The sequence below is a fragment of the Vigna radiata genome, chromosome 9, assembly GCF_000741045.1.
Source record: "Vigna radiata var. radiata cultivar VC1973A chromosome 9, Vradiata_ver6, whole genome shotgun sequence".
Classification (NCBI taxonomy): domain Eukaryota; kingdom Viridiplantae; phylum Streptophyta; class Magnoliopsida; order Fabales; family Fabaceae; genus Vigna; species Vigna radiata.
The window spans coordinates 6175410-6230289 of record NC_028359.1 but is presented as its reverse complement, the minus strand read 5'-3'; the positions used below and the strand labels follow the sequence as shown (position 1 = coordinate 6230289).

Genomic DNA, 54880 nt, shown 5'->3' with positions numbered 1-54880 from the left:
GTGGGTTGTAGTCCCAAAAGATTTAGAAGGGATGGTAGACAAGAAAGAGAAAGGAACAGGAACAGAGTAACCTCTCATGGAGGAGATAAGAGAAACCCGTCGCCACCGCATCATTTTAGGCGAGAACCTTTCAATGCTTCTGCTCCAAGAGATCAAATTCAAATGATCATGAACAGCCATCCAAAAATTCGTCTCAGAGTAATGATTTGTTTCATAATATAATATTTCTTTGTCAGGAATCAAATCCCCTAGTTTTCATTTTGTAATTTACGAATGTTAATATATTTCTTTGATGTTAAAAATAAATACTAAACTTATTTCAGTGGGTGAATGTTTCATAGGGACTACAACGTAAACATTGAAGAAACAAGGGATTGTTTGCAAATTTAGAATAAAAAAACAGAAAACGTGGCAGTCACACTAGCACCAGACGTGGGCTCGCCGTTAGCCACGTCAAACAAAAATTAACGCCATCCAAAATTAAGGACTATTGATAACAGTTTCAAAACTATAAGGACTAAATGCCATCAATGTTTCATGCAGGGACTAAAACCAAAAATCAGTAAAACTTCAGGGACTAAAAGCATATTTAACCCTAAAAATTATCTTCCTTAGCATTTTTCTTTTCGCATTACACATCCAACATATTAATTGACCTAACATTTGTGTAAATTTACGAATATACCAACAGATTGTTGAGACTTCATTAAAGTCCTACTAAGTATTATGATATTTTATTTTTATATAGAAAGTAAAATTGTTGATGCATAATTTTTGAAGATTATAAAAATGTTGAATTCAATAAACTTCAATGTGTGGTAAGTAGTAAATACAACTAAATACTTTATTATTTTGTTATCATATTATTTTATACTAAATACCTACCAAATTTATCATAAATAATTTTTTTAGGCAAACCCTAATTCGTATTATTGTAAGTAGTTATCCTTTTCCATTTTTTCTATTTTTTATTTCAAAATAAATTAATTGACAAATTTATCAAAACAACATTATTTCCTCTTTAATTTTATATTGGACTTATGTATTGTTTATGTCAAACAGTTTTCCAAACCCCTTTTTCCCATTTTTCAACTAATATTAAAAAATCAAGAGGAAATTTTGTTTTCGGATAATCGAATTTAAATTATTGATAATTCAGCTGAATAATAGATAAGTAAGTTAGTTTAGAAATTAAAGTGTGAATGAATTTATTTGGATAATTTTTTTAAAATAGGTTTATTTTGAGAAAAAAGAAATTCTCACTTCTCCATATCTATAAATTTGAGGTGCATATATAACTTATTTAAGATAGTCAAATTTGTACCATATGAATCAAGGGTTTATTTATAAATATTCTATCAAGAGTTAAGTATAAGTAAAAATTGTATACCTATTAAAAAAGGATATTTATGTTTATTTAGAATTTTATTTTGGTATAATATAGGAGTATGTTTTCTAAATTATCCTAATAAGTGGTTTCTAAAATCAATTTTGATAGAAATTTTGAAATAGCATCACTTTGAGAATTTAAATTTGTTTATTTTTGAATTCATTAAGTGTAACTATCTTTTTCTTATAACTGAGTTGTAACGTATACTTTTATATATGAATTCAAGTTCCACAGAGATTATAATAAAATAAATTTAAAACATAAAAAAGATAAAACTCACACATAAATATATTTTATAAATATAATTAACAAATTAATCTTCAAATTTTTAGTTGGGAATAACATTAACCGAAAACACTAATCATAATATGTTAATAGTAATAAATAATATGTTTTTATGAAAATATTAGTCATAAATATGTTAATAATAATCAATAATTATGGGTGCATGGAAAAAATTTAAACTTCTTAAACATTTTTTCAAATATTTTCTTTATTTTTTCTTTAAATAATATAATTTTAAGAAATAGAGGTTACGATGTCATTCGATTATATTTTTGTTTTAGAATAAATTTTTATTTCTTTAGCTTTAAAGCTATTTGTCTTTGCATAGTTTTGTGAAATCAGTATAAGTCTAGTATTTTATATCTAAATCAATTAGATTAATATTTGTTACTTCATGTTAGTAACGTGTTATGTATATTAAATTTGGATACATAGTAATAATGTAATGGTTTGGCTTTGCCATTATATTTTAGGTTTAAATCTCTTTTTAGTTCCTAAGTTATAAGCGGGTGTTTAGTTTAGTCTCCGTTTTTAAAAATGTAAATTTTTAGTCCCTAAGTTATAAAAAATGTATCAAATGAGTCCTTTTTTGACTTGAAATACTGTTTTTGGTTGTTTCTTAACAACTGCTACATCTTTAGATTGCTCTGATTTGTTTCTTAATAACAACAACACATTAGATTGTTCTTTGTACTTTGACCATGAACATAAAAAAAAGACTCATTCGATACATTTTTTATAACTTAGGAACCAAAAGTTTACATTTTTAAAAGTGAGGGCTAAACTGAACATCCGCTCATAACTTAGGGACCAAAAAGAAGGTTAAACCTATATTTTACGCCAATCTCCATTTGCATGCTTTCGCTCGAATCGTAATAAATTTTCTTTGTTTGGGATATTTATCGAGTTTTGCTCTTAATTGATCAATATTGATGTTCATATCATATATTTGTCTTTTTAGAAAAGGTTCACTTATTTCAACCGATAACATTGCTTTGTGTCATATGTCGAGTAAAAGGGAGAGTCATCAATCATGTCGTTCCATGAGAAACGATATGCCCATGGTACCTTAGATAATTTATCTACCTAGGCTCGTTTTGCTTCACCCATCAATGGTCTTATTCATAGTCTCTTATTGGTTATCTGTTTAGAGGTGCTCCACTAATCTGGTTACATGTTTTATACCTAAGTGTTGTAAAACTCACCCAGTTTCTTATCAATAAATTATCAACCGTTAACTACAACGATCATGTTTGGGAGACCAAACTGACATAATATTCTTCCATACAAATGTCTTCACTTGTCAAATAGTGATGGTTGTTAGGGTTTCTACCTCTTGCCACTCCATGAAGTAATCTATAACCACTGGTATGGACCTTTATTTTTAGCATGACCAACTGGGAAAGACCCACAATGTCCATTTCCCACTACACGAACGACCATGGGGATGCTATGTTGTGCAACTCTAATGCGAGAATCTAAATGTTGTTGTCATGCTCTTGACATTACTTCATCTTCCCATGAAACATGAAACGTTTGTAGTCAGTCTCCAGGGATGACAAAAGATATTCGGTTCTCAGGATTTTGGCTTTCACTATTATGCATCCTATATGTAAGTCACACACACCATTATGTAGTTCATCCATGATGTATTAGGCTTATTCCTTGGAGAAGCACTTGAGTATGAGTGTTCAAAACCCTTTATCGTACAAGTTTCTTCCAATCGTGATATACCACATAGTTCGTTAGGCACCGTTTGATTAATCCTTAAATCTTCATAATGTTTCTTTTATTAACGCTGTAATTTCTTCCCTTCAATCATTTTGATCGGTCAAGGATGCATTCATGCATTCAATAGTAGGTTTCGTTAAGAGATGTCGTATGACCGTATTCAACTGTCTCTTTTCTTTCTCGTTAGCTAGTTTTGACAATAAGTCGACCCTGGGGTTTTTTGACCAATAAATATGCTATATGTTGACCGATTCAAAATCTTTCACAAGTTATGACAATACGTGGTGATAATCAAAATCTTTGATTTGACTAACCACCAATTGTGAATTAGTTTTGCAATCAACCTCCACTACTCCCAAGTCTTTGGCCAAGGTTAACTTAGTTATCAAGGCTTCATATTTTGCATGATTATTGGACACCTTGAACTTGAAGATTAAAAAGTGTCAAACCGTGACCCTGCTCGGTCCTTCTAAAACTAATCCAACCCCTCCACCTCTTTTATTCGATAAGCCATCTACAAACATGATCCATTTATGGTTGAGGGGTATGATCAAAATGCTATACAATTATACTGCGAAGTCTGTTAGGATTTGACCTTTAACGAAACAACGCGACTCATATTGGATATCGAACTCAGACAACTCGATTGACCATCAAATCATCCTTCTTGCTAGGTCGAATTTTCTCAAAATTTTGGCTATAGGGTGGTGAGTACGTATGACCACCTGATGACTTTGAAAATAAGGCCTTAGTTGCCTTTTTGTTGTTAAAAGTCTCAACACTACTTTCTCAATTTGTTGATATCAAGTTTCGGCATAGTGCAACACCTTTGTGATGAAGTATACGAGCCTTTGCTCGAAGGCCTCTTGGGTCAATGTTGTCGGCCGCATAACATTCTTTGGACGTCTTCTAGTCTGCATGCACGATGCAAATTCTACCCTTATTAAAGGGGAATTTCATCGCCAACTGTGGTGTATACATCATGACTCCAAATGCGTTAAGGCATTGTCACCTGATTAATACGTTGTAGAACATATTCACTTTTACCAAAAGGTATGTTATCTTAATTTCTCTACTATCCTAACTGGATTCGATTCAACTTTGGCAATGAGATGACTCTCTCTCTTTCTCATTTAGTCATGGAAAACCTATGATGACTACGAGACGAGCTACATCTAGGAGAACTTCCTTCTAATCGTTTAGGTTTCACAAACTTTTTTATTTTTTTTTCGAATTGATTCTTCAATTTTATCTCTTAAGGTAACACTTCTTGATGGTGTGCCTGAGATTGAGATGGTATAAATAATGCCAATTGGCATCTACATTCAAGAGAGTGTGATATTTCCTTAATGCAAGTAGAAGATCTATGCCGAGAGCTTATTCTAAGATCTTTATACATTAATAATTGAATAGAGTATAAAAGTTTGAACTTTTAACATGATCTTTGAATCTCAATTTTTGGTACTTACCTCACGATATTTTATCATCTTCCCTTTTAATAAAAATGTATTTATTGTCCTTTTAATATATATGGTAACATTTTATATCTTATAAAAGATAAATGATACTCTATGATAACATCTTGTAACAATTGTTATTTTGAAGATGATTATATATAAACACGTATGAAATACATACAATAGAAAATGATCTATCTATATCTAAATAATTGTTCAAAATATGTTAAGCTATACTCATCCATTCTTCTTAATTCAGTTACAAAGTGGGTACTTGCATAGACATTTAAATGTTGTAAAGACAATACTAGATGAGTGAAAAATCTTATCTCGTAAACAATACACCTTTTAATATATATGTATCATGAGTATTTGTATCAGCAGACATTCATCAAATAAATTAGAAAATTAGATCCATTCTATTGTTTAAGTTATCTTGATTATCTTAATGATGTTTTTAGCTAAATTTGAGATCTATCTTATAAAAAAAGTATACAATATTACATTTTAAATGGTTAATATACTCTTTTTCGGATAAACAAATAAGTAATAGTTATGAAACAATAATAAATACTAAGTTTGATATTTTATGTGAATTACAATTTGATTGACCAAATTTTATAATGTATTTATAATCTGTCTTTCTTAGAATGACGTCATTAAATTTTCCAAACGTACTATCCAAAGTTAATAGCACTTTACAATTTAAAGACTGAATAAGAAGATTATTACTTTTTTAATTATATCCAAAGAAAGCAAAAGGGTAGTGTTGTAGTTTTGAGAAAAAGCAAGGGCCAAAATGAGTATGGATACCTTCCGTAAAAGAGTCACCGCAGGGAAGACGACCCTACATACCTTGTTTTTGGCGCACACACAACACACCCTTCTCTCACTCTGCCAACTACAAAACCTAACCCACAAAAAAAAAAACCCAACACAAATTTTTTATAAAAAAAAGAAAAAATTGTTAGGGTTTGACCCGAATCGCGCAATCGCGTGCGACCCACACAGTGGAATCCCACACACCGATTCGGACAACAACAACAGCAGTATCATCATCATCATCATCGACTTCTTCGTTTCACTTCTCTTCCTCTCCGGGTTTTTTCGATCCACGTTCGCGATTTTCCAGAGAGAGAAAAATCGAGGCCACTTAGAGAGAGAAAGCAATGGTGGACGCACGCTGAGGCGTTTTCACGCGGAGGGAAAACCGAAAGATTCTCTTATTCTCTGTGTTGCTTGAATTTTGGAGGGATTTGGGGTTTTCTTTTTTCCTTTTGTGGGGTCTCCTTTTTTTTTTTCTCTTTCTTTTTTTTTTTCCCAAAATTGAATTGGGTTTATTTTATTCTGGGATTTTGTAGTGAGAGTGATCTGATTTGAGGGTGTTTTTTCGCTGGCACGTGTCATTGAAATTGTGAGACAGTTTGCATGCAATCCGGTGGGGGGTCCGGCCGGAACCCCGGAGTGGGGCGGGCGGTGACGTCGTCGGCCGCGGCGTCGCCGACTTCTTCGTCTTCGGCGTCGCAGTTGGGGTTGGACTCTATGCAGCAGCAGCAACAGCAACAGCAGATGGGTTCTAGGCAGGTGTGGATTTTGGGTTTTAGCGAATTTAGTTGGATATTGTGGAGAACATGTTACTGTGACGAGTGATGTTGGTGCTTAGTGTTGTGTGTGTGTGAAAAGATGACGTTAGTTTTGTGGGTTTTGATTTGAACTTTGTTGACTTGACATGGCTGATGTGGGGTTTTGGGAATGGGGAGTGCCGTGCATGTTGGAAATTGTGTTGTAGTGAGATTTTGTGTGTGTTTGTTGTTATTAACAACCTCGTACTTGTCTGACCTGGTTTGTCGGGTTTGTGGTTGTTTATTTCAAGAGCATTTAATTTTTGAGGTGTACAAGAGGAGTCAAACTAGGCATGTTTTAATTTTGGAGAATGTGCTGGAAAGAGCAGTGAACTTGGGTGCGAATGAGTGTTGCTGACTTTGTCACTTTTCAGCCAAGTTTCCTTTCTATCGCAGTAATGTCTGAACCTTGACGTGCTGTTTGGATTTTTTAACTATTCTTTTTGCATTTATTTTATGCTCTCGTGTGACGTTTACTTATTGGCGAACTTAACTATATGCTGTGGATTCCTAGATTTTCCTTTTAGAACGAGGGTTATGAAAAAATCTGGGTAGTACGTATTTTGGTTTAAACCGAACACCCCCCTTTAAGGTGCTACATTGTTTTAATTGTTGCTTAAAGATCGTTGATGTATATTACGGCAAGACAGGCTCAAGTTGCAATTGTTAAAAGTGTTGTGTTGTCAGCTTCTGCACTGTTAATCTTAGCCTTAATTGTTTCTTATCACTTACGGTTATGAGTAGTGAAGCCTTAGTGATGTCTTAAATTTCAATTTGTCTGTTTCTTGTGGCTCTTAGTTTCGTATCTAATGGGATATTTGTCGTTATAACGATTTATTTCTCAAAATATTATGATAATTGTTATATGCCTGATTTCCTGCATGTTTTGCGGTAATGGTGGTTAGGGATTTGTCAGAAGAAGTCATAATCATGGTCTTTTCTTATGTGTTGTAAATAGCCTACTTAAAATTCCATGATTTTTTCTTTCCAACCTCTGTTCTTTAAAACCGTAATCTGTGAATATGATTGTGAATCCTGTAACCTAATGAGCTTGTTGTGCTTAATAATTTCTGTATATTCTTCTCTGTCTTGGCATCAATGAACTTTGCATTATGATTTTATATTTGTTGTTTCTAGTGCTATCTTTTCACCTGATGATTGGTGCTACATAATCATGACTTTTACATAACTCTGTACATGCACAGTCATTTCAACAGCAACTGCTTAGAAAACCCGAAGGGAATGAAGCATTTCTAGCTTATCAAGCAGGGCTTCAAGGGGTATTTGGGAGTAACAATTTCTCATCTCCTAATGCCATGCAACTGCCTCAGCAGTCTCGGAAATTACATCTTGGTTCCAACCAAGAAACCCAGCTAAGGAGTCAAGGTATTGAGCAGCAAATTCTAAATCCTGTCCATCAAGCATACCTTCAGTATGCACTCCAGGCTGCACAACAAAAGTCTACTCTGGGAATTCAGTCACAGCAGCAAACTAAAATGGGAATGTTGAGCTCTGCATCTCAGAAGGAACAGGAGATGCGTATGGGAAATTTGAAAATGCAGGAAATTCTGTCTATGCAGGCCGCTAGTCAAGCTCAAGGATCATCCTCTAGGAATTCAGCTGAGCTTGTTGCTCGTGGGGACAAGCAAATGGACCAAGGACAGCAGATCACACCCGATCAGAAGAGTGAAGGAAAGCCTTCAACTCAGGGACCAACTGTTGGAAATTTAATTCCTGGGAATATGATAAGACCCATGCAAGCACCAGAAGCACAGCAGGGCATCCAAAATGTTGTAAACACTCAGATTGCAGTATCTGCACAATTGCAGGCTATGCAGGCATGGGCACGGGAACGTAATATTGATTTATCACATCCTGCAAATGCGCACCTAATGGCACAGCTCATTCCACTGATGCAGTCAAGGATGGTCTCACAATCTAAGGTCAATGAGAGCAACATTGGTGCTCAGTCATCACCTGTTCCAGTTTCAAAGCAGCAGGTCACTTCTCCAGCAGTTGCAAGTGAGAGTTCAGCACATGCAAATTCATCGAGTGACATGTCTGGGCAGTCAGGTTCTTCAAAAGCCAGGCAGACTGTTCCACCCAGCCATCTTGGCTCAACAACAAATGCTGGTATAGCTGGTAACTCCAGTGACATGGCAACGCAACCATTCAGTGTTCACGGTAGAGAGTCTCAAACCCCTCTAAGGCAGCCAGTAGCAGCTGGATCTCGAATGCCCTCTATGCATTCTCAGCAGTCATCTGCCAACACGAATTTAGGTGCTGACCATTCATTGAATGGAAAAACTTCATCATCTGTTCCAGAACCTCCTCAAATGCAGTACATCAGGCAGTTAAACCAAGGTGCTTCTCAGGCTGGAGGTCCATCAATTGAAGCGGGTGTAGGAAATTTTGCCAAATCCCAAGGACCGCCAGCTCAGATGCCTCAGCAACGAACTGGTTTTACAAAACAGCAGCTGCATGTGCTAAAAGCTCAGATACTAGCATTTAGGCGGCTGAAGGTCAAAACTTTTTCTTGTCTCTTATTTCACCTGTTCTGTGTGCATCTTTCTGCCTTATGTCTGTGTATGTATGTGGTCCTTGAAAGGATGTCCTTTGCATAATCAATTTCGTTTTTCTGTTGGTTTGTAGAAAGGGGAAGGTACTTTGCCTCAAGAACTTCTTAGGGCTATTGTTCCTCCATCTCTTGAGACACAGGCACAACAGCTTAATCATGCTGCAGGACAGAACCAAGACAAATCTACTGGCAATATTGCGGCGGAACAAGCAAGCCACATTGAATCCAATGCCAAGGAGTCACAGTCAGTCCCTGCTATTAATGGTCAAAGTTCTTTAAAGCAGGAATCATTTGCCAGAGATGAGAAATCCACTTTACCCCCTGTTCATGTTCAAGCTGTTGCACCACCTGTGTCGAAGGAATCTGTTCCAACATTATCTGCTGGAAAGGAAGAGCAGAAATCAGTTGGATCCTCTGTTAAGTCGAACCAGGACAGTGAACGTGGAAACAACACTCCTCCTGTTAGAAACGAGTTAGCACTGGATAGGGGGAAGGCTATTGTGTCACAGGATCCTGTATCTGACACAATGCAAATTAAGAAACCTGCACAAACTAGCACTGTTTCCCAGCCAAAGGATGCGGGATCAACTAGAAAATATCATGGACCTTTATTTGATTTTCCTTTCTTTACTAGAAAACACGATTCCTTTGGTTCATCGATGATGCTAAATAACAATAATTTGTCACTGGCATATGATGTCAAGGATCTTCTTTTTGAGGAAGGAGTGGAAGTACTTAATAAGAAAAGGACAGAAAATTTAAAGAAGATTGAAGGTTTATTGGCAGTAAACTTAGAGAGGAAAAGAATTAGGCCAGATCTTGTTTTGAGGCTTCAAATTGAAGAGAAAAAGCTTCGCCTTGTAGATCTTCAGGCACGCTTAAGGGATGAGATTGATCAACAGCAACAAGAGATAATGGCAATGCCAGATAGGCCATATCGAAAGTTTGTTAGGCTGTGTGAACGTCAGCGCATGGAGCTTGCTAGACAAGTGCAGGCATCTCAGAGAGCAGTAAGGGAGAAGCAACTAAAATCAATATTTCAGTGGCGCAAGAAGCTGCTTGAGGCTCACTGGACCATCCGTGATGCCCGCACTGCCCGCAACAGGGGGGTTGCAAAATATCATGAGAAGATGTTGCGGGAGTTCTCAAAACGGAAAGATGATGACAGAAACAAAAGGCTGGAAGCTTTAAAAAACAATGATGTTGACAGATATAGGGAGATGTTGCTGGAGCAGCAAACTAGCATCCCTGGTGATGCTGCAGAGAGATATGCTGTTCTTTCAACTTTCTTAACCCAGACTGAAGAGTATCTACACAAGTTAGGAAGTAAGATAACGGCTGCTAAAAATCAACAGGAAGTGGAGGAAGCAGCAAAATCTGCTGCAGCTGCAGCGCGAGTGCAGGCATGCTTCCTTAAGTCACTTCCTCCTCTACTTCCTATGTTTTATGAAAATTCTTCCTGTTTCTTTACACTGTTTTTCTATAAAATTGTGTTTGAAGGGTGTCTGAACATATTCTTTTGGAGTTTTTACATGCCTCTGATCCATATCTTGTTTTTGACAAAAGGGTCTCTCTGAAGAAGAAGTCAGAGCAGCTGCAGCTTGTGCTGGAGAGGAAGTCATGATTAGGAATCGCTTTCTGGAGATGAATGCTCCTAGAGAGAGTTCTTCTGTCAACAAGTGTGTTTTTGTTAGTCTATTTTTAGTTTCCTGTCTTAACTTTTCATGTATGTTAGCTTATAGTCTTGAAAATGTATTTTGTAACTATTATTTTAAAACTTTATTTTATTGGTTTGTACAATATGTATGTGATGTTTGAATGATAAACATTTTGGCTACTTTTCAGATATTACAACCTTGCTCATGCTGTTAGTGAAACAGTCATAAGACAACCATCAATGTTACGAGCTGGAACATTGAGAGACTATCAGCTTGTAGGTTGCTACATTATATGAAGCAATTACTCTTAAAATTGATTTCTCTATAATGTCTTCCTGATCAAGTTTCCAAGACTTTGATACATTATTCTTTTCAAGGTTGGTTTGCAATGGATGCTTTCTTTATATAACAACAAGTTAAATGGAATTTTGGCGGATGAGATGGGTCTTGGCAAAACTGTACAGGTTAGTATTATTTTTTTTTTGTTTTTCTTGCTTAGATTGGGAAGAACGTTTTATCATTATTATTATTGTTTTTGCAGTTAATTGACTTCATAGTTCATTAAGTTTGTTATGTCACTACATGGGATATATTACATGTTTATTTGTATTTGTATGGGTAATATTAATTATCCCTCTTTCGATAACTTGTATTATTTTCTCACCAGGTTATGGCTTTGATTGCTTACTTGATGGAGTTTAAAGGAAACTATGGCCCACATCTTATAATAGTACCAAATGCTGTTTTGGTTAACTGGAAGGTGAATTTTCAATGAATTCATTTGGTGATATTTGTTTTTCTGTGATCGTATTCTTAACATGGAAATTTATGTTCATTATGCAGAGTGAGTTTTATAATTGGTTGCCATCTGTTTCTTGCATATTTTATGTTGGAAGCAAGGATCACCGGTCAAAGTTATTTTCCCAAGTTAGTGTGCCTTAACTAATTACTTAAAATGTTTAAAGTATTGTTATTCATTGATGAATTTTCTTTTAGGAGGTTTGTGCTCTGAAATTTAACGTCCTTGTGACTACTTACGAGTTCATCATGTATGACCGGTCAAAACTATCAAAAATCGACTGGAAGTATATCATAATTGATGAAGCACAGAGAATGAAGGATAGAGATTCTGTTTTAGCTCGTGATCTTGATAGATATCGCTGTCAAAGACGTCTGCTTTTGACAGGAACACCATTACAGGTCAGCTTTGCTTTAACACCATATGCCTTATAGTAAAAGGTAATGTCTGTGATTATATGTATTTATTCATTTTTAATTTTTGTTGTTTTCCAGTTAGACCAAACTCTACCAGTTTGATCATCACGTCCAATGTATTCTATTGTTCAACTTGTGCTTCCTTTTATAAAAAAAGTTTCTTTACATTTTCTAAATACACGCACATGAGTAATTATTGTTTTACTTGCTGAACCATTTAAAAAACCAATGTTAAGAATATTTTGATCCCATAACGTGGAAGCAATTTTCAATTTAATCATTATACAAGAAAAAAAAATTTCAGTTCCAGTGTGTACAACTGTTTTCCATTTTGAATTTATTACATTTGGGAGGGTTTATGTCTAGCAAATTAAAGAGTGTCCCACATATGGACCAGCAGTATTTTATCTTTTATCCCATTTCATGGCCGTTATTTTCAATTCAGTGGGCGTTTGCATCTTTTGTTGTAGCTTCTTACCAATCTCACTGTGTTGTTAAGACATGAAATTGAACTTTGAAATCGAGTGTTAGAAATAGGGACCAAACATATATTTAAGCCAAAATTTAAAATACGCTCCAGTTGTGATTGTTGCAAATTAGGAAAAGTGCATTTGATGACACGGCTAGATTTAGTTTTGTCTTGAGTTGGGCATACCTGATGAATGAGGCTATGCATGGTACTAGGCTGATTAGTTGTTGTATTCTGTTCATGTAGTTCTTTTCCGACCCAAGTTAGTTATCTTGCGATGCTATTATGATATATGTCTGTATTTTAATTTTAACTACATTCAAAAGTTTGAATAAGTTTTCCTGTCAATTTTATTTCTAATTATGTTAGTTGTGCTTCTTTAGCCAGTAACTGATAATGTGGTAAAAGTTTAGAGCATTGAAGTGTATGTTCTACATGACTATATAGTGTCAAGTTGATGCCAATGGACATCATTTAGATACATGATACAGTATAAATTTTGTTGATCCAATTATAAATGGTGTGTTTTATGTCTCTGCAGAATGATTTGAAAGAACTCTGGTCTCTCTTAAATTTACTTCTTCCTGAAGTTTTCGATAATAGGAAAGCCTTTCATGATTGGTTCTCTAAACCATTTCAAAAGGAAGGTCCCACACAAAATGTAGAGGATGATTGGCTTGAGACAGAGAAAAAAGTAATTATTATCCATCGACTTCATCAGATTCTTGAGCCTTTCATGCTCAGGCGTCGTGTTGAAGATGTTGAAGGTTCCCTTCCGCCAAAGGTGTGATTATAGCCCCCAAACTTATGCACTTGCTCATAATCTGGTTTCTTAATGCTAATACTGATCCTTCTTTGCAGGTTTCCATAGTTTTAAAATGTAAAATGTCAGCTGTCCAAAGTGCCATTTATGACTGGGTCAAATCAACTGGTACCCTTCGTCTTGATCCTGAGGATGAGAAACGGAAGCTTCATAGGAATCCAGCATATCAGGTGAAGCAATATAAAACTTTAAACAACAGATGCATGGAGCTGCGTAAGACTTGCAATCATCCATTGCTTAATTATCCATTCTTCAGTGACCTATCCAAGGATTTCATTGTAAGATCTTGTGGAAAATTGTGGATCCTGGATAGAATTCTTATAAAACTTCAGAGAACTGGGCATCGAGTTCTACTTTTCAGTACCATGACCAAACTTCTAGACATCTTGGAAGAATATCTACAGTGGCGAAGACTTGTTTACAGAAGAATTGATGGGACAACAAGTTTGGAAGACCGAGAATCAGCCATAGTGGACTTCAATAGCCCTGATTCAGATTGTTTCATCTTTCTGCTTAGTATTCGAGCTGCTGGACGAGGGCTTAACCTTCAGTCTGCTGACACGGTTGTCATCTATGATCCTGATCCAAACCCTAAAAATGAGGAGCAGGCTGTGGCCAGAGCTCATCGTATTGGGCAGACAAGAGAAGTCAAAGTTATATATATGGAAGCTGTTGTTGACAAAATCTCTAGTCATCAGAAGGAGGATGAGCTGAGAAGTGGAGGCACTGTTGATATGGAGGATGAACTTGCAGGTAAGGATCGCTACATTGGGTCCATTGAGAGCCTCATTAGGAACAATATTCAACAATATAAGATAGATATGGCTGATGAGGTTATTAACGCTGGACGGTTTGATCAAAGAACAACACATGAAGAGAGGAGATTGACACTGGAGACATTATTACATGATGAAGAAAGGTATCAAGAAACTGTTCATGATGTTCCCTCACTACAGGAGGTTAATCGCATGATTGCCAGAAGTAAAGAGGAAATTGAGCTGTTTGATCAAATGGATGATGAATTTGATTGGATTGAAGAGATGACACGGTATGATAATGTGCCTAAGTGGCTTCGAGCCAATACAAGGGAAGTAAATGCTGCTATTGCTGCTCTATCAAAAAGACCATCAAAAAATACTTTATTGGGTGGTAATATTGCCATGGAATCAAGTGAAATTGGTTCTGAAAGGAAAAGGGGACGACCCAAGGGAAAAAAGCATCCTAATTATAAAGAGTTGGATGATGAAATTTTGGAATACTCTGAAGTAAGCTCTGATGAAAGAAATGGATACGCACATGAAGAAGGGGAAATAGGAGAATTTGATGATGATGGGTATAGTGTGGCTGATGGTGCTCAGACTATTGATAAAGATCAATTGGAAGATGGTTTGCTTGGTGATGCTAGATTTGAATTTCCTCAATCCTTAGATAGCACCAGAAACAATCAGATGATTGAAGAAGCTGGTTCCTCGGGGTCATCCTCAGACAGTCAAAGATTGACGCAGGTAGTGTCACCATCAGTCTCCTCTCAGAAATTTGGTTCCCTCTCTGCATTAGATGCCCGACCAGGTTCCATTTCAAAAAGGATGGTATGTGGCTAATGGCTATACTTGGGATGCTGATATTTTTTCTTTTCACTGATTCTTTTGTGCTATCTCATTATTATTGAATATTTTATTATGATTTTTAAAACAGACAGATGAGTTAGAGGAAGGGGAAATTGCAGTATCTGGTGATTCTCACATGGACCATCAACAGTCTGGAAGTTGGATTCATGATCGTGAGGAAGGGGAGGATGAACAAGTACTGCAGAAACCAAAGATTAAACGCAAACGCAGTCTTCGTGTTCGACCCCGTCATCCCACTGAAAGACCTGAAGAAAAATCTGGTAGTGAAATGGCATCTCACTTGGCAGTCCAAGCAGACCACAAATATCAAGCGCAGCTTAGGACTGAGCCAGAATCCAAAGCACTTGGTGACTCAAATGCCAGCAGGCATGAACAAAACACACCATCATTAAAAAATAAACGAACTTTGCCTTCACGGAGAGTAGCCAACACATCTAAATTACATGGATCACCAAAGTCTAGTCGATTGAATTGCATGTCTTTACCTTCACAAGATGGTGGTGAACATTCCAGAGAAAGCTGGGAAGGCAAACCTGTTAGTGGATCTTCAGCTCATGGCACTAAGATGACTGAAATTATCCAGAGAAGGGTATGCATCTTGAATTGACTAATCTTGTGTCTTTTTCGACAGAGGTCATGTTTGCTTATGGAGTGGATCTTACTGCTTCAATTCACTGAGAACAAGCAGAAATTTATTAGTTTTTCCTAATCTACAGCAGTAATACAATAATAAACATAATGTATGGTTGCCAATAAGGGTTTGTCCACACTGCTGAATTAAGAGGGTTGTCTGGGGTTGAGTTCTTACTCGTACATTGGTTGGTCATTTTTAAGTACTAGTGTGAGTCCTTGTTGAGGCTTATGGCATGCCCTAACCCTGTAATGAGGAAACTTCCCCTCCCCCCTAAGAAACTAAATTGCTGAGGTATAGGCTTCAATCTGGAAAATATTTGGCTTTCATTCCCACTTTTTGACTAGACTTATTTGCATGCTATAAAAGTTATTTTCAATGTTCACTAAAAATTATTTGAAACTCATTTCATTTCTGTTCTGGCAGTGCAAAAATGTAATTAGCAAGCTCCAAAGGAGAATAGACAAGGAAGGTCATGAGATTGTACCTTTGTTAACGGATTTGTGGAAGAGGATTGAGAATTCCGGAAACAGCCTGTTAGATCTACGAAAAATTGATCAACGAATTGATAAATTTGAGTATAATGGAGCAACAGAGCTTGTATTTGATGTGCAGTTCATGTTGAAGAGTGCAATGCATTTTTATGGTTTTTCACATGAGGTGAGGTTCCTTACCTGTATCTGTACTACATTGGCTTTTCGATGGAGGCTGTTGCACCTTGGCCAATCGGTTCCCTGAAATTACTTGGCATATTTGGTTCAATGATTTGTAGATATGCATAAAAAATTTAAAAAATGATAGAAGTTTTTCAAAATTGATAACATTCATAATTAACAATAAAAAGTCATTGGTACAAGTAAACCAACAAAAGGAAAATACAAGTTTCCTAGATTGGAATTATCAGTCATCATCATCTTCTAATTTCAAGTCTTTATTATTATCACGCTTTTTACATCTATAGAATTCAAGTTGGGAATTAAAATCCCAAAAATAACCCTCTATAAAAGCCTTGATGTAATTCCTTTTGGACTCCACTCATAATGCTGTTGTAGGGCTCCTGTATGGTGCCATTTTGGTCTGCTTCAACTGCTACACTAAACTGTTCTGCTGCAGCTAAGCCTGCAGTGGGCTAGGGCTCTGCCACAGTGCGCTATTTAACCAAGCCTGTAGTGATTTTTGAGGAAATCTAAATGTACGATCTTGAGTTACTTTGATACAAGCCAAAACATAAACTTAGTGGAGATACAACATTTTTTGAAGCCTTATTTTTAATTATGCATTAAATTCTATGTTAGTATTTTAAGGCCAACTTAATTATAGTAAGGTATGCCCGCCTTAGTTGTGGATTTTGTGGACTGCCTTAATTATAATGTTGAGGGGATGTGTTTAGTCTGACATCAACTGAAGATATGACACAAATAGTGCTAACAAATTCTTGACTATTTTTGTTTTACAATTAGTGTTGTAGGTTTTAGTTAGGCCCTTAGCCAAAAATTCTAAGAATTAGTAATTGCATCTTAACTCGTTTTTTCCCTTTCGTTTCCATGAACTTGGTGAAACATTCGACTACTAACTTCTCAAAAACTGGTTGGAAAATTTCCAAAGGATTTGTTGTAGCTAGCTGATGGAAGTCTACATTAACTAGAGATAAGACTAATTTATAATATATAAGTAGGTGTAAATCTTACTTCACAAGCCAGTTTTGTGAGGTTGAGTTAGGCTTAAAGTTCACTTTTTAACATGGTATTAGAGTTATGGTTAGAGCTTATTCTAGCTATATTTGTTGTTTGTTGGGCATGTTGTTTCACCTGCTATCGAACCGTTATCAGACCACTCATTAATGTCTAGTCTCACACTCAAGATGTATATATCTCAGCGTGAGGGGGTGTGTTGGAAGTCTTATATTGACTATATATAAAGTCAATTTATAATATATAAAAGGGTGCAAATCTCATCTTATAAGTCAGTTTTGTGGGATTGAATTAGACTTAAAGTTCACTTCTTAACACTATCCTATTATGCTAGTTGAGCCAAAGTTGAAAACAAAAGTCTACGAGATTAAAGAAGTCCATAGATTAATTGGTCACTCTTATCTTCCTTTTACATCTTTTGTCCTATCTTGACTGTAAGATCAGGCTTTTGTGTCTACTGTTCGATGATATGTTTGTGATGGATTTACATGCCTTTAGCTTAAACCAATTCAATCGTTTATGTTTCTAAGGGAAAAAATCTATCCAAATGAAAAATCCTGGTTCTGACGTCCATGATTACTTCTGTAGATAATGTGATTACGGTTGTATGATCTCTTCTGATTCCCAGTAGAATTTATACAAAATATTTGGTAACAGGTATTTTTTTTTGCAGGTAAGAACTGAAGCAAGGAAGGTTCATGATCTCTTTTTTGATATCTTGAAAATTGCCTTTCCTGATACGGACTTTCGAGATGCAAGAAGTGCACTTTCTTTCTCCGGTCAAGCTGCTACTGGTACAGTAGCATCCCCAAGGCAAGCGTCTGTTAGCCAAAGCAAGAGGCACAGGCTGATAAATGAGATGGAATCTGAGTCATACCCTTCACAGAAGTCACTGCAACGTGGATCAGCTTCTAGTGGTGAAAACAGCAGGATCAAAGTCCATTTGCCACCGAGGGAATCAAGAACTGGAAGCAGCACCAGGGAGCAACCTCAGCAGGAGGATTCTTCACTTCTAGCTCATCCAGGTGAACTGGTTGTATGCAAGAAGAGAAGAAATGACAGAGAGAAATCTCTGGCGAAACCCAAGACTGGTCCTGGTCCTGTTTCACCATCTAGCATGAGAAGTCCAGGGTCATTGAAGGATGCTAGATTAACTCAACAGGCTTCCCATGCACAGGGGTGGGCTGGGCAGCCATCTCAACAACCGAATGGATCTGGTGGCTCAGTTAGCTGGGCAAACCCTGTAAAGAGGCTAAGAACAGATTCTGGGAAGAGAAGACCAAGCCACACGTAGTGTTTCTCAGGAATACAAGAATGGTAAATAATGGACATATTTTGCTACTACTAGTTTCGGGAATATTTTAGTGGCCCTTTCATAGATTTTTACCTACCCCCATACTGTTAATATAGATTAGGCCTGAAAAAAGTGTATTTTACGGCTACGTAAATGGTTAAAATGTAAGTTCTCCAATTTTTTTGTTTGGATATCTGCATCTTGTAGCTATTAAAGCTTTAGATGATAGCTGAAACTTTTGTATATTAAGTCCATAAAATGCATCTGTGGTAGGTCCTGTTTCCCTTTGTGCCAATTCCTCCACAACTTTGTTTACATGAAAGATGCTACAATCAATTAATTTGTCTCTAAAGAACAAACATAAGAAAAGAATGAAAGTAACTCAAGATAATATAAATATTTCAGAAAGCTAAAACATCACTCAGAATATATCAAATGCCCTGAGCTCTGCTATGCTTATTTTAGAAGTATATCACAATTAGGGAATGCATTGATACTCCTTATTATTTCCATTTTGATTTGTAGTAGATATTGACTTTTCATAATATATACTGGGAGAAAACTTGCAATATCTTACATATGATACTATGCAATACATAGTGATGTCTTTTTAATTGTATTTAAAATTAGTTTGATAATAGTATCAAATGTTTTTGTCGTTTAGGTAAACGTATATGAAGTCAACTATATTGATGAGAAAGGTATAAACGGATATTTCGTTGTGTTTTTTTTTTTCTATTTATACATCTATATTAGGAAACTATTGAAACAAATAATATTTAGATTATATATATATATATATATATATATATATATATATATATATATATATATATATATATAAAATTTATTTTATATCATTTTTGTTATTAGAGATATCGTATATCTTTTATCTATTTATTTATTGTATTGATTTCAATTGCTTTACACTTATAATTACATTTCATTATTATTTTTTCTTTTTTAAAATTTACATCTTAGTAACTTTTTTAAGTTAATATGGTACTAAAACCCTTTGGAGTTTATTTTTATTCTAATTTGTTAGATTCTTTCATAATCTTATACTTGAGCTCTCTCTTAATATGATAAGATATATTGAAAAATTCACTTCATCTAAAGATATGCCCAAATCATAATATAAAAATGAATGTTGACCTTATCTTAAAATTCAATTTTATAAGTTTCAATCATATTTAAACTCTATTTTCTCAATACTTTTTAATTCGTTTACTCCTTTATTTAAATTAGTTAAAGAAATAAGAAATTTGTATTATTTCAAAATTATCCTCATCATCTATAAAGTAGTCGAGTATTAGAGAAAAAGTTATTTATTAATTCCAATTTTTATATTTGTTTAGTATAAAAATTTTAATTAATAAAGAGTTTTTAGGAAAAAGATATTGAATTACAAACGGGTCTTATGAAAAGAAATAGCTTTGTAATTAAGGATGAATTAAGCAATTATCAAACAAAAATATATATAAAGTCTTAATTTCTTTTCCTTTTCCCTTGTCTTTCATAAACTAAAATTATCAATGATTTTTTCTTAAATTTCAGAACTGTATACAACATTTTCGTCCTCAAAACCTAAAACTAGAGTCAGTGAATAGCATTTGCTTTTATGAAAGGAGAAAAACACAAAAAAAATAGAAGATGCTATTATGCATGTGTTGGAGAAAAAAACATATGTACCTTGTAATATTACTTTTCTTCATTTGATGCACTTTTTCCAAAATACATCTGACAAAAACTGAAAAAGGAATAAAATAGAAAACAGGTGGAAATCCACAACAATCATTTTGCCATAAAAATGAAACACACTGCAGCCTTTGCAAATTGCAATCTTTGTACAATGTTGTAATGAAAACCACTTTTCTACTTTTAATCAAGCGATAATAAATTATAATGAGTGAAAATATTATTTTAATAAAAGAATTTAAGATAATAAATGTGTAGTTTTTTTATATATATTATTTATCAAAAGGTCAAGGTAAATTAAAAAAAATTACATTAAGTAATCTTAAAAAATGTAAAAATTAAGAGTTCTGTACATGAAATCATAGTTAGTGAAAAAGAAAAGTTTTTGTGAATCATGTTATTGTAATTTTTTGTCCTTTTCCTAAATAATATTTGGCAGAAAAGCAGTGATTAAGTGACTAAGCAGCATTAGTTTTTGGTTTAAAAATAAGATGAGATGATTATGAGGTTGAATAAAATATGTTGTATATAACATCATGACTCCATTATCATAAACTAATATTGCTATGCTTTTTCATGGAAGAATCGCTTTCATTGCCGAATTTAAAGGATTTAGATTCTGTCAAATCTGCTTTCATTGCAACTGCAAGGACACACCAACATCAGTTACTGCATCTTTTATTTCTCTTAATCAAAACTACTTTTATTTCTCACATGCATTTAATCTCTACCTTAATGAATTAATGTTTATGTTCATGTAATATTTGAGTAATTATTCTCAAATTATACAAAATTAGGTTAATTATTACTTGTTTTATTTATCTCTATTAACACAATATTCTATTATTCAATAATAGGATCAGGTTTGAACCATGATCTAGCACCACATGCTGATCCCTCGTTATCCAACTGAAGGAACATCTGTGTTCCTATATCATTTCATATGTATCACAAAACATAAACTTCTCATAAATAACATGCTTTGGAGTGACAAAAGAAAATCCCTTAACTTCTCTTTCATTTTCAAAATGAAAATTTTAGTTCTTTTTAAAGGATAAATATATAAATCTTGTTGTAGGGTACATGACATAGACCGAACGGTCTGCATTCAGGATCATTCGATCTACCTGACACACCAAACAGAAGTCAACCAATGTAAATGATTTTATTATTGATTATTGATAATTGATAAGAAAACTGTTTTCAAGTACCAGACTGGATTTAAAGGTAAAATTGTTTTATTGGACCTAGGCGATTTTAAGATCATGAGATAACCTATAAATAAAGAACTAAGCCGCAAAGGTACGTAAATTGAAAAACTCATTAAGCGTCAGAGTACCTTTTGTAGATATTTATTTATCCTCCCTGTTCAGATTTGAAGAGCTTGAAGTAAGAAGTTCAGAAGTCAGAAGATAGAAAGATTACAATAATAAAGTTAGTCTCTTAACTTTACACAAATTTATACCGAAACACTTGTAATAATTATATATTATATATTGACTGATAATACTCTATATAAAAGAGTAGTAATACTATATAGAAGAGTAGTTTCTACTTAGATAGATTTCATAGATATATAATTTTGTATTATATAAATTTTCCATTTGTTAATTTTTTTATATATTATGATAAGTTTATTATTAAGTTTTTTGAAAAACAGTATATGCATATTATATACTTATACGTGATTGTTTATTATTTAATACCTAATTTGTAATACTTTCATTAGTAATCTAAATATGTTAAATCAGGATATTACACTAACTACTAAAAAGAAAAGACCATCATAAAAAAAATGACAATTCATTCCAAAGTTGAAGGAATTGATCTAATTTAGATTGTAATCTTAATTAGCATTATGCAGTATAAGTGGCATCTTCTTAGCTTTCCATTCTTTTTTCCATTATTGCCTAAATTCTATGAACATAGTAAAGAATAGCTTCATCCTCTTTCATTCTTTATTCTTTCAAAACTCAATCCAACTAACCAATAACAACCTTAAATTTTTGGATAATTCCTAATTGCTGCCAATTATCTTCAATGAAATTTATTTATCCTAATTATAGCGGAAGCCAAATTGATAAAGAATAAAAGACAAATTTAATAAAAATATATTAACAATGCAAACTCGTTTTTTTTTACAATGTCATTAACAAAGTATTAATCAATAGGTAAATGTCGTTTATTTTTTTTTTCTTTTGGAAAATTAAGAAACATAATAAATTCTCCATGTTTAAAAATATATTTATAAAAAGAATTATATTTTACTCTTTCCTTTCTTTGATAGCACAATATATAAACTACTTAAAAATAATAAAGGTTATTAATAACAAAAATAAATAATTAATATTGTCTAAAGTTTTTAAAATAACAATTAAATAGAAACAAAAGTATTTTAAAAATACAACTTGTAAAACTTTTATTAATAATAATAATAATAATAATAATAATAATAATAATAATAATAATAATAATCTATTTTTAACTTTTAAGTCATTCCTATAGTGAATTACAGTTGATTCTCAATATAAAAACTCACACTAACAATACATAAAAAATACAAAGTAAAAAAGGAAGAAGATAATTTACCCTAGTCACATTCCATGTTAATAAATTATTAAGATTCACCAGTTTCAAAATTAAGTATATCCAATTTTAATAGAATAAATTTTGAGTCATTAAAACATAAGTGGAGTAGTGTATGGCCAAATTAGTCTTAACCAAGGTTCTAACATTAAAAGGTATCCATGGTAGAGAGGAGGAAATTGATTTTTTGATGTGTAGCCAAACAAGCACTTAATCCATTCAATTAGAGAAGAGTAAGAATAAAAAAAGATTGCATGAGGAAATGAATGGTACATTATTTACAGTGAAACTGTGAAAGAGTAACAAACTAAGAGGAAGGAGAATTTTCCACTATCCATAATCAAGTACATTACATTTAATGAGGTGAATTAACATGACTAGAACATCATGTACAAGTAAGATAAAATGAGAAGAACATGTCATACATGCAACACTAGGGATCTAGGGATCTGCCTTACCAGCAACCTGTTCATCACTAGAATCATCTTCATCTTCAGTTAGCTCCTCATCACTGGATTGTTCTTCTGTTGCAGCTCCTATGTCCTCAGGTTTAGCATACTTCTCACAGTATTCTGAAATTTCAAGTAGATGTTACATTCAGAAACCAATGCTCCTTTAAAATCATATAGAAATTGTTTGTTTGCAGCAATCTTAAGCCTGGAGAAACAAATCAGCTCAAAAAGAGTGCAGATTCTCTGCTGGGTATTTTTGGTGCCATTTGCTGAGTATGGAAAACACATTGATGTTGGTATATTTAATTATTTTTAATATACTTTAAAACATCAAAATCAGTGTCCATCAATGTATTTTACAGCAAAGAAAAAAAAAACAGCACAGACTCCAAATTCACTCAAAAGGGGTACTTTCTATAGTGTTCATAAAAGTTAACAAAAGACAAGTAATTCTAAATTTCCATATGAATAATGTATATACATAATGAAGAAATGTAAGAACTAGAGTGTGAACCTTGAGTTAATTATCAAATTATCTCCATGGACAAACTCAATAGAAGGTTTATTTCCTTACTTTTCTGTTTAGGATTAAGAGGAAGTGTCAAAGCAGTGGCAGAGATTGAGGTAAAATCAACTCTGTTGGCAGATGATGGCTATAAATAGTAGAGTTTATGATGCACTCAATTGAAGAAACAGAAGCAAAAGATTGTCTGATAGCAATTGGATAACAATAGGGGAGTGTGAATTATCAGTAAAATGTTGTAACTGTTTGTGAGAGGTGTAGGTCAATGTGTATAACATAGTAGTTCATGGTCCATAACTCACCATTTTGAGGTCAAAAATTTGGTGAAGCATCACTCATGATTTAGAGTTTACATAAAGTTAAATAAGGAAGAACAAAATAAAGCCTGAAATATAACATAGCAATGAGTACCTTTAACCTTTTGTTCATAACTGGCTCGATCACGCATCAGTAAAGCAGCAGCTTCTCCATTTAAGGGGTCAGATGGATTGGGATACAGAAGAAGTTGTGGTAAAAACACCTCAAACACATTGACAAGATCTGAAGGAATGCATATACTTTAGACAGAACACAATAAACCAAAAATTTCTGAATAGGAAACCAACTATTTTCTCAGATGGTTTAAAGAAAGAACAAGAAAGAACATTACCAAACATGGGACTCCAGGTTTGATTGATAACATCAAGACAAACTGATCCTGACCTGAAGTTATTATCATTATCCATTGTGATCACTTAACTATTCTTAAAATCAACACAAGGTAAATTACTCAAGGTATATAGTTTCATAGCAATAGTTCAAGGTTCTTACATCTCATCAACATTTGGGTGATAGATCCTATTGATAAACCCTATGGAAGGAGATTTATAAGGATAAGCTTCTGGCAGCTCAACTCTTACTTTCCACACACCTCCATGATAAGGACCTGCAAGGAACCATCACAAGTATGAGTCAAAGGATTAAGAAAAATCGAAGGTCCATAATTCAGTAACAAACTTTCAAAAACAAGCATTCGATCTCAGTTCAATGTCTAGAACAGGGACAGAACAATAAACAAAAGTAAAAAGAAAAAAGCAGCAACTATCATGTACATAAATTCCTAATAACGAAAAACCAATCCATAAAAAAAAAAAAACATCTCCATCTTTTCTGGTAAAAAATTGTTGTCCTATTAAGACTTAGAAAGCAGCAATATGAAGAAGGAGAAATCAATAAGAAAACATATATAAATTGCTTTGTGCAATAATTCTGCAGAATGCAAACGGAGCAATCAACACATGAAAGAAAAAAAGAATTACAAGGAGACAAGATTACGAGTTCTATGAGAATCTTGATGTTGCCGACCAAATCTAAATCTAGAACCACCGAAGTCAATATAGGGTTAATCAGCACATACCCACAATAGCAACCGATCTTCTTTCATCCAAAACAATTCACAAAAAAGCACCAAACTAGTAACAAAGATAAAACAAAGGAGAATTTACTCTCATTGGGTCCATGGAAATGCACATAAAACTCTTGCATTCCATCATTAATCATCTCCACCTTGTAGTCACTCATCATCCTAACAATTGAAGAGAAAAAACCCAGAATCAAGACAAGAATCCGGAGTCAAACTCAGACACCCAATTAGAAAAAGACTGTAACTTGAATCAAAACAAAAGCAAAAAAAAAAAAAAAAGAAAAAGCTGGGTATCAACAGTTTCATCAAGTCCATCTCTCGCCGCTTGCTTGGAGAAGACATGGTGTTTGATTTTCCCTTGAGTGCCTGTGATGTTTCCTTTTCTTTAGTTACTTGCTTTTCAGGAATTAAGAGAGAGAATGAGAGAGAGAAAGATTTGGGAAGAAAAGGAAGAAGAGGTTTGTGGGAGACCTTTGCTTGTGCAACTGGAAGAAGAAAAATGGCTCAGACAGCAATCACCAAAACTGAGACTTACATAGTAACAATAATAATCACAAAAATATAAAAATACTTTTATCAAATACATTGTTTACAAAATCAGTGTGTTACAAAATCTAAATTTTCTAAAAAGAAAAATCCACAGCTTTGGCTTTTGTTGAATAATCAAGAACAAAATCAAAAAGCTAAACAAAAATAGAAAAGAAAATAAGGTTGTGAATAGAAAATAGACATTGAAGTAATAGCCTACCCTTTTCCATGCCTTACAAGATTCCTTCCAACCTAATTCCCATTTCCCATGTTGCACCTTTTCACCGTCTAAGTTAAAATATTCCACCTTTAATATTTTTGGTAAATTAAATAATACAAGATTTGGTCACGTACGCTTCATTTTGTTCCCACGTCATAAACCCTTACCTACACTCACATGTCAAATTCAACATTAAAATCCATTTCAATTCTATACACTTTTTCCACTTTACTATATGATATCTTTAAGAAATTGTTCACGTATTTTAAAGCATATAATCACTTCAATTGCTTTTCTAATACATCATTTAGAGCTTAGTTTTCATTGTTCTTATCCTTTCAAAGATATAACGTGTGGCAGCATCATCCATATCCCACATTATTCTGCACTGGGACCAACAAACGGATTTCGTGACTTCTTTAAGAAAAATCACTTCATTTTATTTAATTAATTTTCATAGCTTCAATCACCAACTTTAATTTTTTTAAATAATATAAAAGAAGCTAATTAAAGTAAAGATAAATTATATGTTTTTTTTAAAAAAATTCACTAAATTCCTTCCAACACATACATTAAGAAAAGGAAAAAAAAAATTAACAACTTTTTTCTATAATTACTTTATATACATTGGGGAACGAGGAAGATGGGAGTGATCACGTGTGAGAGACCCTGAGTATAACTCTTAAGAGGTTTCTACTAAAAAGAATATACGGACGAATTAAACATACATTGAAACGAAAGAGATCTAGAGATTATATAGGTATGAGACTATACAGTTGAAAAATAATTTTAAGGAATTGATTTGACTACTCATATTAATATATGCATTTATTTTTTGTAATTTATAAACTTCATTATTAAACGTGCTTGGAAAGTTTGGTGTTTATGTGTGGGAATAGTCACCTTTAAATTGTGTTAACATGATCCAAATCTAAAACAAGAACTCTGTCACATATTCTTATTACTGTTGTCTCTCACTACAACAAAACATCAATTTTGAATTGAAAATTAAAATTTTAGAAATATAAATTTGAAACTTTGAAGAAATTTAAATAGTAAAATGTAGATTTATTTTGTAAAAGATGAAGTTATGGCACAGGGTTCCTTACTAGAGGTGTTGGTTTCGTAGGTTATCCTAATTACAGTGTGTGAGTGTTGTCGCATATAGACAACAGCGTGACTTCATTATGTTGATGATTCATTGTTTCAACTTTGTTGGACGGTGCTCAAGCTTTTTCTTTGTCTATGTAAGGACAAAGCCGTGTAAAAGTTAATTTCAGATGCATTTCACTTCACTTTCGACAATGGATAGATACAAATTTTTAATCAGAAACAGAAAATAAAACAAGTGGCTGTGATTATTTCAGGTACAGAGCACAATTTTTTATTTATTATTATTTTTTTTCTAGTAAATCCAATAATTTCACGTAATTAAAATTAATTTAAATACTTTTTCTATTTTTAAAATATTTTAAAAATAAAATCGTGATAAATTTTGCTTTTTAAAATAAATAATATTTTAAATGTATAATGATTGAGCATCACTTAACATGAAAAAAATTATTATTATTATTATTATTATTATTATTTAATAATTTGCTTTCCGACATTGGAAAATCAGTGATGGAATGGATGGGCCATCTAGAGGAGAGGGATATGAGGAATTTGGTTCCCTTTATGTTACCAATTGCTAAAGTCAAATTCAACTATTTTGCAGGTTTATTTATGTGTTATTTATCATTACACAATTTATATTTAGGAACCAAAAGATCTATTACACTTCAAATATGTTCAATATTTATTTGCTATATATATTGGTAATATTAATTTTAATTTCTTTCTCTCTAAATTTGTAATGACAATCAACAAATGAAATTGTAAATGAATATGATGTTAATAGTTTAAGATATTTTACTGTGGATGAAAATTTATATCTAACATATATGAAAAGGTACTATTATTCTTTTAGGTGGGAATAACAGGATATATGCAACGTATCTAAAAATAAAAAATAAAAATACTATATTATTGACAGAATTTATTAAATAAAAATAATGTGGCCCTTGGGCCAAGCTAGGCGGAAACTTATAATCTATTTTAAATTATAGGTCAAACCAAGTCAAAGTTGTTTGTTTGTTTGTACGATTTTAAACTGTTTAGTTAATGTAATTTATTTATTAATTTTCAACAAGAATTAGTGTTCAATTAATTGTTTTTACCTTTCCCTTAATGCTTCTTTTTCCTAATTAACAAATAATGATTTGATAACTTTAATTATTAAAAAAATTTTCTATCTACATAAAAATTCTAATATAATTTATCACTAGAGATCTTACCAAGATATTAAACATGAATTCGTAGATAAGTGACAAGATTCTGGTGGTGTCTTGAGAGTTTTTGTAGGTCCGAATGAAAAATGTTGTTGTTTAAAAGAAGAGATCCAATTGCAAAAGACTCTTTGTCGCATAAATCAATAACATGGTATATATTTTTATGAATATAACGAATATGAGTGATTATTAAGTAAGTATTCATAAGAAAAGTATTAGTTGTATCTATAGGATTAATACGGTCGTAAGTTTATGTTATCATTAGAATAATATTTACCTATGTATAATAACAATGGAGTTAATAATAACAAAATGATATCTTATCATAAATAATAATTATAATATAAAATTACTGAGATTAGTTATGATATGTGAATATTGTCTTAAATGTAAATTTAAGTTGCTCAACAATGAAGAGAGGTTTAATGGATCTTATTGATCAATGTTCTTTAGGATGTCTATTGGACCGGATTGAAACAATTAAGAATAAATACATGAATTATTAATCACCTGTTAATTTTTGTTTTACCTTCTTGTTGGTTACTTAAGAAAAACTAAGATTTTTGTTAAACAATCTAAGTACTTTTTTCACAAGGGAATTGAGTTTAAATTAAATTTGTGAACTGTTGAACAAGCTATGTGATTGAAATTGTTGGATTAGGGAAGAGTGAATTGCATCAAACAAATTTGGTGATTATAGTGAAAAAATAAAAATCTCATCACATAATATATTTTACAATAGTAAAGTGTTTAGCAAACCTTTGTACTAAAGCATTCAATTAGATTTTTTTCTTAATTTATAATTGTCTCATCTCATTGGAATTTCCATTTGCTTGCTTAATCAAGGATTCAGAACAACTAGGTTAATGAAGAAATTAAAAGGATTTGATGGGCTTGCAATGTCAATAGGGAATTGCAATGCTATCCGAAGAAATTCATTATATCATTAATTTAAATACAAAATTGTTATGTATTTCAAAGTTCTAATTGTATTGAAAAATTATTTATTATTTATTTTAAACAATTCAAGCGAAATAAGTTGCTTTAAATTTGTTTTAATTTGCATATTTGAACAGAAAATTTATTTTATATGATTAATTCCAACAATAACTTAGAATACTTGGGTGAGTTTTTCTTTTTATTCATTTTTTTCCTTCCTTTTGCACTTCTCTTATAAAGAATAATTTGTTATTGAAACTTTTACTTTTTCATAAAAAATACAGAATTGTTTGAAATAAAAATAATTGGTTGATTATCCACGAATACTTCAATGCATCTCTCTCACTTCATATTCAATTTTAGTAACATTTTTCTTAATCATAAAGCTTGATTTATAGCAATACTAGTTACATTGAATTCAACTTCTCCTGTGGACTATGTCAGCGTGTTTTGTTTTTTGCAGCATCATAAGAATGCATATGATCCAAACAAGAAGCACTAGTTTGAAGCACTATCAGAATATCCTTCCAATAGATAATTTTGACTTATGCAAAATAAATCAAATGAACAAAAAAATAAAATAATTCTTTAGAGAGATAACACTGTGTATATAATTTGCATTATTAATAAATATAATAGTTTTTAAATAATATTATTTAAAAAAAAGTAAAATATATTCTTCTAAGTTTAACTTTATTAAATGATCAAATAATTAAAAATCATAAAGATAAAAAAAAAATTATACTTTAAATATAAATGATTTAAAAATTGCTAAATAACTAGAAATTATAAAAAATAAAATAAATAACCAAAAAATATTAGAGAAAAAAAGAACTAATATTTTAAATATAATTATTCTTTAATAATATATATATATATATATATATATATATATATATATATATATATATATATATATATATATATAAAAGATCCTAAATTACTATGAGATATTACTTTGAGTCAAAAGTGTAAAAGGATTTTTTAAAAATAGATGAAACAGAAACAAAATTTTTATCTTTGTGTCACATCTCTATCTCTTCCTAACACTTACTCACTAGAGATATTGTCTTCTCCTCACCTCAATAGGTGATTATTACAAAAGAGAACCACACACAACATACAAACAAAACAGATGAATAAGCTAACTTTTACCAAAGAAATAAACATATATTTTTAATTAAGAATACAACAATTGAACACAACAAATCAAACAAATCCTAAGCATACATACATTAACTATTGACTTGACCATTCAAATATGGGTATTAATGTCAAACTATGACAAGTTTTTGCACTTGTAATGGTCGAACAATTAACCCACCCCAAGCTACCACACAAGACTAGTTCGTCTACCACCTATGGCTAAAGAATCAAACAATAGACTAGGTCCTCCTGCTACTCCTCACCATATAACTCCCCTTCTCTACTTGAGATGGAAATTATTGGAGTGTCAGGATAACTTCCAAGACTAAGTCCTTACATCAATACATCACACTAATGAACGTCACCATAAAATCTACTCATGAGTTCCACGGAATTACGCCAAAGATATAACTATTGAACACCACCATGGAGTCTCAGAACGAGGTCCATGGAATTATGCCAAGCATCAAATCATATCAACAACTAGAATTCATTATCTCTCATATCATACTTGAAGTAGCATCATACACACCACCATATTCATCAACCATTAACATATACAATATCCACATCAATATGATCAATTTTTATAAAACATTATAAATTAAATCGACTTTTGAAAGTACAAAAAACTTAAAGGAAAACTCAAAACAAAGGCCTAATATTAGACTGATGCCCAACGAGCAAGTCCCTACCCAGCAAAAATAATAAAAATAAAAGCCCAGACCTGTAGCAGGGAAGTGGTGCTCAACGCCACTTCTTATCGCTTATCGCCCACTAAACAGAGAGCACAACGCTTAACAGTCCAAAGTTTCCCCTTAGCACTAAGAACACAGAGAACTCACTGTCTTTACAACGCTCAACTGATAAGTATGAAAAAAAATACATATTTTCAGACTTATTAATTAGCTCAAATTTGTATTTATTCATAAAATAATGTGTTTTCCTCATTGAAAAGTTGTAATTAAAAGTAGGAAAGTTGTGTAGTAAATTGTACATGAATTTATACATCAAAGTGGAGTGTGTCAGACATTTCTCGCTAAGCCAACAATAATTCGCTTAGCTAATTAATGTTTTATTCGCTCAGCGCACCAGCACAACTCGTTGAACAAATAAATGTCAGCTAAAGAATTGCAGTTGAATATTCGCTTAGCGCATGAGATCTGTGTGCTTAGTGAATTAGTTATTTTCTTTGGCTTTTAAAGTGGGAAATAGACAGAAAGATCGAACTCCTAACAAAAGTTCTGAAAAAAGAAAAGAAACGAAAACATCTCAGGAACTTCAAGAGACTACTTTAAGGCATCAAGACACTATTTTCGCAAGGGATTACTTCAAATGTGTACGTTTAGATGACTAGGAGTAGTTTTTCTTTCGTTGGAATTGGATGTAATGAACTCACTGTGATGTAATTTTCCTGTTCAATATATCGTTGTTCGTTCATATGCTCTTTTTTGAATTTATTATCATTGTATGAACATATAATGTTATTTGAATGTCTCTGATTACTGGAAAGTAACTTTGAACATGAAACGACCTAAAGAACGTCCAAAACGGACATCTAGAACCTTGAACCCCCCCTCCCCGAAACGGGTGCAATGGTGTCTAGTGGCGCCCAGGCGTCCAGGGGTTGGCGCTTAGCGCCATGGCCACTGAAAAATGGGTGCTCAACGACTTGTTTGGGCACTCAGCGCTATCAGTAAGCTAAAAACTCAATTTTCTCACTTTGAACACTTTACCCCCAACTTCTAGAGGCCTTTAGGATCCTCCAAACCTTGAGAAAACTCTGAAAACACTGCTATAACTTAACTTGACACTTTAAAACCCAAATTCACTCCTACAAGCTACTCAATTTCAATTTTACACTTTTAAACCTTCGTACCACTTCACAACCTGCATAAACAAGTCTAAATACACTTGTTAGCTCTCTCCAATACCTCAAATTTGTCCCAACTATTCTAATTCTCATTTTCAACCCTTAAAGCCTCTAAAATGAGTTTAAATCTCAACCTATGAAGCAATTTAACATTTCATAACATATTTTTCTGGTTTTAGTACTTAGACAAGTCCTAAATATTGTAATAACATTCTTCTAAACATCTAAAATAGGATATACCACCTACCTCAACATTTTACTACTAAAAACCCTCTTTTTCCCTTAAAAACACTAGGCAACAACTCCTCTAGACCACTCTTTTTTATGCACACAATTTTTAACCATTTAATCCTACAAACAAGTTTTAAATTACCTTATGACAGTACCAAAATAGTCCCAAGAACATTCCTATACCTATTTCTAAATTTCACTCCCGAAAACCCCTCATTTTTAAGCTAGAAATCTAAGTAACTTGATCAATACTTTCACAACTACTAGAAATCTATTTCAAACAATAAAATACCCTTATCACCCATCATTACAATAGTATACAACAACAATAATGTCACCATACCAATTACAATAACACAATTTCATTGCAACACCAATTTAAAATACATCAAATTTACCCAAACATACTAATTTTTACTAAAACGTTTATAAATTATAGAAATACTAAATTAAAACTACAATCACAACTAAGACAATGTCTAACTTCCCTTACCTCACAAGCAATAGCCCCAACTCAAAGAATGCTCCACAGATTACTTGAACCACAAGGAATACCTAGATGAACCTACGAAACACCAAATTGAAAACGGATAGAGTCCTTAGAACTCTAAATGAACCAAGAACGTGTAGGAGAGGCATGACTGCACATGCAACAATACTAGATTATTCTAAAATTGATTGGTTAGATTTGTAGACCTTGACGTTGTAATCGTCTAGACACCTCTTGATCGTCAAACAAATGACTTAGGAGTAAAAATACTTAGAGAGATGTAAGAGGAAGCAAAGAGAAATAGTTCTATAAAGATATAATGTATTTTAAGTAATGAAATGAGCTTAAGAAATTCTATTTATATTATGGAATTATTTTGTAATAAAATACCCAATTTTATTATTTTAATACACCTATCAACTCTAATACTCTATTTTATAGATTCTTACTACTATATTTAAAATAAATTATAAATATACAAAAAATTGTTTTTTAAAATGATAATATTTATGATCCTATACATTATGCATTTTTGTATAAAAAAAATATTATGTGCAAAGGCGTCGCTAGATTAGTACATTATGCTTTTAATGAGTAACTTATTACATTAAAATACAAAGAAGAAGAATTAAGATATTACGAATACAAAGCTTTTTTTTCTATAACATCTTTAAAATACACTTACACGTTTAAATTAAAATTTTAAATTTTAGCAATTATTTTTTATTATCTTTTCAAACTAATTTCTTAATATTTTAAATGTCGAAAGTGGGAATAATTAATACATAGGATTAACTAAGTACGTGCAACTATTATATGTGAAAAATATACTAGATGTATTAAAATCGGGTGAAATTTTTAGTCTGCCTATATATTAATTTTAGTCTTATATATATGAATTTGAGTTCTTCAATAACAACAAAAAAGTAAATAAAATTAAAAAAAATAACTATTGTATAAGAGAAAAAAATTAGTTAATAAAAATAAAAAAATCCGATGGTAAAATTATTCAAAAGGTAGAACCGATAAAAAAAATATAAATACAAAAAATGTTTACCAAAATCTATCTTGTTATTAATTATTATACATGATTATATTAACCTTATATTGTTTGAAGCCTGGCTTTAGTATGCTTAACTTTTGTCTCCTGCAAACATTTTCCAGCTGTAAAGGAAATGAAAGGAATATGAAGGCTTATGAAATATCATTCACCATCACACATGTATATAGTAACTTCATTATATCTAATGACAATTAATAGACTAATCTTAATAATGGAAGTTATCTGATTTCATTTATTTAATGTTAATGAAGGATTTCTTTCCAAATTTTATTCCACTAATAAATAGTTAATTAATACTTATAACAATAATTTTAGAATATTTTGTTGTAATCAATTAATTACTTTTTTTAACTTAAATTAATTTATTATTTAAACACTAGTTTTGCACACTTTATTTTTTACGAGTTCAGTTTCGAAACCAATTACAAATCTAAGAAAATATCTAATGGCAAACAAAATATTTTTGCGATCACTCAAGTACAAATATGCATTAGCTATAATTGTACTTGAAGACAGTAATATGTAAAAAAATATTAAGAAAAACATTAAAAAATGGAAAAATAAATATTCATGATTACGATAATTCTATTCTGTAGTACAAGTAAGTGTTCAAGATTCACAATGTTACTTATGAGAATGCAAAAAATTGAGCGTTACTTTCATAGGCAAATATATTTATATTCATGGATATTTAGACACCAATATTTCTAAGTAACAAATAATGAATAATTTAATATTTATAAATTAATCGAGATAACATTCTATTTTTAATAGTTTTAAACACTATTAAAAATATTACATAATTACTAAAACAAAAATAGTTAATATAAAAGAAAATTTATTAGGATCTAGTAGTCTAAAAGTATAATCATAACTTAAACATTATATACACTCTAACTTAGAATATATACATATCTACAAAATATTTCAACAAAACAACTACTTTTTAATAGTTTTAAACACTATTAAAAATATTACATAATTAATAAAACAAGAATAGTTAATGTAAAAGAAAATTTATTAGTATCTAGTAATCCAAAAGTATAATCATAACTCAAACATTATATACGAGAAACTTTAACTTAGAATATCTACATATCTACAAAAGATTTCAACAAAACAACCAAAAGAAAAACAACTACTTTAAACATAGTTACATGTTTGTGTCTCACCACCTGGAGCCTGTTCCACTGTATCATCTCTCCTACTTACATCAATCAGATGATCATTTCAAAGAAAGAGTAGCAAACAACACAAGAACAAAACATAGAAATGTAAGCTAATATTATAAAAAAAAAATCAAATCATGCAATTATAAACCATCATATAATAATATAAGTCATTTTCAAACCAAATCTGTTAGAAAATAAATCATATCCCGAGATTATTGAGAGAATATATTGTTATTATTATAGATGACTTATAGTAATAATGTTACATTATTATAAAATAATTACACTAATAATGTTACATTATTATAGAATATTTATAGGGATAAAATAGCACAATTATAGATTCCCTTCTCTTGTATATATTCTCATATTTTATTCAAAATTAACAAGATAGTTTTTTCCCTATTTTCTTTGTTTACATGGTATCAAAGCAGGTTTTCTGATCCTTTTCTACTTTGTCTTTGTTGCCGCGGGTGGCTGCCGCCACCGGTGGCCCCCTAAAAGTCTCTTTTTCAACCTGTGCTTTTATACTTCAATGGAAAATCTCTAGTTTTTGTCTCGCATCTGTCCGGTGTTTCCATCCGGCCACTGTTGTCGGCCACCGTCGCCGACCACTTTCGCGGCCATCGTCTCTGCCACTTGTGCCACCGATGCACCAACACCTAGTCCTATCTTTATTGCTTCCGCTATCTTCTTCTCTATTCTGAAGGCCTCCCTTATGTTCAAGCAGTTAAGTCCCTTGAAGTTTTGTTGCTACTCAGGGCAGTGAAGTCCCTGAAGGTTTGTTGTTGTTTGCCTCTACAGGACAGTTGTTTCCTGAAGGCCTCCCATATGTTCAGGGAAGTTAAGTCCCTTGAAGGTTTGTTATTGTTTAGGGTGATTAAGTTCCTACAGGTTTGTGGTTGTTAGCCTTTTAATTCCAGCCGCTGCAGGGTAGTGTAGTCCCTGTAGGTCTGTTGTTGTTTGCCTCTGGATGACAGATGTTTCCTGAAGGCTTGTTGCTGTTTAAGACAGTTAAGTCCCTTGAAGTTTTGTTGTTGTTTAGGGTGATTAAGTCCCTACAGGTTTGTGGCTGTTAGCCTTTTAATTCCAGCCGCTGTAGGGTAGTGTAGTCCCTGCAGGTCTGTTGCTGTTTGCCCCTGTAGTTTGTTGTTGCAGGCCCTTCATTTGTTCTTGCAATTGTTGTTCATCAATAGTGGCGAACAGCGGAAATAACGGCGCTCCAATGACACTCTTGAAGACAGATTACATATTTCAAATTGAGTTTATGTATTCCAAGCTTCGTCCGTACAATCTTTATGCTTCAGCTTGAGGGGGAGTGTTAGAAAATAAATCATATCTCGAGATTATTGAGAGAATATATTGTTATTATTATAGGTGATTTGTAGTGATAATGTTACATTATTATAGAATAATTACAGTAATAATGTTACATTATTATAGAATATTTATAGGGATAAAATAGCAGAATTATAGATTCTTACTCTTGTATATATTTCTCATATTTTATTCAAAATTAACAAGACAGTTTTTTCCCTATTTTCTTTTTTTACAAAATCAAACCTAAGCATACATATATATTCTAGACTTGACCAATTCAGATATATGTATTGATGTCAGATTATGACAAACTGTACACTTGTAGTGATGGAACATTTGACATCTCCTCAAGCTACCACACAAGATTAGTCTGTCTACCACTTATGACAAAAGAATCAAACTATAGACTAAAACTTCCTGTTACTCTTCACCACATAATCTCCTTCTCTACCTGAGATGGAATGATTATTGGAGAGTCAGGATAACTTCTAAGATCGAGTCCTTACATAAATGCATTACTCTAAGCACAACATTAGGAGTTTCCCCATGAAATTCTCTTACTACCACACACTTAGACTTAATACACATCAATCATTTCCATTCACAATACTGACATAACATTATCACAAACTTTAGATAGTATTTTAAACATACATACTTTAAGGTTGTGTTAACATTGAGGTATTTACTGTTAAGATAAAATTGAACTGATTATTGGTGTTCACGTGGAACAATTTGGAAAGAAAAGCGAGGATGGATTAGCGGGATTGCTCCCTATGCAATCTCTCTTATATGAAGAGATTTGTGAAAAATGAATACAACTTTATTAAAATATCCTTAGTTTAACTTTTGTTTTCAGTGATTTTATTAACTAAATAATTTATGACTTTTGTTTACATAAATATTTAATATTAAAATATTTAATTTTTATTTGTATACCAAATAAATGTTATTTTTTTTGTTATAGTAATTAATTTTTTTTTTCAAAACTATTCATTGACATTTTAAAAAAATTCCAACTAATCCAAATAATAATAATAATAATAATAATAATAATAATAATAAAATAATAATACATATTTTTTCATGTTAAAAATTAATTTTTATTTTTTTCTCTTCTTATAATAATTTTTACAATTATATATAATATTAACCACAACAATTTTATATTACTTTTACTAGTAAGAGTATTTTGGTAATCTTCAATTTCTACTTATTAAATAATTTTTTTTATCTGTCATATCGGTCAAATCTTACACTAATTTTCACAAACTTTACTTCTAAATTCACTCTTACTCACCTCCAAATTCACTCAAATAAAAAACAGAATTTACTCTCAAATCCCCTCAAATTCATCCACTCACTCTCCCTTAGATCCTTCCTCCAAAGTAAATACACCTTAAAAAGTGTATTTAGATAATTTACAATAAACTTAAGTGTCAAAACAAACATTAGAAAAACCATAGAAGCAAGATGAATTGCAAAGCATTTATATTAGAAAAGAAACTTGGCGTTGAGTGACACATCCTTATCGTCGAGTGTCATTCTTTGCACAAACATGGCGCCTGAGCCACTTGATGTTGCTGCGCGCTAAAACTTTTGGGTTTTTGGCAGTTAAGCATTACTGGCTACCACTAAGCGCCACACCATAAGTTTAACCACTTCAAGTTTTGATCTATATGCACTCCAGTACCCATTCAAATTATCCAACTTGTATCTTTGACACTAAAATTGACTTAAAAACATATTTATCCTTCAAATTTGATACAAATTGCCTCATTTGGATAGTGCTTGACCCATTTGATCAACCCAACTATCCAAAAACGCATAATTAGATTTGACATACCATCAACCGGATTTTAATGAACTAATTATTTAAACAAGTCTTAAATGACCTAAAAATAGTCCTTAAGCATCAAGTTTACCCATCGAACCATTTCTTCAAAATTTCACCTATCAAAACCCCTCCTTTTAGAACAAAACTAGCATACAACACTCATTTTTCACTACTTTCAATTCTACAACGGTTTTATATCTAATTAAACTTTTGTTTCGATTCTACGGGGTCAAGGATTTGTCTCCTTGCGTAACTATCCTATACTCTAAAGCTTTGATCACTAGACAACCTCTAAAAGTCCTTGGGTTGTTCGGTCTGCGCGAGAGTTACCTGCAGGAAACACTCTGACGCTCAAGTTAGTGAATTTATTTAATCACTCTGTCAAAAAGTTGGGTTATCAAAAGACTGTCTCTACTTCAAAGTCAAACATGAACTTATAGACCTTGTGATGAGCTTCCAATCAGGTCTAGCCCATTAATTTCTAATGAATAATTTTAATTATTTTCATTAATGACTTTAAATGCTCTTATATCCATTAATGACTTTAATTGCCCTGATACCCATTAATGACTTTAATTGCATTAATTAATTACTGCCCTACTGGTCGGTTATGCTATTGCTTGATGGTCGACTGCACAACTGCCCAATTGGTGGCTGACCAGGTGTTCATGGCTGACCGGGTGGTCATACAGTACAACTTCAAAACAGTAACCTTAAAGGTTCAAGCTAGTAATAATTCACAGTCATACACGGTAATAATAGGCAACATTCAATCATCAATATAATAACATCACTTAACAATCATCTCAATTGATAACATGTTCAACCAAACATTTATCTCACAACCTATCAAACATACATTCATACTCCTTAACATAAAATTAAAAAAAGAAAATATTAGTTTTCCTTACCTGGTTGGAAAGCTCAAACAACTCTAAAAAGTAAATTTTCCATTCTCAGCTAGATAACTCTATTTGTACCTACAGATCATAGAATTTTGATCAAAATAGACAATTAGGACCATTGATCAACAAGAAACACACAAGAACTCTAAAAAATTGATCGGATAAAGTTAAAGATATCATTATTGTAATCACCTAAGTACTTCCTAATTGTTAAAGAAATAACTCAAGAGTTAGAAGGCGCAAACAAAAAAAAAAGAAGACTAAAAAAAGAATTTTAAAAATATAATACGTATTTTAGATAATGAAATATATTTATAAATTTCTATTTATATTATCGAACTTTTAATATTAAAATAATTTACCCTTATTAATTTAAAATATCTATCAACTCTAATACTTTATTTTTTAGTCCTTACATACTACAAATATCATACTATTTGTATTTTTTATTAAATTAAATTAAATTAAAATTAAAATTTAATTAATATTTAATTAAATTAAAATTAAAATTTAATTTAATTAATATTATATTTTATATTTTTAATATTTTTAGAATTTATTTTAGAAATCTATAATTTTTTTAAATATCTATTGAGTATCGTGGATTTTAAAAACAAACAAGTTTAAAGATTTTCTGATACAAATCAGATATCGAGTAATTCATGACTAAGGATTGAAAACGACAAGAGTTATAAAAAAACAACTGAATACGACAAAGTAAAAAAATCCATACAATTATTTAAAGAAAAAGAAGGCAGAACAAAGTAGAAACTCTGAAATGTTGACATAATGTAAATTTGGTATAATATGAATAGAACACAGTTACTTAGCATAAGAAGAACATTGAGAATATCTTAGCCAAAACAAATTCTATACCACTTTGAGGAAAGGAAGAAGAATCAAATCAAAATATAAAGTTGCATAAAATGGAAGCTACAATTTGAATTGCACTTTGGCGTATTTGTTCATGACCCTCTACAGTAAAATTTGGACCTATATTCCCTAAGACTTTTCTTGTAGTCAAAACCAACTATTTTTAAGAAAAAAAAAATGTGCAGTAGCCATGTATCATCTCTGTGGACAGACATAAGAAGATGAATCTCAAAATCTTGTCCAAAATTTAACCACTTCCACCACCAAATACACCATCTCTTTTAAATTGAACCCCCCAAAACCAATATTTAAGCTCCCAAGTTTTACTTCTCAACCAATGATTTACTTTCTAAACTAGGAGAGAAAGATCCTTAGATGCTGAATGCCGGCAAAGATGCACAAATTTGTAAAATTTTGCATCCTTGACAAATGCTCCCAACATTTTGACAGACATTCACCAGCTATTTTCTCTTTTTATGTGTCTTTTTGGGGGTTAATAAGATGGAGCCTCGCGAACTCTGCATCTCATGTCCAGAATTCTGTATCAGAGGTCCAAAAACATTCCTTAATGGTCCAGCTTCCTCATCATTGTCATCACTATCAATGTCATCGGGAGTGTGCCTATTCTGGTATCCTCTGCGCTGCAACATAAAGACATTGAAGTAGTAGCTAACTAATTCTGCCCTGCTTTTATCAGGAAATGCCCTAAAAATATAGTCCCAGTAATATTTCTCAAGTGATGGAGGGTTTGACCGAACCACATCCTCAAATTTTTTCTCTTCTTCTTTCGTCCACATTAGCCTAACTTCTTCACCAACCCGATCAAAGTCCCAGTCGTAAAATGCATCACCCAATTCCAGCTTAACTTTAGCCCTTTTCTCTGAAATGTGGAATCTTACACACTCAACAGAACCTTCTTCTGGGCAGCCACATGAACCTTGTCTCCCCTTTCCTATAGGATCCCTTTCAATAAGTCTGGTATTTACTGTTTCCTGTGGCCATACTCGAGTCCCTAACCACTTAGAATCACTTTCAGAAGTCACACCAGTCCATTCTGGTATTTCGGCTTGATGATTTGTCCCCAAAGGAATGCGTACTGTTGCACATTTGTCAAGACCTGCATTTGCATCTGGGGAATCAAGCAACTCAGATTGACCTTCAGCGTGAGAATTAGGTGTTCTGTTCTCAGTTGCCACAGATGAATCAGAAGAGCTTCGCAGAGATGCAGATTTGCCAAATAAAAGCTTCTTGTCACATTTCAACCTGTCTCTGAGATTGTAGTTTGTCCCAACTTGTTCTTCATACAAGCACGGATGCATCTTCTGATTCTATAAAATGAGATTAGGCTTGAGTATGATATAAAAAGAATATTTGAAATTTGTCTACTCAAATATATAAAATGGCAGCACTAGGACAAAGATTCGAGAATCTACAGAACCAGCTAATAAAAAGAAAAAGACATTTATTATCCAAAAGCATTCAACAAACCAAAATCTTGTCTACAGATAGTAATTATATACTTGACACTTACTATATAAACTGAATTCAACTGATCTCTGCTTTTATAGTTTTATTTTTAATATGCAATTTGGTGTATATCCTCCAATATGGAGGCACAAATATAAAGTTTTTCTTCCTTGTTTATTGAGCCCTGTTTTCATATATATTATAGAAGAAAGAGCATTCTATGTCAATATTTCCATGCAAAAATGAAACAATAATTAGAGTATTTAAAATAAGGAGGATATGAAAACAGAATTTAATCACACCATAATTTATAGATAGATAAGTAAAGTCTATAGTGTACGTAAATTCAACTTATAAAGTTTACTCGAAAACTTCTAAGAGTTTGGCTAATAAAAAAAATAATATTACAACTAAGCTGAACAAAATAGTAATGGCACAATAATAATTTAATTTTGAACTTCATAATAAAGAAAAATATAGAATCACAAAAAGAAAATTTTATTAGCACATTAGTAATAAAAAATATTAAATTATATAAACAACCAAATTATATATAAATTCATAAAAATACAAGCTATTGAAGTGAACTTTTAAAAAGTAATTTACTTCTTCAAATTATTCGACTCACGATAAAACATTGTCATTTGGGGCAAATGGGAGGAAACTTACATTTGATTTCAAACTCGTTGTCTCCCTACTACCTCAAGAGTTTATGTAATTTTATGCTAATTTGAGAAATCTACCTAAAAAACTGTTTGATAGAATGTTAGCATATTCAGTTTATCTAGAATTGTAAAATTATCAGAGAAGAGTTAACTTTAGTTTGATATCCACAGATGCATACACTAGCTCAAAACAAACAGACTAATAATATGAATATACAGTTTCAGCACAAAACGATGTCATGTAGTCCAACTTTATAGTTCAGGCGTCATCGGTCATCTGCATGCCAACCAAAATATATATTTCCCTAAAATAAATAGGGTAAGGAAGCTGACAATAAAAGTAGGGATCAAAAGGATAAGGAAGTTCAAAGTAACCAGTGCACACAGAGATTGTTACGCATTCATGAACAAATACACTCGAGGAAAGGAAAAGTCAGGTTTGGTTTATTAGTTAACAAATAAGATTCTCACAAGAATGTAAGATAAACAGAATGAAAAATATGTACAATTATAGAAAAACTTTTATCAGACATACTCATTTTGAGTTTATTAATGCTTAAGCATGTAATAGAAACAAGTTCATTTACAAAGCAATTTAACATTAGCTAACTTTATAATTTCAAATTACCTGCCAATTACGTTGTTCATTGCTTTGCTCAGAACCTCTTCTGTAAAACGTAGCTTCCCGAAACAACAGCACCTGTTTCCACCCCTCCTGACTAGTATAAGACTTCCACTTTGACTTTTCAGGGATTGAACCAACTTCAGGATCACCAGGATTCTTTGCAACACCAGTAACCCAGCTCAGCATATCCATTGCAGACTCTCGCATTCTCTTACGACTAGGACTATCACAATCATCACTAGATGAACCCAACACAGACCCCTCTCTCTTCCTCTTGTGACCAGAACTATCACCATCACTATTACCACCAGATGCATCCAACACCAAGCCCTTATCATCACTGTCGTCACACTTCTTGCCTCCGCTCACCACTCCAGTCCCATTGTTATTAGCCCCATCCGATATATCCACAGCCTGCTCTTCAGGCATTTTCCCTCCATCAAACCCTTCCTCCCCTCCCATTATATCATTTCCCTTATCCGAGTTTCCAAGAACCGCCTCATCCATGTCATTGTCCGGCATCTCCGAATCATCACATTGTTTATGTTCACCTCCTTCGTCACCGTTACTTTTCACCCCATTAGCACCGGATAACTCCCTCCCATCAGAGTTGTGATCATCTTCATCAAGACCACCCTCGACATCCTCCCCAACCAAAACCACCCTCTCATCCGCACAACCGGAAAGCAACCCTTCCACCTCAGCCTGCAACTCCATTAACCGCCTCCCAAACTTATCCCTATCATCCACCACACCAAATTCGGGAGACACCTTACTCTCAGCAACTTTCTTCATCCATGAATCCAAAGCACTCAAGTACCTANTGTAAACCAACTCAACAGAGGACCCAACACTCACTCCCATCCCAGACTCCTCCCCAACCGAATCCCACAACTTCCCTTTGCAAACGGCATCGTATCCACCCTTCCCTCTCACCACCAAAAACAACCTATACAAATCCACGTCCTGCCCATCAGACAGCATTGGAGGATAATGCAAAACGCAATTAAACGCACAGATCTCACTAAAGAACTCTGCAAACAACCTCTCGAAACGGCACAAAGAATCGTCGTTCGAGCCTCCAAATATTTCACCACTATTTTCTTCGCGAACACCGTCGTATAAATGCAACCGCCCTGCCATGGACATCGAATTCAAACCCTATAAACATATAATCCCACTCCCAATGACCCATTTTTTTTCAAATTTTTAAAACAGGTATTTTTTTTAGATTCTTTTTTTTTTTCGAGAAATCGATGAAAACAGTTTCAAAGGTTGTGAAATTGGCACCGATTGAGAATCCGGGTCGGGTTCAAAAGTAGATTTTGGCGGGAAAATGGAAAAGGGTGAGGATCTGATACTATCTAGGGCTGGTTTGGTCTACCACCTTTGTGTGGGAGAAGGAAATGTTTTCATTGTCCCGCGCTTTCTTTCTCTCTCTACAGTGATGGTAATTGCAGAGAGAGAAAGTGGGTGTGAGAGAAATGGGGTTCGGGGCTAAAATTCAAGTTTTCAACAGACGCAGACCCTCTTCTTCAATATCTGAATTTTCATTGGAAGTAAAAAAGAAAAAAGAGAGAGACGTACCAGTTATTAGAGACAGGGTTTCGATGGACCCTATGATGAGTCTTTGTGTTGTGACTTCCTTGACCTTTGCCTAAACTATGTGGCTATTCATTTTCCATTTTCCCCCTTTTCTATTTCATTTTGTTTTGGGAGAATTTACAACTTCCATTTTCCTAAATCTGAAAAAAAAAAATATAGGGATTTAATAGGGTTTTCTGATGAAGGGGAAGTTGCTTGTATCCACAGCATCATCCTCTTGTTATATAGTGCCTTTGGGGCAACCACTAACCTTGGTTAGTATTTAACTACATCATGGTTGGGTTTGGATTATTATAATTATAATAATAATTATTATTATAATTATTATTATTGGTGGACTTTAATTATTTCTTTAACTAGGTCAAGAAAAATATTTAATTAAGAAAAAGGGGCTTTAATATGAAGAGGCATGAGATAGGTTTTTGTCATCAACACATGTTGTCCTTGCCAATGGTTCTCTAAGATTTCAAGATTTATCATCTTTCTTACCCTTTCTTACTAAGAACATACCAAATTCATTTCACACATTCAATGTATTCTTTATTTTTATTTTACTTTATATTATAATTCTAAATGTTGAGGATTTCATTTCCTATCATTCTTTTTGATATTAAAATCTATCTATTTTTATTCATATATAAATTTGAATCTATCACTATAGTTAAAATCAAATCCAATGCTTTCCTTTTGAGGGTTGTTGGATTTTTTGAATAAGGTGATTATGATTCACCAAAAACTTATCATATATATCGATACATCTAAACTCAAATTGGAAAATGTATCTTTAATATTTTTTTTACAACTATTTTATAATTGTTTATGTGACAGCTTATAATTGATCTGTTTCAAATATACGAATCAATAAAATAGTAATACATAATTTTTTGTCAAAAAATTATTAAAAAAAATGTCAAAATAGCATGATCCAAATTAAAAATGATATGCTTTCACAAAATTTAAAATTACCTATTTAAAATTGTGTGTGGTTATAGTTAATAACGATTAGACATTTGATATAACATTGAAACTTATTTTAAATGGTATTTCTAATTGTTGAATATAAAAAAACTAAGTAAAGATTAATTTTTTTTTTATGTTTATATACCTAGATCTTTTAATTATAATAAAAATATATGGATTAAACTTAAAATACAATTAAAAAATAATAATAAACTAACTAAAAAAAGTTTTATTCAGTAGTTTTAAATTATTAATTACTTAAATTAAGTGAAAGAAGATTTATCTATTATTATTATTATTATTATTATTATTATTTATTATTATTATTATCATTATTATTCATATTATTTATTCTTAAATTTTAAGTTCATTGCTTACTATATTCTAAATTTATTAATATATATATATATATATATATATATATATATATATATATTATTTAACTATTGTATGCACAATATTATTATGTTATATGAATTTTTATTTATGTATATTTTTATATTAATTTAATATTAGCTTAAATATTTTTTGTCCTAAAATTATTATTAAAAAATTTATTATATCTCTAATTTTCTTTAATAAACAAACATAATTATTAAAGATCAAACATTTATTCAATTATTTTAATAATTAACGAAGTTCAAATAAAATTAAAGAAATTGAAATTTTTGTATTAAGAATGTAATTTTTTTATTATATTAAAAAACTTTAAATACTTATTACACTCACGATTATGTACCCTTAAAATAATTAAGAATTAAATAACAAAATAATAAATATCAAATACCATTTCTCAAAGACTAATTATTTATATAAAAAATATCATATTCTTCTTATTATTATTATTATTAAAAATATAGTTACTATTATAACATATAGTATTTAAGATTTCAATAAAAATATTTCTAAAACAGGTATATGATATATATATATATATATATATATATATATGTATATATATATATATATTAATAAATTAGTATTAATTATTATGTTGTAATAAATTTATATAATAAATGAAATATTACTTAATAATATTAAATTATTAATAATTAGCATTAATTATAAAATTTAAATAATATTAATGTCAACAATAAATTTTTTCACTAAATACAATAAAGAGAATTAAATTCAACTCTATTTAACAATAACTACTTTTATAAAATTAAATTTTTACAATATTCAATGCATCTCTTTTTTATGTTTTTATGTTGTGAAGTTGTTGTAACTCCTACTATATTATAATTAGTAGTTAATATAAATTTAAAACTAAAACTGAAATCACACAAAACACAATAGGGAATTAATAATATTTTTAAAACTTCTCACAAATGATATTTAATAAATTTTTAGAAGATTGACAGTAAGAGATTTGTTTAGACGATACTGTTTAAAAAGAGTTTTAAGAAAATGTTTGAAGGAGTAAAATAATAAAATATAAATTTTATATTGGTTTATTTAACCTGAGTTCTCTTGAGAACTTTTAAGAAGTTTTACTAATCTTTGTTTACAAATGTGTTATTTGTAAAACTTTACTAAGTTAAACAAAACATTTTATCATTTGTCAACTTAATAATAATGTGTCGTTTAGTAAAACATTCAACATATATGATTATCAAATGTTGTCAAACATTAAACACTTTATCAAAGTTGTTTGAGATATGCAACGTTTAACGAGTTTTTGTTCGACGATATATGTTGTAAGACGTTTGCTTGAATTAACAGGATTTTGAATAAATAATATTTTAAACTTTAGTGTTAACATTGAGATAGACGCTTCTATTTATAAAATCCTTACTTGTAAGAAGTTGTTTGTTTAAACGTTTATATGTTGTTTGTAAAATATTGATTTTAGTACATATAGACTATTAGACGATTCTTTAATAAAGATACTTTTTTTATTACACGTTGTTCATAAAATTTTGTTCATCACATAGAATAGTCTATAAAACATTTATAAATTATAATATCGATAAAATAAAACAGATTGTATCAATATATATATATATATATATATATATATATATATGTGTGTGTGTGTGTGTGTGTGTGTGTGTGTGCATATATGTATGTATGTATGTATGTATAGTACCTGGTGTCAGTAGACAAAAATACTTTAATATATCATGGATTCTAAGTTTTAAGGTTAAGGGTATTTTAATAATTTTCATTCTCAAAACTAAAAAAAAAAAACTCAAACCCTTGTTCACAACTCTTATTCCTCTCAATCCTTTCTCTTCCATCTCTCTCACTCCAACATTTTCTCTGTCATGTACACTAATCCCAATTGAAAATATCAGAAACACTCGTCTAACTCTAATCTACCTTCCTCATTTATCCAATTTGTTTATCTCTCATCTTCATATTTTCCTTCACCCACACACAACAACCCGCGACACCGCAATTTGTTGCTCTTCTTTGTTTCTTCATTTATTTTTCAGTTTAATAAAAAAATAATTGATGATATTGATGTTGATTTTTGGTTGAAATTATTAAAATTATTGTAGACTTTAGTTTTTTACAAATTTAATAATAAACAGAAGGGAAAATATTTTTAAGTAAAATAAAGAGAATTAAATTCAACTCTATTTAACAATAACTACGTTTATAAAATTAAATTTTTATAATATTCAATGCATCTCTTTTGTATTGTTGTAAAGTTGTTGTAACTCTTACTATATTATAATTAGTGGTTAATATAAATTTAAAACTAAAACTGTAACCACACAAAACACAATAGAGAATTAATAATATTTTTAAAACTTCTCTCAAATGATATTTAATAAATTTTTAGAAGATTGATAGTAAGAGATTTGTTCAGACAATAATGTTTAAAAAGAGTTCTAAGAAAATGTTTGAAGGAGTAAAACAATAAAGCATAAATTTTATATTGGTTTATTCAACCTGAGTTCCCTTAAGTACTCTTAATGAGTTTTACTAATCTTTGTTTAGAAATGTGTCATTTGTAAAACTTTGCTAAGCTAAACAAAACATTTTATCATTTGCAAACTCAATAATAAATGTGTCATTTAGTAAAACATTCAACATATATGATTATCAAATGTTGTAAAACATTAGACACTTTATCAAAAGTTGTTTGAGATATGCAACGTTTAACGCGCTTTTGTTCAACGATATATTATTGTAAGTCGCTTGCTTGAATTAACAGGGTTTTGAATAAATAATATTTTAAACTTTAGTGTTAACATTGAGATAGACACTTTTATTTATGAAAGCCTTACTTGTAAGAAGTTTTTTGTTTAAACGTTTATATGTTGTTTGTAAAATACACTAGTAAAAAATAGGGTTTTAAAATCGTCTATTATGCTCCGGTTTTCAAAAGCCCGAGACATATAAAACACGGTGGCAAAATTGTTATTTTAGAGACACTATATGGCAAAATTGAAGTGGGGATTCACCTCTATAAGGTACCGAGGTTTAGAGCTGGATTGTGAAAAGAAGGTTTTTTTTTTTCTTGGGGCTGTTTGTTGGCGATGAAGGGATTGAAGAGGGAGGTCCGTGGTGGTGGAGGCAATTAGGGTAGGTGGAAACTGATACTGCTTTGGTTCTTTAGAACCGTGTAGAATCGTAGATATTGTTTCGGTTAAAGATAACCGAGTCAAATCTTACTTACCTTTTACCTCCTTCGTATATACTTCGGTTTCAAAACCGATGTCTATGATGAAAAATAATCGAGGCCTATTGCTTTAACTGTACTAGTGATATTGTTTTTAGCACATATACACTATTAGATGATTCTTTAATAAAAATACTTTTTTTTATTAGACGTTGTTCATAAAATTTTGTGCATCATATAGAATAGTCTAGAAAACATTTATAAATTTCTCATTTTTATTTATGTTAAAATTATATGTTAAAAAATCACTTCTTAATTACCACAAATAATATTTTTAAGTAAAAAATGAAATAGTTTTTTTTTTCTATTTAACAATTATACATACATATATATATATATATATATATATATATATATATATATATATATATATGTATGTATATATATAATAATTTTTTTTATTAAATTAAAGTATTTAATAATAAATTTGTAACATTTCATTTTTAACTGCTTATAACTAATAAAATAAAATATTATAACATTGATAAAATAAAACTGATTGTATCAATATATATGTGTGTATGTGTGTACGTGTGTGTGTGATACCTTAATATATCATGGATTTTAAGTTTTAAGGTTAAGGGTATTTTAATAATTTTCATTTTCAAAACTAAAAAAATAAAAAAAGAAACCCCCAAACCCGTGCTCACATCATGAAATTATGTGATCTATGGAAAATGGAACCTTTCCAAATGATCAATTTAGTATTTTCTTCTTAGTACTTTGGTAAAAAACAGTTTTTAATATCAGGTCACTTAATAATTGGCTCAATTGCTCATATTCTAATTTTCTCAGTCAACACAAAATCAACCAAACACTCAAACATGACAATCATTCAAAACATACTAAATGCATCATAAACAACCACATTTCATCCCCAATTGTATTAGAGTAGCAACATGCAGATCATCAAATTTATCAAACTCACACATAAAAGCCAACTAGCTTCCCTCTTAACTAGGTTGCTCAACATATTGAATATGTCAACAAAGACTTTGATCAACAGAGATTCAATAAACACAATACAAGAATACATGTGAGCAAGAAAACCCTCGCATGCAACTAGATGAAACAAAAAAGACAAGAAAAAGGAATTGAAAACTAATTCACGTGAACAGAGAAACTAATCAGTTCAAATTGAAGAACTTGTCGTCTCGGTTCTTCAATAAAACAAGCAGGGAAAACAATGTTTGCATAAAGTTAAAGAGAAGAAATTTTGATGATGTCTCAAAGTCAAGTCTCAAGTGCTCTTATTGCAGGAAGATCTTCATGAAGACTTGCTTTTATATTAAAGTTTTTTTTTTTAATTTAGTAGATTGATGTATAGGATGTGATTTATCTTTGATTTTATGTATTGTTTGCATTAGGTTGCGTTAAAATTCACTTTAAATCAGAAAACCACATTTTATACTCAAGATAATCGATTATCAAATTATAATAATTGATTATCAGTAATCAATTATGACTTGCCATAATTGATTATCACGAAAAATTATTAGAATTTTTTAAGCAAGTTTTTTTTTTTATCGTTGTGCATTCATTAAATGCATAATCAATTACCATAAGTAGATAATTGATTATCACAATTAATTAGCTGATAACGAATTTTTGGAGGTATCCTCGAGTGAGATCTCTACAAATTATATTGGGACTCTCATTCTAAAATACGAAACATACAAAGTGTATTTTTCTAAATTCTTATTTGTAGTGTACGGTGATAAGTGTTTTGGGGTTTGCTGAACCTTTGTGTTGTGGCTTTGAGAACTTGGCATGTTGGCATAGAGCGAGAACTTTCACAGGTAATGTGATTGAGTGCTCTTGTTGTTGGCATAGAGCGAGAACTTTCATAGGGAGTGTGATTGAGTGTTGTTGTTATTGTTGAGTTGAAAGCCTATCATCCTTCATGAAGCATTCGGAGGAGATGTTCATCCTTTGTGAAGATTTAAAGGACGTGTTCATCCCTTGTGGATCACAAGGGAAGTGAGTTTCACCTCTTAGGGTAAAAAGAGAAGTGTTCTAACCTTAAACTGTTTTATTTTCTTTGTGATTGTAACAGTTTGTTGGTTTGTTCTAGTGAAGTGTTAATTATTGGTTGAGATTAACAATTGGATGTAGGATCTCTGTGATCTGAGCCAGTATAAAAAATACCTGTGCATTTTTCTCTCTTTCTTACTCTTTTAATTTGTTTAAATTATTTTAAGGAATTTATTTTTACGTGAGAAAATTATTAAACAAACGATTTGCGATAAGAAACAAATTCACTCCCCTCTTGGTTTGTTGAACGCATTAATCATTCTGTTGCATCGCTCTAACAATTGGTATCAGAGCTTGCTTTGATAGTAATTCAAAATGATGGGGCAACATCAAACCTTTGTTGATGGTCCCTGTATCAATAGACCTCCATTGTTTACTAGAGAAAATTATGCTTTTTGGAAAGTGAGAATGCAAATTTTCACGAAATAGTAAGATTTGGGAAACTGTCACAAATGGTCCTTTTGTGCCTACTGTGTTTATTAGCAATTTGCAGGAATCCGAACCGCGAGAACAGTGGAATGTCAATGATAGAAGAAGAACACAACAGGACGTAAAGGCTCGTAACATAATATCATCTGCTTTAATTGTTGATGAATTTTTGATAACGGTTGATTTTACGTGTTTGTGTGTGTATATTTTGTAAACAAATCAACTCCTTCATAACTTTTACCTTGTTTTATCCTCATGTTTAGTGTGTTTTCTAGTTTTCTTGTGTTTTATTTAGTATATGCTTGTTTTTACCTCTAATCTCTACGTTTGAGAGTGTGAAATAAATGAATAGGAAACAATTCTAGTGGAGGAAACCATGCAAGAACTCAAGGGAACATGTTTTGGGACCATAAAAGATCAATTTGAAGCAAATACCCATATTGGACGCCTTCGGAATCGCGCAAGAGCCTGAATTTTAGAATGCTGTCAAAGCTGTCCGGGCTGGGCGCCCCCAAAAGGGGGCTGGGCGCCCCTGGCTGCTGATTTTCTGCAGATATGGCGCCTGGGCGCCCCTGGATGCTGTTTTTCTGCAGATTTGGCGCCTGGGCGCCCTTGGGGGGCGCTGGCGCCCTTTGATTCGTTGTTTTATGTTTTTATGGCGCCCGGGCGCCCCAGAAGGGGGCGCTAGGCGCGACTTTCCGCTGATGTGTCAAAAATGGATTATTTAAACATGGTTCTCACGATGTTTGAGCATTCTTCTCCTCCTACACTTCATTCTTCACCTAGAGAGATTGGGAGAGGCCCTTGGAGGCTATTTGGGGTGTTGGGAAGCTCTCCCACTCCTCCTTGGGTCTTCAAGCTTCTTTAATGGTGATTTTGCCCCTTTTGGGTTGAGGAAGAAGACGGGTCACAAATTGGAGATGGAGATGCGAAGGGGAGGCGCAAATGGAGCATGGAGCAGCTGCCAAGAACCTTGGGAAAGGCTTTGCATCTTCTCTTTGGTTCCAATTTCTTCCTTATCTCTTCAATTTGTAGAACCCTAAGTTCTTCTCCATGGAGGGCTTTTCCTATTTGTTGAGACTAGTTGTAAAACATGGAATTCTTATGTATTTTGTGATGTTAATGATATATGCTTTTCTAATTCATGTTAGTATTTGATTTCTATGCTTAATGCTTGTTGTGGCTTGATCACCCATGACATGAATTGTGGTTCTTGAAGTATTAAGAAATATCATTGAACCTAGAATTGAAATTGAATACTTATTGGATGGAATTGAGATGTTTGTGAATGCATGAGAATGAAATGGATGAATTCTAGTCTTGACAAATTGTAAATACACTATGTTAAATTCCTTGCACACCAACTGTTTGATAAAATACCAAAAAGAGTTTCTTGTGTTGTTTTTGTGCACTTTGATGTCTAATTGAGTTATAAAAGGAATAATTGTCATGTGTTGCACAAGTCTCTTGGGAAAACGATACCTGGTCTTACCAGTTTTATTACTTGAACGATTTGGTACACTTGCCAATGAGTTAACAATTTTAAAGGATCTCAACCTGTAAGACTGCTCAAGAAATGTGGGAGATGATGAGAGTCACCCATGAAGGAACTAATGATGTTAGGAGAGCCGGAAGAAATACTATAATCCAAGAGTATAAGATGTTTTGCATGAAGTAGGGAGAAACTATTGTAGATGCTCAGAAGCGCTTCATGCATATAATGAATAATCTCATTGGGTTAGGTAAGTCCTTTGATAATGAATTAAATATGAAAATTCTTACATCTTTGGACAGGTCTTAGCAACCAAAGGTGACTACAATTAGTGAGTCACAAAATCTCAACGCCATGTCAATGGTTGTATTGTTTGGTAAGTTGAGAGAACATGAATTAGATCTCGGGAGATTGAACGAGGATGAAAAAAAAGGAAAGAAAAAGACTTTGGCATTCAAAGCAAATCTTGATAAAAATGTTAAGGAATACAACAAATTTGAGGAAGATGAAGAAATGGATCTCTTCATTAAGAAAATTAACAAGTTCATGAAGTTCAAGGGCAAAAGAAGATTTAAAAATAAGAAGAAGGAAAACAAGGAATCATCATCAAACTATCTTTGTTATGGTTGCGAAGAAAAAGGACACATGAAGGCAGATTGTCCAAACCCAGATAAGGGTGAAGAAAGAGGCCAAAAGAAAGTCTTCAAGAAAAAGAAGGCATATATTGCTTGGGAGGAAGACAATGATTCTACAACAAGCTCAAGCGACTCTAATGAGCAAGTCAACATATGTCTGATGACTGATGATAACATCTCTGAAAGTCAAGTAAGTATCTCTAGCGATTCTGAAAATTCAGATTATAGTGAAAGTGAATTACTGGACACATATAAAGAATTATTATGTGAATCAAAGAAATTAAATAATGCTCATAAAAAAATTAAAGAAGAATTTTAAAGAATTAAAATTAAATCATGAAAAAACTCTTAAAGAAAATAAGGATTTAAAAAATAAATTTTATATTACGAAAAAAGTAAATATACCAAAATTGAGTAATGTGTTTCCTATTTAAATAAAAGGACGCCTCTTGATAAAACAACCACCATTGAAAGTAGTAATAATTCAAAAATTAAAAAGCTTGTTAAACATGTTTCTAAAAATATTTATAATTACTACGATTATAATTATGGTAATAAAATTAAAAATGTTCTTAAATATAATTATAACTATTATGATTATAATTATAAAAATAAAATCAAGTATGTTCCTAATTATAATCAAAATTCTTATTATTATGATTATAATTACAAAAACAAAAATTATAGGAACCCAAATGTTGTTATTTGTTTTTATTGCATGAAAAAGGGTCATATACATCAAATAAATGTAAAATAAAACAATATATAGTGTTTCATGTGGAGATTTTACTTGGGTCATAAAATAATTTAAATATTTATCTAATTAACCCAAAGAACCCAAATAAGTATTTTTGGGTACCAAAATATTTTTTTTTTATTTTGCGGGTTATTTCAAAATTAAGGAAAAAGCTTTTGGGTGTGCACCTTGGTAAAGTATAATTTTTCAAATTAAGGGGGATTTTTAAAATGAAAAGAAAAATTTAATAATTTTTTTAAACTACTTCTCTTTCTTCCTAAAGGTTTCAAATTTACGAGTAGTTTAATTTTGTTTAAGTTACTCAACAAGAAGGAATACTTCTTTACACTACTTTTATTTATTTGTTATAATTTCTAAATTTATTGTATTTATTATGTTTTGAATTATGTCTCCTGTCTCTCTATTATAAAAATTATGATAACTATAATATATTTGTTTGTTTTGCCTTATTTTTTATGGCTTATACTTTAGGGGGAGAATTTTTTTTAATCATACATAGCGCTTTTTAATAAAG

General features: G+C 31.6%; 3 protein-coding genes across 6 annotated transcripts; 1 reads left to right on the top strand and 2 right to left on the bottom strand.

Moving 5' to 3' along the window:
* The first annotated feature begins 5718 nt into the window (after window positions 1-5718).
* LOC106774005 (probable global transcription activator SNF2L2) lies at window positions 5719-18767 on the top strand. 2 transcript variants are annotated; one of them, XM_014660791.2, is made up of 15 exons: window positions 5719-6124; window positions 6225-6447; window positions 7691-9007; window positions 9138-10466; window positions 10630-10742; window positions 10909-10996; window positions 11099-11185; window positions 11389-11481; window positions 11565-11648; window positions 11718-11921; window positions 12947-13189; window positions 13267-14817; window positions 14924-15445; window positions 15914-16147; window positions 17852-18767. In XM_014660791.2, exons 2-15 carry the CDS (start codon window positions 6292-6294, stop codon window positions 18470-18472), a joined length of 6642 nt encoding a protein of 2213 aa, XP_014516277.1. In that variant the 5' UTR covers window positions 5719-6124; window positions 6225-6291; the 3' UTR covers window positions 18473-18767. The 2 variants fall into 2 exon arrangements, with proteins under 2 accessions (XP_014516277.1, XP_022642228.1); XM_022786507.1 differs by lacking the exons at window positions 5719-6124; window positions 6225-6447 and adding an exon at window positions 6468-6880.
* A 4239-nt stretch (window positions 18768-23006) lies between these two features.
* Window positions 23007-25729, bottom strand: LOC106772986 (ubiquitin-conjugating enzyme E2-23 kDa). 2 transcript variants are annotated; one of them, XM_022786242.1, is made up of 6 exons: window positions 25432-25729; window positions 25216-25295; window positions 24542-24656; window positions 24381-24433; window positions 24150-24271; window positions 23007-23328 (listed from the first exon to the last, which is right to left on the bottom strand). In XM_022786242.1, the coding sequence occupies exons 1-6, from the start codon at window positions 25473-25475 to the stop codon at window positions 23293-23295; spliced, it is 450 nt and encodes a 149-aa protein (XP_022641963.1). In that variant the 5' UTR covers window positions 25476-25729; the 3' UTR covers window positions 23007-23292. The 2 variants fall into 2 exon arrangements, with proteins under 2 accessions (XP_022641963.1, XP_014515131.1); XM_014659645.2 differs by having other exon boundaries at window positions 24143-24271; window positions 25432-25720.
* A 14310-nt stretch (window positions 25730-40039) lies between these two features.
* On the bottom strand, window positions 40040-44595 carry LOC106772957 (AT-rich interactive domain-containing protein 1). Of its 2 annotated transcripts, XM_014659609.2 has the most exons (3): window positions 44405-44595; window positions 42821-43953; window positions 40040-41388 (listed from the first exon to the last, which is right to left on the bottom strand). In XM_014659609.2, the coding sequence occupies exons 2-3, from the start codon at window positions 43799-43801 to the stop codon at window positions 40522-40524; spliced, it is 1848 nt and encodes a 615-aa protein (XP_014515095.1). In that variant the 5' UTR covers window positions 43802-43953; window positions 44405-44595; the 3' UTR covers window positions 40040-40521. The 2 variants fall into 2 exon arrangements, with proteins under 2 accessions (XP_014515095.1, XP_014515094.1); XM_014659608.2 differs by lacking the exon at window positions 44405-44595 and having other exon boundaries at window positions 42821-44382.
* Window positions 44596-54880: the final 10285 nt, after the last annotated feature.

Bases quoted from the DNA above. Each gene is read 5' to 3' on its own strand.
- LOC106774005 (XM_014660791.2), top strand. From the start codon at position 6,292: ATGCAATCCGGTGGGGGGTCCGGCCGGAACCCCGGAGTGGGGCGGGCG. The intron at 11,186-11,388 runs GTTAGTATTATT...TTTTCTCACCAG, and splicing joins GTCTTGGCAAAACTGTACAG to GTTATGGCTTTGATTGCTTA. The intron at 13,190-13,266 runs GTGTGATTATAG...CCTTCTTTGCAG, and splicing joins AAGGTTCCCTTCCGCCAAAG to GTTTCCATAGTTTTAAAATG.
- LOC106772986 (XM_014659645.2), bottom strand. From the start codon at position 25,475: ATGTCTTCTCCAAGCAAGCGGCGAGAGATGGACTTGATGAAACT. The intron at 24,657-25,215 runs GTAAATTCTCCT...GGTTCCTTGCAG, and splicing joins TTTCCATGGACCCAATGAGA to GTCCTTATCATGGAGGTGTG. The intron at 24,272-24,380 runs GTAATGTTCTTT...GCATTCCTTCAG, and splicing joins AACCTGGAGTCCCATGTTTG to ATCTTGTCAATGTGTTTGAG.